The sequence below is a fragment of the Pyrus communis genome, chromosome 12 (genome assembly GCF_963583255.1).
Source record: "Pyrus communis chromosome 12, drPyrComm1.1, whole genome shotgun sequence".
Taxonomy (NCBI): Eukaryota; Viridiplantae; Streptophyta; class Magnoliopsida; order Rosales; family Rosaceae; genus Pyrus; species Pyrus communis.
In genome coordinates, this window is record NC_084814.1 from 6,119,907 (window position 1) to 6,191,995 (window position 72,089).

Sequence of the window (72,089 nt, forward strand, 5' to 3'; positions counted from 1 at the left end):
GGCCAGGGCATAGTCCTTCACGTGATGTTCACCCGCACCATACGCTCGCCTTGGATCCAAGTTAGGTGCAAGCCTTGTCGGACAGACCACATTAGGTGGTTCCGACTCGTAGGTGACCCGCGATTATTCGCACAGTCTTCACGTGATCGTAGCACTAGAGCGTATATATTACACCCAGTCTTGTCGTACAGACCACGTTAGGTGGTTCCGACTCGTGTGCAGATTCAGATATTGAGTTGAGATTGGAGCTCTATCTGCAGCCGTACAGGTCACGTTAGGTGACTCCCGGCTGCCAGATTATATGTTATTGATGTGAATTATGCTTGAGCATTTACATTTATTATGAGATTCTAATGTGGCATATTCTCAAGCATGAATGACATATTTTGGAGCATGATTGGCATATCTATACATACGTATATATGTTTATTTCTCTGGAAACTATACTTGTTTTACGGCGAGGGGTTAGTAAATTTAAAGAAAAGAAGGTTTTGAATACGTTCGTTTTGCTGACCCACTCAACTTTGTTTTGCGCCCCTCCAGGTTTAAGATATCATAGCTTGGTGGCTACGAGGAATCCAACGGTGTTCTGACAGAATGGCCAAAAATTAGGACTCACCTTTGGGTGTTTTATCTTAGAAATTGTATCTTTAAAGCTTCCGTACTGTGTAAATGGTTACGTCACTCTCACGTGACGGCCAGCATGCCCTCCTTCGGGACGGGGTGTGTCAGTTGGTATCAGAGCCTAAGTTTCAATCTTGGACATCTTGAGAAGTTCTAGTGAATTCTGTCAGAACTACACCGCCTCGTAGCAAACCACGTAGTTAGAGGAACTTAGTCTCCCTGATTTAGCTGTTAGGGGAAGCTATTATTTTGGTGATTCAATATATTATCAAAAAGGGACATTTTAAGATGGGTTATGAGTTGAATTTGAATCACCTTATGAAATGATGAACCTGAGGGAGCAAAGTGATGGATTAACCAAATTGGAAAAGATGTTTTAGATTATGCAAGTCAAAGGAATCTTCCTTTTGACAGAAGGGTTGAGACGACTACCTGGTTTGAGTTAGGAACTTGTATCCTGGTGGAAACAGGAGTATAATTCGTTGTCACCGAAGGAAACAGCCGATTAAGAATTGTTTAAGGACTTGTTTAAAGAAAAGAATTATTCCTTCGGCATCTTATGATGGTAGAAAGCAAGAATTTGCAAATGTGAGACAAGGAAAGCTGACGATCAATGAGTATTATAGAAAGTTCTCAGACTTGCCTCGTCCCATTCGAATATTGCTGCTATTTTGATTGAAGTGTTATATTGTTTTAGGCTGGGTGGCATAAGGCAGTGGTACTTTGGGTGACCACTATCCATTGTAATTCTTATCAGGAGTATACAAGATGTTGTTGAGCCTTAAGAACTCTGAGAACATGTTCAGCGAGAGTAAAGAAGAATGATAAAAGAATGGGAATCAAAAGAGGACGATAAAGTTAATGATTCCTCATATCAAGAATATAGAAAGATTCGGAACTTCAAAAGAAGTGAAGCTAATTCTAGTTCTTTTGGCAAAGGTTTTAATGCCATTGACCAGAGGCGAAGTGATAGATGTATTGGTAATCTCAGATCTCAGAGACAAGGTGATTTTGGTAAAGGAAATGTACCTTTGTGCTGTAGGTACAATAATGGACACCTTTGAGAATGTAGGCAAGAAAGCATTGGACGCTTTACAAGTGGATAGATGGGACATAGAACTGCAAATTATGTCCAAAACCAACAGAAGCCCTAGCAGTCTTCTTTGCCACAACTGGCGCCGATCCAGCAAGTTCCTGGATCTATTAATTATGGTCAGTTAGGCCGTGGTGTACATGAAAGAAGTATTTACACTAATAGAGGTTGTGGGAGACAACAACAAGCCCAGGGATGTGTTAACCACACATCACTGCAAGATACTCAGAATTATTTGGATTTGATTAGGGGTACGATAATTATTCTTAATGTTTTAGCTAGAGTCTATTTGTTAATAGTGTAGAAATTTTACGTTATTAATGTTATTGCCTTGAAAGTAGTAAATAAACGCGGTTGAGACGTGTGTATGTATTTCCTAATGAGTGGCAAAATAGTAATATTACACCCTCGAGAGTTGTTGCTTACTTATCGAGACAACGATGATTTATCAGTATTGCGGGCTGCAGACCGTAATATTAATAACTTATTCGTGGATTCGTTAAGCAAGTAAACCGATAGGTTATCCTATGTTAGTATCGTACTTATTCAGAGTGCTCAGTATTAGTAGAGTATGTATTGTTGCTAGCTACTTTTGTTACATTAGATTGTAGATTTCGATGTTATTCTAGAGCATATTATGTTATTTACAGTGATGAGTTGCAGACCACGCGAAGTGGTACTGAATGTGTGCAAGATATATTACGTATATGAGTATATACTTTATTTCCGGGAAACCAATTATTTTCCATCGGTCTGGATGACTAGAGATTACTTTTGTAAGTATGCAAAGTGGAGTGAGGCAGGCCGTTATTTATGCTGTGAGAGCAAAGAGATTATTATCAAAAGGCTGCCAAGGATACTTATCTCATGTGGTGCTAAATGATGTCACTTCTAGTAGTGTGGAAGAAGTGGGAGTAATCAAACATTTACCTGACGTTTTCCCTGAGAATTTACCTGGATTGCCGTCAGTCAAAGATGTAGAGTTCACTATTGATTTGTCTCCAGGTACAAACCTTATATTATGGAATGTTGCCTTTTGAACTAAGAGAATTGGAAATTGGTTGATAAAGGTTTTTATTCAACCCAGTACATTACGTTGGGGGAACCCCAGTTTATTGGTGAGAAAGAAAATGGACGTTAAGGCTGTGCTTTGATTATAAGCAGTTGAATCGAGTAACAATTGAAAACCGTTATTCGTAACCTCACATTGATGGTTGTTTGATCAGCTTCTACGTGGTTGTATATTTTCTAAGTTTGATTTGAGGTCTGGATATTATTAGTTGAAGATTATCGGTGAGGATGCCCTTATGATAACTTTCAGGACTCGTTAAGGTCATTTCAAGTTTTGGTGATGCCATTCGGAGTGACGAATGCATCTACTACTTTATGAATTTGATGAATAAAGTATTCCAATGATATCTAGACCGATTTGTTGTTGTTGCTATTGAAAGGATTGATAAGACTAGAGCAAAGTATGCTAAACACCTTAAATCGGTATTGCAAAGATCGAGGGAACGTCGATTGTATGCTAAGTTTAGCAAATGCCAATGTTGGATGAATCAAGTAGCATTTTTGAGATATGTTATATCTGCTTCAGGTATTCAAGTGAATTCTTAAAAGGTAGCAGAAATTGAGAATTTAGAACAACCACGAATCGTGATTGGGATTCGGAGTTATCCTAGCTTAACAAGCTATCATGCACGGTTCGTGAAAGATTTTTTTGTCATTGCTTTGTCATTAACGAGATTGTTGAGAAAAGAGGTTATGTATGAGTGGGAAGGAAATTGTGAGCAAAGGATTCAACAACTGAAGTATTTCCTCACTCATGCACGTATTTTAGTATTCCCAGAGAATAGTGGTAATCATAAATTTTAGTGATGTTTCTTGAATGGTATGGGATGCATGTTGATGCAAATGTTAGGGTGATTACATACGTTTCACGACGAAAGGAACCTCATGAAATGAATTACCCTACTGGTGATTTGGAAGTCATGATTACCATTCTTGCTGTGAAGTTATGAAGACATTATTTGTGGTAAGAATGCAAGATTTTTACGAATCCAAAAAGTCTCCAATATCCATTACTTGGAAGGATTTTGATATGAGGCAGCGAAGGTGGATTGAATTGTTTAATGAACATGATTGTACGACCAGGGTGATCGTAAAATTGTTCTAGCTGATGCACTTGGTGAAAAGACGGTGGTAAGAGTTAATGTCTGGCACGCTTGCCAAGATTGTCTTCTTGTGGATTGGAAATCAACTGAAGTAAAGTTGAGAATGGAAGATTGAGAAGAAGTTATAATTGCTAATTTTCAAGTTAAGTCTTTTTAGTAAGGTCGTACTCAAGACTCAAATGGTTAACAAAGAAAATTAAGAATTAACCAAGGTAAAGAAAGAAGGGAAAAAGAAAGATTGCTGAGTTCGAGAATAGGATGGTTATGATTGAACTTGAAGTGTTAGTTGATCAATGTACCAAGTTAGTACATTTACTCCAGTGTTGAGTAACAACCACAGTGCAACAGTACTTATATGTTTTATGGAGAAGAGATTTGGGTTACGGAACTGCTGAGTTTCTTAAGTATGTTAGTTGCTCATTTTCCGATGTAACGCCATAAGGACCATGAAATGTGTCGATTTTTGTTGATTTGTGGAAGAAATACTTCTGGATAGAGAAGATTCGATCACGAAAGAGTTTTGGTAGGCCCTGAAACTATGGATGAGTCTTCTCAAAGTATTCAGGTGATTAAGTTTAACCTGAGAGTAGCCAGGAATGGAAAAAGAGATTAATAGTTGAACATGTCACTAATCGAGTGTTTAACGTAGATGATCTTATAATTTTGAAGTTTTCACTTTAGAAAAGTATGATTCGGCTGGGAAAGGAAAGCAAATTAAGTCCTAAGTACATCGGACTTTATGTGATCATCGAAGAGTAAGTGAAGTTGCTTGAATTACTTCCAGAGTTATTGTAAGAGCATGATGTGTTTCATGATTCAACATTTTTAGAAATTTCATCATGAAAAGAAATAGTGAGATTTGGAAAGGAGACAAAATAAGTATTAAACACATCAGACCGTCTTTGACCACTAAAGGAATCGATGAAGTTGCATACAAGTGGTGATGTCTTCAGAATTGGCTAAGGTGCATAGTGTATTATATTTCGATGCGTTGTCACTAGGTGGCAAATTCGTCACATGGAGTTCCGGTGCAACTATTGAGAATTAATCTGGATTAGACTGGTTGAGGAACCAAGGACGACTTTGGATTGGAAAAAGATTGTATTGAGAATTAAGACAGTGTAATTGGTGAAAGTTTTGTGGAGGAATCATTCAGTCGAGGAAGCTACGTGGGAGACAGAAGATCGAATGAGGGATTTGTATCCTAGATTGTTCTTCGATCACTAGGGGTTATATATGGTTGTTTTGAATTTCGGGACGAAATTCTATTAAGGAGGGTAGGTTGTGACATCCCGTCCCGGAAATATCGAAACATACATTTGAAATTACAATTTTATCCCTAGTTCGTTACTTTACGTGTAGTTTTGTGATGTGTGGTGTTGTAGGACCACACACACTCATACACTCTCTTTCTCTCCCGGGATTCCCTCCCTCTTTTCCTCTCTCTGTCTCTTTTCTGTCACTTCTCTCTCTTTCTCTCCCGAGCTCCCTTTTCTTCTTCTTCCTTCTGAAAACGTACGGACGACACCCAAATCACCCAAACCTTGATGGATCGAAGGAACTAAGGACACCATCGAACTCGTGAAGCTCGTACGAGTGCAACCATACCATTTTCAGGTAAGAAATCATTCGTTTTCACGTCGTTTCGACTTTGGCCGATTCGAGTACTGTTCATGCAAGATTAATCTAGTTAGTTTTTGGACTTTTGAAGCTTGTAGATGTGTTAGTGAGGTCCCAAGGAGCCTCGGAGTACTTCGTTGGAGAAGTTTGGACGTCGGGATCATCGTGGTCAAAGTTGGCCGGAGCTTTCGAGGGGTTTTCCGGTGAATCCACGGTGAGTTAGGGGTCGAGGAAGGTATGGATGTGTTCGTCTCGTCAATACCTTCAATTTGATATATAGTACGTCGAAAATGGTTAAGAAATGAAGAAGTTATGACACTTTGAAATTTTCCCAGAAATTCCGGCAAAACACCATCTCCGGCGAAACCAGTCCGGCGACGCGAGGAAGAAGACGCGCGCGTGGGCAGCGCGTGAACAGGGCGCGTGGGGGCGCGTGAGAGCTCCAAATTGAGTTCTGAAAATTGTCACGCGTTCGTGACGTCGTGTAGATCACCGTGGTATATTCATACACCCAAATTGAGCAACGTATGAGAAAGTTATGGACGAATGTTTGGTGTATGCGCGTTAAATAACGTCAATTTGGTTACTTTTTGTATAGGTGAAAATTATGCAGAGGAAGAATGTAACCAAGCTAGGGGAGGTTCAGGGACCTACGAGACGTCGATGTGATATGTGAGTGGGCAGTTATTTTTCAGTATATATATATATACGTATGCTTGACGTATTTTAAAAGAAATACGAATTAAATATCCTGTCATATATGCATCATATTTTAATATGTGCATTACCATAATTATGCATACTGTTGCATGGTGCTGAGGAGGCCCAGGTAAGCTACATTTGAAATACATTTGATATACGTATGAAATACGTTTGGAATACGATTGAAATATTATCATCACATGCATTAGTAGTGGCATACATTTATGTATATGTGTATTTGGTGCTGTGGACGCACAGGTAAGTGCCAGGTAAGTGGTATTCATGGTTGTATTCAATAATAGCTTGAGATGCTTAGAGAGCTCATAATCTGCACCCCGGTGTTAGTGCTCCCGCCCAGGGCCAGGGCATAGTCCTTCACGTGATGTTCACCCGCACCATACGCTCGCCTTGGATCCAAGTTAGGTGCAAGCCTTGTCGGACAGACCACATTAGGTGGTTCCGACTCGTAGGTGACCCGCGATTATTCGCACAGTCTTCACGTGATCGTAGCACTAGAGCGTATATATTACACCCAGTCTTGTCGTACAGACCACGTTAGGTGGTTCCGACTCGTGTGCAGATTCAGATATTGAGTTGAGATTGGAGCTCTATCTGCAGCCGTACAGGTCACGTTAGGTGACTCCCGGCTGCCAGATTATATGTTATTGATGTGAATTATGCTTGAGCATTTACATTTATTATGAGATTCTAATGTGGCATATTCTCAAGCATGAATGACATATTTTGGAGCATGATTGGCATATCTATACATACGTATATATGTTTATTTCTCTGGAAACTATACTTGTTTTACGGCGAGGGGTTAGTAAATTTAAAGAAAAGAAGGTTTTGAATACGTTCGTTTTGCTGACCCACTCAACTTTGTTTTGCGCCCCTCCAGGTTTAAGATATCATAGCTTGGTGGCTACGAGGAATCCAACGGTGTTCTGACAGAATGGCCAAAAATTAGGACTCACCTTTGGGTGTTTTATCTTAGAAATTGTATCTTTAAAGCTTCCGTACTGTGTAAATGGTTACGTCACTCTCACGTGACGGCCAGCATGCCCTCCTTCGGGACGGGGTGTGTCAACTTTGTTGCTTTTGGTATTTTCTCTCAAAGTTTCTCTCAATTTCTGCAAAGTATCTCTTGCTTTTGTGTCCTTTTTATAAATGCAATTGATGCCTATTTATAGACATTTTAGGAGGGCTCTATAGTTTTACGAGGGGTGAGATGGAGGTGATGAACTCCACTACTTTCCCTTAACTTCTCCCACGTCTTGCATTTTTATTACTTTATTATTTTTTGCTTATCTAATAAGGCCCACGTCCTTTTTCGTTGAAGAAAGATGAGGAGTTTATATTTTACACACCACTTCCCCTTTTGTAGGAAGAAATACATAATTTCTTTTTTATTTATGGGATGTTGATCTATATGTAAAGCTCGTCTTCACTTTTTAGGTTGGATTACATTTTTCATTTTGTCTTGTAGCTTGATCCAATTTGTATCGACATTATTTTTTATTTTTTATTTTTTTGTTGTTCAACATATTTCAAATTGAGCATTGGCAATCTGGTAATATTAGTACATACTATGTATCTTCAAAAAGTGACTAGTCTCGAGTAATTGGTATGAAAATCACCAAGATAAGTATGTAGGTGCTCAAAATGAGTTCATTGAACACGATTAAACAAGAGTTCTTGTACTTACGTCATATGAGAACTCACTAGTTGGGATGATGTAAAGCATTCCTTTGACCCAAGACACCATAGTTGTCTTGTGGATAAGTCTTTGATCATTTGACAATGCGTCATAACCTCAGCGTTTGTTTTGTGCATTATTAAGATTACTGATTAATCCATAATGGCATATGAGTCTACAACAAGGAATCTCTAACCTTCATCCATTGAAAGAGGATACTATGATATGATACAAGGGTCTCTGGCCGGAACACATGAATGTGATTTAAGAATATGTTCCAAATCACGTTCACGAAAATATAGAGATAAGAGAATCACATTGGATGGTAGACATGAATAAACTATCAACAAAATAATGTGATCAAGAGTATTGATATAGAGAATGATCATATTGTATTGTATTCCAATTTAATAGGTTCTCCTACTGCCTAACTTGGGTAGCAATGGTATATTGCTAAGTGTTACTCATAACTTGTCGAAGCGCTGAAGATTAGCAATCAATAATAGTCATTAAAGGGAGAATTGAAAAACAATTTCAATTCACAATCAATTAGTAAGTGTTCTAATCACTCACTACACTAATTAGAACCTAAAAGATCTTACACCGTGTAAGGTAGAGATTAAGTTCGTATTAGAACTTGAGCTAGTTTTGGGCTTCAAGACCTAATGAGCTTCAAATCGTAAAGCCTATTGACATAAGTTGTATGACAACTTGAATGTCAAATGGCTCATAGGCCCACTAATTTTAATAAGCAGACCATAAAAAGATTGAGTGCTAGAGTTTCTCAAGTCATTTAAGTTTGAGGGGCTATAAAGAGAGTCAAAACACTAGCCTAATTTAGAGTTTAGTTAGAGAAAATGAAAGAAACACAACCTTATGTTTTCTATCTAAAGGGCTGACCACCATAGGAAAGGATATTAGCATCTTCCTCTCCCTTGATCATTCATTTCTTCTTCACACCTCACCTTAGTGTAGAGACAGAGGTTTCCTACTTTTGGAACTTGAAGATTTTATTCCACCATCCAAGTCCAAGAGCCAAGACGGAAATGAATGAAGCCATCACCTAGGGTGAATAATCTTTGCTTATGCAAAGAGATTTCAACAAAAGTATAATAAGTCGCATATCTTTTCGTCTAGATTTGAGTTGAATTTTGGTTCACCACCTACAAGGCTTTGAATTTTCATGGTTCAAAAGTTGTTTTTTAGTGCATATGTGTGACCTTCTACATTTTAATTGTTAATTGCACTTTGTATGTTGCTCAAATGATCTTAAATAAAAATATTTCCTCTAGATCTGCTTACAAGTCGATGACATAAACCAAGGTGGATCATTGTGTAGAAAAAATGGGGCTCAAATATGTAGCGAATTGGCTTTAAGTGCATGTAAGAGATTGATAAAGATATGCCTATAAAGCCAATTAAGGGTAAATAGTTTATGGAATTATCTTATGTATTAAGACAATTTGAGTTTCAATACAATTGGGCGTAAGACAATGTCTATACAAATTAATCAAGATGAAATATGTATGGATAGATGGATAAGGTTATTGTTGAACGATGAGTATTCTAAATGTTCTTAGTCGTAGAATATTCAACTAGGCATTGATTGTCTGTAAAGACTAGTATGTATCATGTTTATGTTGGTCTGCCTTATAGCCATTTGAGTAGACGCACTAAGACTGATACATAGGTGCTCAATGGTGGATTGAGCTTACTCAACGCAATCCCACACATGTTATTGTGCACGAGATATTATAAATGTATACCAAATTTCATTTCACATCAATAAGAATTAGTTAGGCCGTAATAATGTAGCATTAGTGATAGGATTTTTACCAATTGCAAAAGAATGTATAAAAACACTTAAAAATACTTGCAAGAGTACAATGTTATCGTAGTATAGCAACTCAAGCAAGGTCATTCTCCACAAGGATTGAATGCATAATTTGTATTTAAACCAATTCTTAATTAATTATTTGAAACAAAGTTTAGAAAAAAGATTTTGAAATTTAAAATAATAAAAACGAATTTAATAAAAATAATTAAATAAATTAGCAAAGTAAATTAAAAAAAAAAAAAAAAAAGGGTTTTGGAAAGCAATTTAAACACTAGGGTTCCACCGTCACCATTAACAATGCAATGCAATTTTACCAATTCCTTATGAATTTCCACATACATGCTTTGAAGGTTATCCTAATGCATATTTTCCTCATGATGTTCAAGTGAAAACGTATATTTAACATGCAACATGTCTGTGATGTTCAGATCAAATATAAACATGCAAGACTAATTAAGTTTTGTGAAAACCCTTTGAAAACCATGCAACCCTTAAGAGTGTGATGTTCGCCTTAAGTGAATATACAATTACTAGTTATAAGAAGCCCTCCTCAATTTCAGGATGATGTTTCAACAAAAATCGCATCAAATTACTTGTCTAAATACCTTCATGGTCGCAAATCATTAAGTCAATTAGATAGTTTAAACACGGAGATTAATAATTCAAAACAAGTATGCATCCATTCATTAATAAAATCACATATTCATGCTAAGGCTGATGGCCCTGCCCTAGCAAAAGGACTAGTTACGCATAATCACAATAAAATCCAAAGAAAATATCATTAACTAGAAAAATGATTGAAAACACCTTGCAGGTAAAAAGTTTGAAATTCTCCAAAGCTTTGCTAAGTTCTCTCAATGTCACTTCGTGAACCCTAATGGTTAAATAGCCTTATTTATACTACTACAAATTAAAATCCCTCATAGAAAAGGTTTTCTAAAAATTAGGAAACAAAATAATAGAAAGATAACTTAAAAACACACTCTAAATCTGACTAGCAAATATACCCAGCAGAGAATTAGCCACGTTTCTGGACATTCAGAGCTCCAAAACAGGCCCAAAATGACTTAGATTAAAGATTAGAGAAACTCCAGCGTGGGCTGGTGCTCGGGGGATGGTGGACCAAATAGGGCTAGGTAGCCCGGCCTTAAAGCTCCAGCGTGGGTAGCTCGAGGAAGAGTGAAGGCCCAAGCTCCAGGCTCGTGAGGAATTGCCAGCCTGAGAGTCCGAGTGGATGTGACGCAAGGGCTGACGTCATCCTGGCGTTAGCCCAATTTTATATATTTTTTTCTATCAGGCGCGTGCGCCTCACTTGCTCGTGGGGGCGTGTCAGCCGATAGCTTTTCATCTTATGGGGCCCGCGTCGCAGTCTGCCGAGATTACCGTTGGGAAGCCATATGGCTTTTCACGGTCCGTTCGATCTCAACAGCTCTTTAAATTGGACCGTCCGATTTGTAACGATAATAAAAATATAAAAAATCTTATTTAATATCAACCGTTGGATCTGAGATCAACGGTTGATATTATTCTGCTTTATAAATAAATAAATAAATAAATAAATAATAGTTTTAAAATTAAGAAAAGTTACCATTGTGACATGTGGCACAATCTGGAATGTTGGAATTCATTTTTTTTAAATACAACGGCAGAGATTAATTAGTTCAATCAAAAATTTTTAAAAATTGTAAAAAATCCGAAAAAAAATCTGAAAAATTTTGTAAAAAATTGTTTTTACTTTTCTATAAATACATTCTCATTATCATCTACCTTACACCACAATTTCATATCTTCTCAACTACTTTCAATCAAATTCCTATCTTTCTCTCAAAGTTTTAATACAATTCTTTTTCAACAAAATATCTACTGATGCAGGTACGAATTGGATGCTTCTTGAAGATATTGTGTTGTGTACTATCTAGGTTGAAGTTACTCATAATTCGCTTACGGGTAATGAGATGCAGTTGCGAGAAATGTGGAGTCTTATTCATACCAATTATCTTGAGAAAATGGGTGGGAAATAAACCAAAGAATCGATGTCCAGTCGTTAGAAATTACTTAGCCAATTGTTTAGTACATGGAGAGACGTCTTGGCACAAGCCAGTAATAATATTCAAAGTGGGGAAAATTACGCATATCAGATAACAATCTTTTATTTATTTGTTTGTATTATTTATTGTTACCTACTTTCATTATACTTATTTGTTTGTATTATTTATTTGTTAACTACTTTCATTATACTTATTTGTTTGTATTATTTATTTGTTAACTACTTTCATTATACTTATTTGTTTGTATTATTTATTTGTTACCTACTTTTATTATAATTATTTCTTATCTTGAATTATGTAGTAACTTCAAGCACAAACTTGGTATGGTGCCAAAACCAAAACCAAAAATAAATCATTCAACCGGTGGGAATGTTGGAATATTATCAAAGATTGTCCTAAATTCAAAGTTGTGCATGTCGGTCCAGACGTTTTCATGAACAGCACCCTTCTACACTCTACACCTGATTATGGCTCGCATGTTCATGAAGATGAAGCAAAAGAAGTGCCCAAAACGCCCCCTTGAACAAGCGTCAGGATCGACTCGTTATCCAATTAGGCTTGAAGGTAAGAAGGCTTCAAAGAAAAAAGGGAGTGCTTTGAAGAATGATTATGCAACGTATATGGAACAACTTGCTCGCCAAGGTGAATTGACTTTGGCATGGGAAATGGCGAAATTTGAGACTGATAAGGCTACAGATGAGGCAAATGATGCGGCTGTTGAGATAGCATTTCAAGCTAATGAGAGAGAAATAGAGCTAATTAGGCAAGAAAGGGAACATGTTAGAGAAGAAAGAATGGCTCAACGAGATCGTGACATTATGAACAAGCCTTTAGAAGGGAAGTCTCAAAATTTTAAATATTTTTGGAAGTCGGAGAAAGCGAATGTGGTGCAAAGGGTGCAAGAGAAGCGAGAGTAAGAGGAGATGGTCCTAGCACAACAAGAGAAGATCATCCTAGCACCACAAATTGGTTAAGTGATGATGAATAGAGTACTTTTTGTAATCGGAGCCCATAATTTTCCAATCACTTCGGGTTGTAATTTCTTATTTATTGAATAGAGTACTTTATGTTGTTTCCAATTTATTGATTTTAGTACTTTATTTAATTTGGTAATTTATTTATACTAAGAGAATCTTTATTCAAAAGACATTTAAACAAACCAAATAAAATTACATAAACATACCAAATAGAAAAAAACTCACTACATGAACTAAAAGAAACACACCAAATAAAATTAAATAAACACACCAAAAAAAAAAAAACAAACAAACACACTAAATGAACTTAAGTATCTTGAGCTTGTTTCAATTCCCACTGGTGCTTTATCAAATCAATTTGCCAGGCATTGTGTATATATGGCCTTTAAAGTGTAGTATATCGTTGAATGATCAATTCATTGTAACGTCCATCCCTTTCTAATGGCTCATGTTGCATGGGTTCTTCGGTGGCGTCATGAGCACAATATATACGTGTTCTTGAATTGTTTATCGTGTTTGACTCATATTCATCAACGACATCATAATCGTACTCATCTTCCACAAACATGTTGTGAAGAATGATGCACGTCATCATGATGGATCAAAGCGACTCTACATCAAAGAATCTAGCAGCACCCCTGACAATCGCCCAACGAGCTTAGAGGATACCAAAACAACGCTCCACATCCTTCCTGCACCCCTCTTAATAGCTTGCAAAGTGTTTTTTCTTTGCACTTCGTGGGCGTGGCACTGTTTTGACAAATGTTGACCACCTCGGGTAAATGTCATTTACTTGGTAGTATGGCCTGTCGTACATACGTCCGTTGACGCAATACGTGACTTTTGGTCCCTTTCTTTGCAGGACATCGTTGAACGCTAGGGATTGGGGAAGGATGTTGAGGTCATTTTGAGCTCCCGGAACCCCAAAAAAGGTGTGCCAAATCTATGTATCAAAAGATGCAACCACCTCTAAAATGATACTTTTTGCTCATTTTTTGTCCCCATAAGTGCCTTGCCATGCGCTTGGACAAATTTTCCACATCCAGTGCATACAATCAATGCTTCCAATCATCCCAGGAAAACCTCTCATCTCGCCCTTCTTCAAAAGCATTTGCAAGTCCATGTCAGTAGGTTTCCGGAGGTACTCCGCAGTGTAGATAGATTCGATTGCTCTGCAAAACCTCATCAGGGACTCAAGAATGGTTGATTTCCCTATCCTCGTTATCTTATCCACTTGGTCTGCAGATGCTCCATATGCAAGCATCCATAAGGCAGCAGTAATTTTTTGCTCTGGAATGAGAACCATAGCACCAAAAACATTCTTCTTTTGCACAAAGTAAGAATCATGGTTGCAAACAGCAATCATGATTTTGTTGAACAAATGTCGTATCAGGAAATGCACTATTACGGACAAATTAATCATCCAAGAATTTCGTACCTCGTCATTGCCTGCTTCTATCAAGGTTTCCGGAACGGCTGGGCTTGCAGATCTGACCTATAACTTGGATGACTTGACGAGAATGTGAGGCTCTTGCCATTCTTGCTTCATCATCTCTCCTTCTATGCTCCTCATAATCTTCCCTCTCATTTTAGGGCACCTGGAGATTGAACATTCCTTATAATTAGTTAAACAATTCTTCCTCTTGCTGATCTATTTCCCACATCATCCTTAAGGAAGAAGAATATATTGTAAGAAAGAAGCAGAAACTATGAATAATGATAGAGATTTTGGTGAAGAATGAAGCAAAAACTATGAATAATGATAGAGATCTTGAGAAAATTGGTGTGAGATTTGTGAAGATGGACGATGGATTATATGAAGGATTCATAAAGGATTAGGTTGTAGATAATGTCACGTGGCATGCCATCATTCGTTAAAAATCTGATGGAAATCTATTCTTAAAGATTGTAAACAGATTATGACACGTGGTGCGACGTGATTGGTTAATAATCTTATCGGAAATTCATCACCAATAATTGTATTTTCGGATAATGACACGTGGCGCAATGAGTACGATTAAAAATCTTATCAGAAATCCATCACCAATAATTGCCTTTTCGGATTTTATGAAGAGTGGCGTAACGAGAACGATTAAAAATCTTATTTTGTATTATTTTTTAACTTTTCGGATAATAACACGTGGCGTAACGAGAATAATTAAAAATGTTATCCGAAATTATAAATAAAATTATTTTGTATTATTTTATTGCCTATTGTCAGGGCTATTGAAGTGCAACGGTGAAGATGCAAAAGACGATTACTGTTCATTAAGGGCAGTTACTGTTCACTGGGTGGATAACATGGTGTATTGCCTGGGGGGAGGGTTCACACGCTGGAACTACTCTTAAGGTCTCCTCTTCATGTTCTAAGAAGAGCCCAAATCCAAAATTCATCATCTTCCAACCCAAAAGTCGCAAATAAGCTCTGCAATTCAATATGCCAACATTACGCACTGGGTATAAATTAATTTGCCACGATCAGATGTTTTGGGATAAAATTATAAAATTTTGACAACCTTCTTGATAGACTCATGAATCCAATTGGAATCACTTGAAAATTCCACCGTTTGATTACTTTATGCCCAAAATGGAATCGCATGTCCTATATTAAAAATTCATAACAAAGCATCAAAATCTCACCAAAATATAACCAGAATAGGGGAAAATATATAATATAAAAGAGAATAAGCAATTAGTCATTGGACTTGAGGCATCGCATGTTGCCTTGTGGTTAAGTCCTTAATATTTGATTATGCTAACGTCACTCTAACTAAGAGTGTGACTAATGCATCCTTGGGGTTAGGCTACCTAATCATGGAGACAAATGGAATGCACAACAATGAATCTCTAACCTTCGTAATAGAAGTAGAATGCACTTTCGAATGGATTCTAGAAGTCTATTGCCAGAGCAAATGAAATGTACGGATGAAAATCTGAAACAAACTTGGGAATCATGGAACAGTTACACATATTTCAAGTGAGTTACTATCTGTGAGAGATATGAGAGTGTAGAGGCCACTTCTTTTGTAAGAGAGAAATTTTACAAGTCTTCCTTTATGTATGGAAAAGGAAGAAAGAAAAACCTCTAAGTGTTTGTAGAGCCTAAGAAAGCCACAAGGCATAAACATTGAGCCTCACCACCACCACCTTAGCCGATCCTTCAAAAGCAAGAGCATGCTAGCATTTTACTCGTGTTCTTGATTTCTTCACTCATCCTATTCCAGAGAAGGTGTCTAAATTTAGAGGTACTGAACTTTTAAGACTCAAGTACTTAAGGAGAGAACCAAATCTCTACAGAGCCTCAAAGATCAAGCCACTGAGATAGAGCTAGCCTATGGAAATGATAAGGCCTAATAATAGGGTGAATAAACTAGCTCTAATTCAAGGTAACGCTTCAATACTTGTAAATCTATTATTTTTCTCTTAATGCATGTGATGTTTTATTCACTGTACAAGTTTCAAACATTCATTGTTTTCAGGTTCTAGAGTTCATGCTTCTCTTCCGGTATTTAATTTAATTCATTCCATGATGTACTTTGTTGGTCCAAAATCCGGATTATGATTCATTAAATCCAACAAAGAGAATCACATTGGATAACATTTATGATTCACTAAATCCAACAAAAAGAATCACATTGGATAACATATATGAATAAACTATCAACCAAACGATGTAATCAAAAGTATTGATTTAGAGGAGGACCGTATTGTATTGTTATTCCAAATGAAAGTGAGAGTTGAAACTTTCAATTCATAATCGATTAATAAGAGTTCTAATTATCCACTGCCTTACAAATTAGAACCTAATGGATCATGCACCTTGTTAAGTAGAGATTGAAGAGATATAACGTAGATGAGTAAGTCAATTAAATGGTTTAATTGTTTATGGCTAGAATCAATTAAAATGTTAATCAAACGAATAAGTTCAAATAGGACCTCAAGTTAATTTTAGTCTCCATAGCCCATTGAGCCTTGAACTAAAGTTTAAATAGGGCCTCAAGTTAATTTTAGGCTCCATAGCCCATGCTCCATAGCCCATTGAGCCTTGAACTAAAGTTCAAATAGGGCCTCAAGTTAATTTTAGGCTTCATAGCCCAATGAGCCTTGAACTATCAACCCTGGTTTAACAACTTAAAATTAAAAGCCTAAAGGGCCCACTAATCATAATGAGGCACCTATACAGAGAATAAGCTAGGATTTTCTCTTTAATCACTTAATGGAAGAGACTATATAAAGGGAATTATAACCCAAGCCTTATTAGGGTTTACGTTTGGAGAATTTAGAGAATCACCACTCTCTCTCTACAAGGGCTGGCCACATAGGGTTGGTGTTGCTAGCAAGAAAAAGTATCACTCCTTGGTGTGGAGAATTAGAGTTTTCATTCTCTTGGGACTTAGAGATCCAATTCAAATCAATCAACAAGGATTTCAATGAGAGCAAATAAATGAAGGCCCTCACTTTGGGTGATTAGCCTTTACAAATGCAAAGAGGTTCCTCAAAGGTATAAAGAACAATCTTCTATTTTTCTTATTCAATTTTGAACTGAGTCTTGGTCAACCATTTACTAGGCTTTGAAACTCATGGGTAAAAGATTGAATTTTGAGTTCTTGTTAACTAGATTTCGCATTTAATTTTATTGTAAGATGCAACTGTAACTCAAATGATCTTCATTTAGGCAAATTTTTTCTTTAGGAGTTTAGAGTTTCTTGTTTGGATAAAGGGAATAATGAAATGAAGGATTAAAGATCCTGAGATTTGGAAATCACTACTTAGCTATAAAGTATTTATATCTGTCAAAATTTAGAAAAGGGAAAGACAAATTAGACCAAAAAAACTTTAAAAATATGATTTTAAATTTGAACCTATTGATAAAAAAATGATAAAATCCAAATGAAACAATTAGAGTCGCTCTTGGATCTAGCGACACATCTCCAAATAGGAAGCACCGAGTTAACTCAGTTATAGAATCGTTGCAACTTTTGCAGACAAGAGATGGGGGAGGGAGAGACGACGATCGAGAGAGACATGAGTGAGGGTGGATTGCGGGATGCGAACCTATATATAGAGTTAGGTTTTGTCGATGTGTTATTTTGTTTTTCCAACCTATGTTTTATTAATCTTTTCTTAAAATTATCAAAAAAGTTAGATAAGATTTGAGATTTCCAAAACCCACTCCTTAATCCAACCTCCTTTTTATAAGATTCCACATCGCCCAGGGGTGAAGATCCTGTAAGCTTTATATGTATATTCCCATCTCTACCTAGCACGAGGCCTTTTGAGAGCTCATTGGCTTCGAGTTTCGTAGGAACTCCGAAGTCAAGCAAGTTCGCGCGAGAGTAATCCCATGATGGGTGACCCACTGGGAAGTTCTCGTGTGAGTTCCCAGAAACAAAACAGTGAGGGTGTGGTAGGGGCCCAAAGCAAACAATATCATGCTACAGTGGAGTCGAGCCCGGGTCGGGATGTGACAATTTGGTATCAGAGCCAATCCCTGGCCAGAAGTGTGCCGACGAGGATGTCGGGCCCCTAAAGGGGGTGGATTGTAAGATCCCACATTGCCCAGGGGTGAGGATTCTTTAAGCTTTGTATGTATATTCTCATCTTTACCTAGCACGATGCCTTTTAGGAGCTCATTGGCTTCGGGTTCCGTAGGAACTTCAAAGTTAAGTGAGTTCGCGCGAGAACAATCCCAGGATGGATGACCCACTGGGAAGTTCTCGTGTAAGTTCTTAGAAACAAAACCGTGAAGGTGTGGTAGTGGCCCAAAGTGGACAATATCGTGGTACGGTGGAGTTGAGCTTGGGATGTGGTGGGGGCCTGGGTCGGGATGTACACTTTTAATCTCTCACCCTAAAGAAAACTTAAATTGCAAAAAAAAAAAAAAAATTATAAATATTACACACTAAAAAAATTAAGAAATAATTAAAATCTCAAAGGCGTAAAATGAATGTATTATCTAATGTTGAAACAACACAAACCCATGAACTTAATAAATCTTATTCGTTTTCAATATGACCTGATAAACTTCAAATCGAACACATTATTTTCGTACAACGACATGTTGTGTACGACTCTTTAAGCTCTAAAAAGTAACCGTTGTACCCTCTATTTTCATTTTAACATAGTTAAGCATTACCATATCTCTTAAATCTAGAATTTTAAGGTAAATTTTTTTTTCATTGCATTATTATCACACGAAGAGAGCAAATTATCTAAGTAGATAGTATAGTAGATATGATAAAAGGAGAAATTCTTTATGTAATAGGAGGGGATTTTTTTTTTTTTTTTTTGAACAAACGATATCTATTTACACCAACGGGGAAGAGGTGGGCTTAGCCTCAAAATGTGCTAGCAATAATGTGGTTCAAATTCGCTTTTAGTGAGAATTGAATCTAAGGTCATCTCCAACCAAAAAAGGGCCAAAAGGCCATGTTTAGCCCTATAACGCTACAAGAAATTATATTTTAATGAACAGTGACATGCCATATTTTATACCATCTCCAACCGAGGTGGCCAAATGGTCATAGGCTAAACATAGCCCTTTGACAAAAAACTCATCTCCAATCGAGGGAGCCAAAAAGCCATAGGCCAAACATAATTAATATATATTTTATTATATTAATTGAATTAATATGGTTAATTAAATTAAACTACTATATTAAAATAAGGTTTTCGAATATATTTTGAGTGCCACTTGTCGCTAAATGAATAAGTCTCTGAATTTCTTATCTTTTTATAATCTCAATAATTTTTTGAATATGATTTCGAGCGATACGTGTTGCTAACATGAGTAACTTCCTAAATTTCTTATCTTTATGTAATCGCAATAATTTTTCGGATAAGATTTTGAGTGACATGTGTCACTAAAGTGAGTAACTTTCCAGATTTCTTATCTTTATGTAATCTTAATAATTTTTCGGATAGGATTTCAAGTGCCACGTGTCAAGATATAATTGGTTGTACAAATTTTAGATAGGATTTTTATCTAAGTGACACTTCTTATCTTCAAGTTCCAATGTTAATAAATTGGCTGGATATTGAGGTAGAATTCACACACCTTCATCTTTGCCCTCTCTAATATCTCTTTCAATTCAAGTTTGTAATGAATTCCAACTTTGGATCCTTTTCGCATTCCAACTGGGGGTCCTCATCCAATTCCAAATTAGAAGATAAATGGGCACAGATAAGACGAGAAGATAAGGAGTCTGATGAAAAAGATGAAGTATGACACAACACAACATATATGGGCATCAATGGCTAGGGTCATGGTGTGTGAGGAAATTGAAGAACAACCTCAATGGGGTGGCTCTGTTGCTGGTCACTCTTACAAACCACGAAATAGAGAGATTGCGCATGAGACTTTGATGAACAACTACTTCAACTCCAAGTCGGTGTACACAAAAGAGGATTTCAGACGTCGCTTCTGGATGAGGTGTCATGTCTTCAAGTGTTTGCTTCATGATGTCCAACATGTCAATCCATACTTTCGACAAAAGATGGATAAAGCAGACCATCATGGTTTCTCACCTCACCACAATGTTACTATTGCACTCCAAATGATGGCTTTTGCCTCCCCAACTGATGCGATGGATGATATATATAGTATGTCTGAGTCTACATGCCTTGATAATCTTGTTGAATGTTGTCACACGGTTGTTTAGTTTTACAAAGAGAAGTACCTCTGTGAATCAAATCAAGCAGATATGGCTCGGCCCTTTTGCAAAGTTGAAGATTGTGGCTTTTCCGGGCATGGTAGGGTCATTAGATTGCATGCATTGGTAGTGGAAGAATTGTCCCACCGGATGGCAAGGAATATTTAGCGGAAGATCGAGAAAGTTAACTATTGTGTTAAATGTGATTTGCCTCATTTGACACATGGATCTGTCATGCTTTCTTTGGAATCCCAGGAGCCCAAAATGACATTACAATACTCAAGCGTTCACCTATCTTTAATAACCTGACAAACCTCAACTTGACTACTACATTAATGGGCATCGGTACAATATGGGGTATTACCTGGTAGATGGTATCTACCCAAAGTAGGTGACACTTATCTAAGCAATTGCCAACCCTGTGGGTGACGCCCAAAGGTGGTTTACCTTACACTAAGAGGCGTACCGGAAAGATGTTGAGAGAGTTTTTCGTATTTTACAAGCACGGTGGAAGATCATCAAGGAACTAGCAAAAGGGTGAAGTCAAGATAAATTGAACTCCATCACGATGTCGTGCATCATATTACACAACATGATTGTGGAAGATGAGGGAGATGGCTATATTGATGGAGAGTCTGACGACAACTAATATGATCCATACAGGTCAAGGAGGGCTCGTACAAAAATATATGATGGGCCTAATTTGCCTTTGGATCCAAGAACTAGTAATATCTATTTATACATGAGGTGTCATAGGATGATACATTCGCATGCCACAAACAAGTACCTACAACAGGATCTTGTTGCACATTTTTTGGCCAAAAGAACCATGCAGTAGGCGTTTAAATTTTATGTTTTTAAATGTTTTGTTTAATGTTGTTTAAGTTTGAATAACTTCACCGAGTAATACTAGGGTGGAGATTGTGTTGTTTAAGTTTTATGTTGTTTAATTTAAAGAGTACAATGTAAATATTAAAAACTACAACCACTTCAATTTAAAGATTCAACAACTTAAATTTAAAGACTACAACAACTTAAATTTAAAAACTACAACTTAAATATTAAAGACTATAACAACTGCAATTTAAAGACTATAATCATCATCTTCATCTGCCATTGTAAGAGTATAGTCGGATGTAACAACTCCTGTCGAGCCTTAATTTCCTTTTTTTTTCCTATCAAAATATGCCTTACTCATTGGATTGTACTCCAAAGTGTTCCTTTGCATGTTCCTATCATTAATCTCTTCTTTTATTTGTTTTGCCCGTTCTTCGTGCTTACGCTTTCTTTCTTCTGTAATAAGGGCATTTTGCTCTGCCATTAATCGCAATGAGGACGTTATTTCCTCTCGAAAGGCTAAATCATCATTTGCGTTGCCTTTTTCCTTTAATTTTCGAGCCTTGTTTCATCTCGTAGCCCTAGGTATGGAAGATTCACTCGGAGACAGATTTTCTACCCTTATTTCTTGAATGATAGGACATCCTTGTTCATCCCCAACTGCATTTGAGGAAACATTGACCAAATCTTTCTTGAGGTGGATCTTGAAATAACATCTTCCCTTTACAAATTTCCTAACAATCATGATGACTAAAGGGTTTTTTCATGGGATGAGGATTCTCCACCCTCCTATTCCCATCCCCTTCCATCCCCTTTTCTCACATATTGCTTTTTGTCTTATTATCTCTATAAAAAAATCAATATAAGATGTTGACGTGACTTAACCGTGATTGTTCAAATAGGAGGGCATGGAAGGGTAGAGAGATTAGGAGGGTAGAGAATCTTCCTTCTTTTTCATGTCCTCCATATACAATTCCTCCGTTTGGCGTACCTAGAAAATATAATTACAAAAATTAAAGGAAATTAATTTATGAAATTAAATGGAATATAATCTCTACTAATTAATAAAACACTCATTGTCAACCAAAACCCTATAAAATTACCAATTTAACCCTCTAATTAAAATAGAACATGAATAAGAAATATGGTGCAGAAATGTAATTTCACACAACCAAATTTTACTTTTTTTTTTTTCAAAGCTCACTTACATGTAATCCTAACATATCTTTAATTAAAAAAAAATTAAAAAAAATAAAAATTTTCACTCTCATATTCTCTATCACTCTCTTCCTCTCTCCTTCTATTTCAAAAACAAAAATAAAAAATTTCCTCACACACTTTGTGTGTGCCCATATGCTAGTTAAATATATTAAAATAACTTGTGAAAACGCTTACTTCTTCGTAGTAATTGGCTCCGCTTTCATGTCTGCTTTCGGCCTTTACCATTGCTTGATGCCATTTATTCAAACTTGGTTGAAGATGTTTTTTCCATCTTGAAGAACATCTCTCGTGGTTTCGGGGATTCGATGGAGTGGTGTTTTCGTATAACTCATAATACTTTTTGAACGTACGAGTCCAAACACTTTCACTTATTTGAGAACTCCCCTTGACACTATCTTCCAAGACCCATCTACAAGCCTTGCAAAGAGCTTCATCTTCTTTTCGGGTCCAAACGCTTCCTTTCATTACGGATGTGACCATATGAAAATTATTGAAAAAATTGAAGGAAAGATTATTGGAAGAGGTAAGAGAATAGAATGTGAAGAATTAAAATAAAATGATATAAAACAATATGAAATTGTGAAAAGTATGTGAGAAATGGTGTAGGAATGGCTTAGGTATTTATAGAAAAAAGATTACATTTTTTTTAAATTCATCCAAAAAAAAATCAAATGCAATGGTAACCTGGCTTCATGCTGATGCCAAGTTAACGTTGCATTTTGAATTTTGGGTCGAGAGTGGATTGGCTGGCTGGATGAGGGGCTGGCCTGATTTTAATCTTTTCGGCTCGGTGGGGCCCACAAGCCCTTTGGCATAGTCCCTAGTTGGAGACCATTTTCGTGTCATTTTGAGCTATTTTTAGTCCTATGATTTTTTGGCCAGGTCTGTTGGAGATGACCTAAGACATCACACTTATAAGTGAATGAATACTACTAGAGATTAGTATTAAGTGACATTTAATTGAAGGGGATTAATTTCACATATCTATATCTATATATATATATATATATATATATATATATATATATAGATATATAGCCTTTTGGTGTTGTTACGTCTCTAAGCATAGGGCCATCTGCTTATCTGAACCCATCAACAACCCCAGACACGTGTCAAGATGAATTTCTTAAAATTAATCACCCATCTGTCACACAATGCCCCTTGAAATCCCATCGTCACCGTCCAATTAGAATAATCCAATTGCCTGTGATCCGACCACACGTATTGGCTGGTAATAGAAGTTTAACCCTAGGAATCTTTCGTCAAATCAAATCTTCACAAGCCACGTGTCAATTGCATACTGCATATACCAGTCAGATTTCAGCCAATGTACGAAAATACCCTTGGCCTACTCTTTTTTCGTTTTCATTTTGAATTTTGCAAATTCGGTCACCCAAACACTCTCTCTCTCTCTCTCTTTCTTTCTCTCTCTCACTCTTTCGTCTTCTCCCTCTTCGTGTAAAGTCTTTCTCACTCTTCGCCTGTAGCTTCGTGATTTCGCCGGAACCCTAATTCGATCTGGCGGGAACCTGACGACTCCGGTATGAACTCCGACGGATTTTCCATTTTGCTTGTTAGGGTTTTGCAATTTTTTTTGCCTTATGTGTCGTTATCCATTGGGTGAGAGTGTGATTGGGAGACTAACGCTTTGGGTTTTGGCTCGCAGATGACCGTACGATTGAGGAACAGTTGAGAGATCAAAGGGGCTGGATTTCGTCACCGGATGGAGGGAGGTAGCGTCTCTAGACTTCTTACTTCTTCTGGTACTGTTCATTTCCTCTTTTTTTTTTTTTTTTTTTTTTTTTTGGTTCTGCAAGCAGTTAAGGTATCTGTGTAAAATTAGGCCAAAGTATTAGAAATGGTGAGCTTTAATTCAAAATTCTTTTTTTGGTTCCGTTGTTGTTGGTTTCGTATTCGTACTTGGAGCTAATCAGAAGTGCTGAAGCTTTAATCTTTGAATTTGCGGTATTGGTTTATCATTAATTGTGTGTAATTTGTTTATTGATTTTGTACAGTCTTTTAAGGTATTATTCAGCTTATACTTGCTATTTGTTAACAAAGGTGGATTCTTGTAAGGAACATGCGTGTTTTGGAAATCGAAAACATCTAAATGCATGATTGTGAGTTTAGCACACATTTTTTTTTCAATTGCAATTATTTGAGTTTAAGGATTACCTTAATGGGCTATTCTTAGTAATCATTAACTGTTAAATATATAGAAGCTTAATCTTGAATGTAGATTTTGTTTTCTGCCATACCTTTACTGTCTCATTTGTGAAATTTTGAAACTTATAGGATTTCTCGAGGTCAGTGACCATGTATAATATAGTTACCGTTACTGTTGTTGCATAGCATCAGTTGTTCCTTTATAAAAAAAATTTCATTAATTTTACATGCTTTTCAAATGAGAAGAATCCTGGGAAAGCATTACTCAAAATAGTATGCTAGGATTGGTGTCTTTAGGGTTCTAACATGATTTATCTGTAAAAAAGGATTTCAGTTACAAATGATGTGCATTTATTTTTTCAATTATTTTTTATTTTTTATTTTTTATTTTAGTTGATGCGATATCCCATGTTATGGAAAGTGCCTCGGCTTCCTTTTTTTTTTTTTTTTTTTTTTTTTTTGTTTTGTATATTTTTAATTGTAGAGGAATTTCTGAGGAATTTCTAAATAGTACACTTTCAAGTATCTGGTCAAGTGGAACTTCATTTGGTTTACCAATCAAGGGTTCTTAACATATTAAGAGTTCCACTGGCTTAAATTTTATTGGCACGGAATTTTATAGCATTTAGAAACGTGTATATGTCATGAGTATATTTTTATAACCTTCTGTTGTTTTTGTTCAAAGCATGATATTACGATTTTTTTTACTGCACAAAACTTTGATGTTTCATTTTTCTATTGATATGTCAATTGTTGTTTGAATTGATTAAGGTTTTGTTGGTTTTGCTTTGGCTGTTGTATGTTTATATTATATATGGTATAACATTTTTGTATAATTCTCAAAATAACGTTCATAGCATATATTTTTCTCAATTTTAAAGTATTTGAAATTCAGATTGTGAGTGTCATGGGATAGATTTTGGAAACTGTCTTAACTGATTTTTTTTTTTTTTTTGAGAAATTATGAGTTTGAACATAATTGATTATAAACGGTTACCAGGCTATAACTTGCTTGGGGATGATTAGCTGTTTGATGAGCAAATGGATGTAGGGATTGAGATTCTTTTCCGTGGTAGTGACTGCTTTTTAATGATTGTATGTGCTAGTTAATTATTCTGCAAGATGGTGGTTGTAAGGCCTGAATATTTGGCCCATATGGTTTCTATTTATATACTTGCTCATATTGTTGTCTATCCCCATTTTGTCTATTTGGTCAACTTGAATCATCATTATTATTTTGTATTTGTACTCTTTCTCCCTGATTGTTGCTCTATTTTAGGGATACACCCATGGATTATGATGACAATGATTTTCAAAGCCAGAATCTTCATTTAGCCGGTGAAGGGAGTACTAATTTTCCTCCAGTTTTACAGCCATATGCTCTTCCCAAGTTTGATTTTGATGATAGCCTTCAAGGGCATTTGAGGTTTGATAGTTTGGTTGAAACTGAGGTTTTTCTGGGTATTGAGAATAACGAAGCTAATCACTGGATTGAGGATTTCTCTCGTGGGAGTAGTGGGATAGAGTTTAGTTCCACTGCAGCAGAATCTTGCTCTATATCAAGGCGCAACAATGTTTGGTCTGAGGCCACTTCCTCAGAATCTGTTGAAATGCTATTAAAATCTGTTGGGCAGGAAGAAATTATTCCCCCTGAGACAATCGTTGAGGAATCAGATGCCTGTAAGGAACTGTGTTGCTTAACTGAGCAGATGGAGCCTAATTTGAATAATGATGATAACATTCTTTCTCAAATGGGGGATGTTACAGATCTAGGGCCTACATTACCACGGGTGGAGATTTCCGAAAACCTTTCTGGCTTAAAGGATGTAGGAGTAGATCAGCTTTGTGTTGATGATTCACAAACTCGTGAAGGTAAAATATTAGTTGATGGAAATTCAAATAACTTGGAACCAAATGATCTCAGTGGAAAGGACAGCCCACATGTAAGTAAAGGGAGTCCTTCTACGGATGGGAAATGCAAAGATGCAAAACAGATGGAATTGGACAATGCGGTTGATGAACCTCTAGATGAAAAAGAAGATTCCTCTGCTTCAGGAATGCAAGTTGATAATTTGATATCTGTGCAGAATATTATTACAAGAAGTGATGAGTTGAGTAAAATAGATGTTCAACATAATTTAAAAGATATCAGTGAAGAGGATCCAGACGGACATGTCTTGCACATAGAGGCTCAAGTGAATGAAAAAGTAGTTGAAAAGGCTACCTGTTATCCTGAAAACCCTCATTGTTCATCGTTTGAGGTGGAGTCTGTGGAAGGAGGAATTGCTAATCAGGAAAATGTTGTTAGTGTGGAGGAACCATCGGATATGATACTACAAGAGGATTCTGACTTACATACCCTGGGCGGATGCAGTGACAGGGAATGCTCTGGTGCTGATGCTGACACCAACAAATATGAAACTGTGGTCTTGTTTAAAGGCATAGATACTGGTGGTGATCAATCAGAACTAAGCACACACAGCTTATCACCTAGGGTGTGTGAAAATGATACTAGCTGCTCAGTTGAGGTTAGCAACAAAAATGCTGAAATTTCTTCAAGTATAGATCCTATGCCGAAAGGGGATTCTGACTTACATGTAGCAGACATATTCAGTGACAGGGAGTGCTCTGGGGTTCCTGCTGAAACCAACAAATGTGAAGATACAGTCTTGCTTAAAGACACAGGTAGTGGTGCTGATATTTTTAAATTAAACACAAATGATTTATCACCAATGGTTACCCGAGGCGATGATAGGTTTGCAGTTGAGGTCACCAACAGCAATGCTGGTATTTCTTCAAGTCCAGATCCTAAACCGAAGGTGGATTCTGGATGGAATAGCTCCAAGGAGAATTCTTTAGAAAGTGGTTTCCAACCAGATAGTGGGACTTCGGTCAGAATGTCCGAGGCTTCTTTGTCAGTCATTGAGGAAAATGAGGTCTCAAAGGATGAAAGTAATGAAAATAGTGAAGTTCATTGTAATTTGACTGCAACATGTTCTTCAGCTGAAGTATTTAGTGAAGCACATGTAACTGGATCTTCTAAAAGTTCTCTTGATGCTTTTGGAATTTCTGGAGAGAAATTGAATGCTGACAGGCATGTATCACTTTCTATTGTTGAGGAGTCTTCTCAGATATGTGATGATAATAAAGTTTACGGAGAAGGCGATGTTGGTGATGGACGGGATAGTAACCTGGATCTCTCTTCCAATGAAAAGGATAGTACACAATTGCTCAATGAGTCTAATAGTAAAAATTTGGAGCTTGGTGGATCTGTTGTTAAGGGATCGGGGTCCTCACCATTGTGTGGAGCTCGCACAGATAAAGAGCTGGTTGTTCCAATATTAACAAATGAAGCTGATGGTAATGAACTGGGTATGTTATGAAATTGAAACTTTGAATGGAAATAAATGTCAAATCCCTTAAATATACTAACTTGGATTTCTTTCGCTTGCAGTGGCCAACATTTTCTTGGAAAATTCGAATTTGGCTTCTTGTGGCACAACGAATGCTGTTCCCTTGTCTTCTGGAAATGGTGTAGCCAGCGATATTGTTAGCCACTCAGAGGTTCAAGCAGCACCTTCTTCTGCTGGGGGTTCATATTGTGACAAAAAGGAAGAAACTGCAAATGAAATGACCAAGGATGCAAGTTTTTCATTTATAGTGCCACTTCCTTTGGTAGAAACAGGGCCAGTTTCTGTTTCTGGAGTAGAAAAAGGTGTTTCCTGTGATAGTTCTGGACAGTTGTTATGCAAGACGGTTGATCAATCTCTGCCTGACACAGACAGTTGCAATACAGAGTGCCAAAATGAACCACGAAGTGCAGTTGCTAATGAAGTTAGCAAGGGAAACACAAATGAGAGGGACGTAGCTTCTGTTCAGTGTGAATCTTCTGCAAAAGCGGGTGATGCTACTGAAGCTATTTTCTTTGGAAGACAGGATGGCTCAACCATAAAAGAGAGTTTTGAAAAGGCATCTGCAATTGCAACAGGTGAGAGTTTTACACTCACCAGTCATCATTCTCTCTTTCCTTTTCACGTATCATCTCTTGCTGCTTTTAAGTTATGTGCAGTCAACTTGTCTCCCTGGTTCGTTTTCACAAGTTACAAATGCTAATAGTGTCTTGAACTTCGGACCTCTTGGATAAAACTGCAATTTCTAACTAACAGGGTGTCCCTTTTGCTCTTGTTATTGTTTGTATGTTTCATGAAATAAAAGTTTTGTGCTTACTATTTCCATTTGCGTATTGATGTTTTGGAATGATTTTTGCTGTTATGCAGAACTAAGTATGGATTCTGACATGCGGCCGGGGCCTTCAACATTGGTGGAAATGTGTGGTGGTACTGCTAAAAATGCAATGGAAGACACTGACACTTCTGAAGTATCTCAGGATAAGACTTCTGCGGAGGCTACTATGCCCAGCATTAATTGTGAGTAATTTAATTTGATTAGTATTCTTGAATGAGTTGTCAAATAACATAAAAGATAAACCTTAAGGGAATGTTGTGAACTTTCACATTTTGGTTCTTTGGGATAATTTAACAAGGCTATTGCAGATAGAATGGCTTTGAGGTTCATTGGTGGTTGTAAGAGTCATTCTGTTTCAACTTGGTGGCTCCAACTCATGATTTTTGGGCTTTTGAGTTTTTATGGGAATGAAATGCTAGAGTTGGATAAGATGTATTAGAATTTTTTAATTTTAACTTTTTCCGAGTTGACGACTTTAATTTTGAGGGTAGGTTTCAAATTGCTTTTTTTACACCCATTGTTTTAACTTCAAAGTCATGTTGGCTTTCCTTTCTTTTTCTTTTCTGATTGTTATATTTTGTTCCACAGGTGATGCTTCTCCGATTTGTGAAGCTTCTATGTGTTCTGCTCCTTTGCCTGAATCTCATGCTAGGTTTGTTGCACCAGAAAGTGGTGGAAGTTCTGTTAATCCGAATAAAAATGATTGTGGTTCAACTAAGGTTGTTGAAACAAGTGAGCTTTCTGAGATTAAACATGAATCAGGTGATATCAAGGGGCCCAAAAATCTGAATGCCCCAGTTTCTGACATTGTTAGGAATGGGGACAATCATTCTCCTAAATCCTGGAATCCAAAAGAAAATGATGCCTCCAAGGATTGGAGAAATGGCACTTCGGATGTGAGTTCACTTGCAGATTTGCCAAAACGGGATGCTCCCAACAACTTGCAGCCCGTTACTACTATTATACCTCCCAGAGTATTATTTCTAACCTTATTATTGTTTATGTTCATGCTAAATAATACTTGTGTCTTTGATCCTTTTATTTCTTGACATATACATTATTTTTGTAGATTGGGGTATTCTTGCAATAAATTTATACGTTTATTGTTATGAATGTGCTCTGATTTCGACATCTCAATATTCTGATTTAGAATTATTTTGCAGATCCCATGTCTTTGATACTTTATATCTGTTAACAGAAGTATATGTTTTTAGGGGATTGGGGAATGCTTGCTATAGATATATACATGTATAATTTATTGATGTCTTTACACCAATTTTTCTATATTCTGATTTAGAAATGCTTTTTGAAGTGTGCAGAGGGGTCTATACAAAATTCTGGTTCAGGCCAGCTGGATGCAAAAATCTCACAAGATCTTTCTCATGGAGGTTCACTAGTATTTGATGGAGTTGCACGAGGTGCTTCTAAGGTTACCCCTGAACGGAAAACAAGGCGAGCATCTAGCAAGGCAACGGGTAAACAGAGCGCTAAGAAGGGAAGTGCGCAAGCAAGAACTCCTATGAGACAATTAGAAAGAGGAGACAGATCAAGCAGTGTGTCCCAAAACCAATCTGGAATTTTCCAGCTTGTGCAGCCTAGTGAGACAAAGCCCTATGGACATGTGGATGGTGCTATGAAACCCTTTTCTGTTCATACTACTTCCACATCTAGTTTGCCAGATCTGAATACTTCTGCTCCACCATCTGTAATGTTTCAACAGCCGTTCACTGACTTGCAGCAAGTGCAATTACGTGCTCAAATCTTTGTTTATGGAGCTTTAATGTGAGTCTTTTTGCTTAATACATATTCTTGTACTAATATTGTTTTTATTTTGGCTTTAACATGGTTTAAAAAAAAATTAACAATGGCACAGACCCAAGGGATTAGGAAAGTACTAAGGTGTTTCTAACACTGCTGATTTAGATCAGATTACAGTTTTTTTTTTTTTTTTTATTATTTTGAATTAGAGAAACAGAGAGATTAAAATTTCTGCAAGAGTGCAAATTAGGAAGTAAAGTAAGAAGGGAGGTTTTGGATGCTTGGCGTTCGTTTTGAGGACACCATTATGCCATAATTTCTCCGGGAAAAAAAAGGGCACATGATACTTCAGTGACCACTTAATATCTTTAAAAGCTTTTATCAAAATTTGGAATGGCATATTTCCAAATTTTGAATGCATTACGGTCACCTTCCTATAACATACTCGAGTAAAGAGAGATTTAATTTCAGGACGGAAAATGAAAGATGTTTTTCTTTTAATTTTCACTGCAGTCAAGGAATAGCACCTGAAGAAGCTTATATGGTGTCAGCATTTGGGGGACATGGTAAGTTATTTTGTTCTCTGTCTTATCGTTTCGCTAATTGCTACAAATGTGTAGTAACTTATAAAATTATGTTCTTTTATTAGATGGTGGAAGGGGCATGTGGGAGAATTCTTGGCGTGTATCCATAGAGAGGCTACACGGTCAAAAGTCTACTCTGGGTAATCCAGAAACTCCTTTGCAATCACGCTCGGGTACTTTCTATCATTTTAAGCTGCTTAATTCTCTGTTGGTTTGATCGGGGGTCTAACTGTGCTTCAGAACGGAGGTTTACAGGTTCCAGGGCTCCTGACCAAGTAATTAAAGGTGCATTCCAGAGTAAAAGTATTCCCTCGCCTCTTGGTCGACCCAGCACGAAGAGTGCTTCACCAATGGGTGCCCCAATGATACCTATTTCATCACCTCTTTGGAGTATTTCTACCCCTGTTTGTGAGGGCCTGCAATATAATTATCAGCAGGCACTTAATCCATTGCATCCTTTCCAAACACAATCAATAGGGAACGTTGTTGGGGGCCATAATACTACGTGGATGCCTCAGCCCTCCTTTCGGGGTCCCTGGCTTACTTCTCCAGGGTCTTCTGCAGCTCAAGCCAGTACTCATTTTTCAGCATTTCCTAGTACAGAAGCAGTGCAGTTGACTCCTGTAAAAGAAACATCTTTACCACAATTGCCTAGTAAGAAGCATGTTTCCTCTGGTCCTTCTACTCAGACTGCAGGCCCAACTAGTGTTTTTGCAGGGGTGTCTCCAGTGTTTGACCCAAAAAAAGTGTCGGCATCACATGGTCAGCATTCTGCTGACCCTAAGCCTAGAAAAAGAAAAAAGACTTCAGCCTCTGAGGATCATGTTCAGGTTACTGTGCAAGCTCGATCTCAACCTGAGTCAGCTCTAACACTTGCTGATAGTAGTAGTCTGTCTACATCTGTTGCCATCTCAACCCCAAGTACCATTGTGTCTAAGACCATGCCAGAGAAATTGATTATGTCCATCTTTCCAACGCCTTCCACGGGTCTGGAGCAGCGGGAAGCTTTTACAGAGGAGACTCTTAGTAAAGTTAAGGAGGCTACGCAACAGGCAGAAGAAGCTGCTGCTTATGCTGCTGCAGCTGTTAGTCACAGCCAAGAAATATGGAATCAGTTGGATAAGCAAAAAAATTCAAGATTGATATTTGATGGCGAATCTAAGTTGGCATCTGCTGCTGCAGCTGTAGCTGCCGCGGCTGCTGTTGCGAAGGCAGCAGCTGCAGCTGCCAATGTTGCATCGAATGCTGCGTTACAAGCAAAATTGATGGCTGAGGAAGCCTCGGTTTCATATAATGATGGGAATGCGAGCCAAAGTATAAGAATGACTACTCCTGTGCCCATTTTAAGGGGTGAAGATGTAACTAATAGTTCGACTTCGATCCTTGTTGCTAGGGAGGCTTCTAGAAAGGGAGTTGAAGTTGCATCTGCAGCCTCAAAGCGAGCTGAAAATATGGATGCCATTGTAAAAGCTGCTGAGTTGGCAGCAGAAGCTGTATCACAAGCTGGAATAATTGTAGCTATGGGTGATCCTTTGCCATTAAGTCAGTTAGTAGAAGCTGGTCCAGAGGGTTATTGGAAAGTACCTCAAGTTTCTTCAGGTCTGGTTATGAAATCAAATTTGGGTACTGTCGGAGAAGATGTTGATTCTTCTTCTAGGCGTTCTAAAGATAGACAATCAGATAAGCACAAAGCACAGCCAACTGCACATGAGAAGTCACCGATTCTGACAGAGGTAAATAAGGAATCAATGGATGATCAACTGAGGTGGGGAGCAGGAACCACAGGGTTTGATACTGCCAGTGAAAAGGGGTCAAGAGGACCGAAAGGTCGCAATGTTTCTGAAATCAGATCAAAGTCTGCTTTGATTGCTGTCGAGAATGATTTTGAAAAGGAAGCAGGAGCATCTGAAGAAAGCAGCATCAAGGACGGTTCTCTAGTAGAGGTATGAAGCTGAGGTGTGATCTGATATGGTTTGTAGGTTTTTTTATCTCCCAAAAAAATTGACATCAGCTTTTTTTCTGTTCACTGGACCTGTTTACAGCAGTTTCTACGTTCATGTGCTATCTTTTTGTGCAGCTTGGCATTTCTATTTCTCTGTGGCCGTAAAATAAAATTGACTTGTTTTTCTTTTAGGTTCTCAAAGATGGGGCTGGATTTGGAGAAGCCTGGTTTACTGCTAAGGTATTGTGTTTGCAGGATCGAAAAGCTAGTGTGTGTTACACTGAGCTTCAGTCAGATGAAGGTATACTGCCTCAACATGCCTTGCCTCATGTTGGTGTTACTGGTTCTCTTTAAAGTGATAATTTCATGTTGACTGTATCATTACAAGTTTTGGTTGGATACATTATGGATCATAAAAATGGAACTCTTTGTTATTAAGATGTTATGCCTTATGCATCTGCATGCTCACTTATTATACATTTGGTTTCTGATCTACTTGGCTCAGGGAAACTGCAGGAATGGGTGGCACTTGATGGCGAAGAAGATAAGCCACCAAAGATACGAATTGCCCGCCCTGTTACCGCTTTGGGACATGACGGAACAAGGAAAAGGCGCAGAGCAGCAATGGCAGATTATACTTGGTCTGTTGGAGATAAAGTTGATGCATGGATACAGGAGAGGTAAGCCCAAGTTATAAAATAAAAAAAATTTGATTGCGTTTGCTGAGAATCTTGCTAGAGAATTCTTTTATATGAAGATTAATATAATTCTACTGCCTACAATTTTCTTTAGCATGCACAAATGTTGCTTTGCAACTGTCCTTTATTTGGATATACATTCCCTAAATCTTTCACTACTGTAAGCATGCCTAGTCTTGGGTGTAGGAGCAACATGGTAGTGTTGGTATATTAGAGATAAGTGCATTTGGTGATTGCACACTCACATCCAGTCTTACTATTCTTTGGACTAACTGTGATTTTGATGCTGTTCTTCCATTTTTGACATCTATTTTTGGACTTTTCATTCGTTATTATCTCGTTTGTACAACACATCACATGTGTATTCAATTATATTTTCAGCTGGTGGGAAGGAGTTGTCACTGAAAAAAACAAGAAAGATGAAACTATATTAACTGTCCACTTTCCAGGTGTGTAAATTACTATTACTGTTATATTTTGGGGTGGGGGTTGCTTTCATTAAGACCCTTCATCTAAATGTTTCCCACTGTTACTATGTGAAAGTTACTGTTAGTTGATTTGAGACTCTCCTGTTATGAATTCTTACAGCACAAGGGGAAAAGTCAGTTGTTAAAGCTTGGCATCTTCGGCCTTCGCTCATTTGGAAGGATGGCAAATGGGTTGAATGGTTTAGTGTACGAAATGACACCTCCTTCCTTGAGGTACTATGTTTATATAACTTCGTGCTTAATTTCATATGATTGTTGAAAACTTCTCAAGTCAATTTTATTTCTATCTTACTGAAGTGCAATTTGATGTTCAGGGTGATATGCCCCAGGAAAAGCGACCCAAATTTGACAGTCCTGCAGTGGAAGGCAAAGGGAATGATAACGCGTCAAAAAGCATTGATGTAAATGATTCAGGGAAGCCTGTAGACCCAAGGTTATTGAATTTATCTGCAAATGAAAAGGTATTTAATATGGGTAAGAATACCAGAACTGAGAATAAGCTTGATGCAACCAGAACAATTCGGACAGGGTTGCAGAAGGAAAGATCAAGGGGGGTTGTTTTTGGTATCCCCAAGCCTGGAAAGAAGAGAAAATTTATGGAAGTTAGCAAACATTATGTGGAAAATGAGGGTAGCAAGATTAATGAAACAAGTGATCCGGTGAAAACTGCAAAATACTTGATGCCTCAAGGATCAGGTTCCCGTGGATTGAAAAATACATCCAAAATCGACACGAGGGAAAAACAAGTGGCTGGATCCAAGCTAAAGGGTCTGAGATCTGGAAAGCTGCAAAGTTTATCCGGTAAATCTGCTGCACAGAAGGACAACCTTTTAACAGATGCACACACTGCCTCCGATGGTTCAAGTGAAATGGACCATACAGGAAAGATCAAAGATTCTGTAAACCGTGCTGAGGGTTTATCCGGAAAGCATACACTATCACAAACATCTACATATAGAACAGAAGGGACAACAGACGGCCCAATGGAATTTTCTGCACTAGCTCCATCATCTGATTCTTCTTCATCCAAGAAAGTCTCCACTTTAACTGCTCTATCTCGGGCAAACAAAGGAAAACTTGCACCTGCTGGTGGAAGGTTGGGTAAAATTGAGGAGGGCAAAGTGTTTGGTGGAAATCCGGCAAAGTCGACTGCTGAAGTTGTTGAGCCTCGTAGATCAAATCGCAGAATTCAACCTACATCAAGAGTAAGCATTTAGATATATTTTGGTCTCTGTTTTGCATATAGATGTTTATTTTTTTTTTGTCATGAGAAATATCACGGTAAATGCTTCAAGTCATTGGCCAGATTATATCTCAATCTGAGGGTGGTTCCCTTGGTTATCTGCTACTTTGAAGTAGGTGATGCCACAGCAGGACTTGTATAAATTGTTTTTGGAAGTCAAATTTCTAATTGTAGTGTAAGTTTATAAAATTATCAGTAAACTAGCAAAATCACATTGACACCTATGAGTTTTATGCTAAAACACTTAAAAGCACCCAAATTAGAGAAATAAAAAACGCCACATCCATCAACTTGTCATGCTCTAATTGATTGTTAGTTGTGAATTTCTTTTGGTGCACTTCTATTGTTACAAAGTAAGCTGGTTTTTTTCCCTAAGTATTGAGTTTGCAGGGTTTCTGAAAGTGCCATGTTATATCTTACACGTAAAAAGCCCTAAATTTTTATCCCAACATCTCTCTGAATCCTTGTATAACATTCATGCTGGTTTTGTTGCTCGTGTTTACGCAATGTGAACACTCTTTTTATATTAACCTGTAAACCTGATGGTGTTCCCCTTGTTGGCCACAGCTACTAGAAGGACTGCAAAGCTCGTTGATCATCTCAAAGATTCCTTCAGTTTCACATGACAAGGGCCACAGAAGTCAGAACCGGAATGCCTCTAGAGGTTAAATTTCATCCCCGGGGTTTTTTTTTTCTTGCGGACAATTTGCAGCATATATATTCTTGTGTTTGTGAATGTCGAGTTATCTGACTGTTGATTGTGACAGGGAATAACAATGGTTGAGAGGAGCTCTGCAAATGATGGGTTCCAGTCCGAGGATCGTCAATTATTGGATGACCAGGCCAACATGCCCACCCGTACTTGTGTATATTTATTGCAGACGAGGATAAGCGTAGGGATGGAAATTCTTGCTTCCTTGGTTTCGTTCTGTCATAAAAATGTAGTCAGTTAGATTTTTATAGTGATTTTAGCTTACAAATTATGGTTTCCGTAGGTGGTTTTTTTGCGCAGAGAGGTGGTTTCCGTGTATGGAAAATTGTCCGTGTAGTTTGGTTTGTAATGCAAGGGAGGATTTCAGATGATTAATCACATAACCAGTTACTGTTTCCACCATTTGGATATTTAATATTATGCTATCTCGTCGTCGTGAGTACATAGCATTGGTATAATCATGTCGAAATGTTTTTTTGTTGGATCATTCAATGCTACGTAGTATTGAAGAAAAATCCGATGTCTCGCTACGTGTTTTGACGCCGGAGCTCTTTTTCTTGTCCAGTTTGAAATCATGCAGCGGTATGACTATCGAGTAATGCTCCTTAAGACAATGGATTTTATCAAGGGAATCAATCAATCAGCTGAATGTGCAAAAGAGGCAGCTTGATCTTGTAATATTCTTTTATTTTGGTTGATAAAATTCATCTGTTTCAATTTTTTATTTTTATTCTTGGTATTAATTCAAGATTAAAGTGACTGTATTCGTTGGTCATCAGGTGGCCAAGAGAATATGTTTGTAAAACATATATTACTTCGCAGGTTGGTAAGGCGCTGAACTCGCATTCTTTTGTTACATTGAAGAGAATCGAACTCTGAACCTATCATAATGCTAATCCATTACCCCGTTCTTACTCGTCATTTGGGTAATAGGCAGACCGTTGAATTGTAAATTTAAGCGTTTGGGTAAATGTTATTAAACGCTAGAACTACAAGATGCTACACAGGTTCTCTTGGTAGCCTAAATATCTCATTCACAGTTGAGACCTTGTTACTATGAATCAGTATCAGAATAAATGTCGCAAGTGTAGGATAAGCAAAGGGTGGTGCTATCCACACACCTCTCAATTTCTGACAATCGGATCGAATAAATTGAAAAAGATTTAATGAAAAAAAATTATGTGAGTGGAAAAAAGGGCATGCAAATAGCACCATCCTAAACACTTGTTTTTATACATGATTTCTCAGGTATGTCATACCCTAAATCAATGTGAGACAAATTCTGACAATCGGATCGAATAAACACATAATATGATATGAATGAGAATAATAGCAATTCCTTGCAAGTTAACATACCTTGTTAGTCGAGCTAGTTCTTATTATCAATTTATTGATGTTTGTTGTAACCTTCCCAAGAGTGGGCTATGCGTCTAACATATGTAAATAAAGTTCAAAATTTGGTCTAGTTGCACCTAATTTTCACTGTCGGGGAAAGTCCCGAGTTAAATCACATGAACGACACTTGTTGATAAAAAAAGCATACGAAGAAAATGAAAGAAACTGGAGGATACTGAAGCTAAAAATCAACATGTTTACACTCGTTATGGTAACTTGGAACCTAGAAAGTGGGGAAAAAAGAGAAAAAAAAAACACTCGGAGGAACTTTTGTTAATGCAACAGAAGCTGGCAGCGATGGGTTTCTGCCACGGCTACAGAGTTATTTACTACCAAAACTAATTTATAAACACTTGCAGCTCGATGAACCTATCTCCTGTACATGGATCGAATTCAGTCATTCACCAACGAGATCGAACAGCAACCCGACATAACATGAGAAATGCATCACGCCGTGCATGAAATTTTGTGCTGGCAAGATGAAAAATTTGCCATACCAAGTAAGCGGAAAGTCACCAACATACCTGATTAATTAGATGAGAAATCCGTCCAACCACCACCTAGTTGGTCTCCTTTTAGTCAGCTTCCTTTCTTCGTCCCCTTATTCTGGGAAACCTTCATCCTTTTCGTCTCCTAAAGATATACGCTCTTTTCCCATGTTCCTCTTGATTGGTATTTGTAAAGCCTTCTCATCTGGTTTCTCTACATTATATGTACTTTTGGTCATTCCTGCCGAGTGATGATCTCTATCGTTGCTCTTTTCAATATCTTTGAATGGTTTCTGGCAGACGCAAGCCTGTGGAAATTCATGGAATTCACCCCGTCCAGGTTTCACCTCGTCAGGGTCACCCATGAATCCTTTTTGGCATGACTTTACCTTTTTTGCAAATGTTTCCCAATTCATTTGATGCCTAGCCATGAACAAAGCACTGAGCCTCTTAGCATTTGGCCTGATGGTCCTCTTGTGACCCATATACCTCCTACACACGATGAAACAAAGAATGCAACAAATGGTTAAGAAATCTCCCAAAAATGGAAACAACTTTAATTACAAAAAACTAGTAGAAATAGTTGCACAAATTACAAATATAATTGACAATAACCATGATATCAAACTATACCAAAAAACTTCTGAGATCTTTATATGAAACGTGAGGTTGTTTCACTTGAAATAAATCTCTCTGTGTCATCAATGGATGTCAACGCAAGGTTATTCAGCTGGGAAGTCAACTAAACACACAGACACTACTAGACAATATCACAAGTTTATTTGAGGACAGCAAGATCTTAATCTGTAAGATTTATTAACCATTTTTAAGATGCAAATCAACTTGCTCAGTGGGAATGTTTTCACTATTGAAAGTTTTTAAGAGTATGCCAATACTCAATTTAAGTACAGAAAATTGTCAAATTTCCGCAAATCTAGCCAGTCTAAATTTTGGGAACAAGTTACAAGAGCAATCAGTATCCCCAATGTCAAGTATAGCAGTATTCAAAGGGGTCAAATCCCACAGAAACTAGTTTCAACTGGAAAAGACAATGAATTTTCTAGCAAACATAAGAAAGAAAAGAAAGGAAAAAAATACTTGAAACTTCAAAACAACATAACTTCGAATTATAAAAGGCAGTGCATTTGTTTAATTAGTTCTTTCAAATACTACTTCTTGTGCTTGTGCAAAATTCAATTTGTAGTTGAACACCGTCATCCTTTGTTAAGTTTACCGCACCAGCATTTTCAGAAACCAAATTTACATAAATTTACTGACCCCTAGTATCATTTTAGATATAAATAATATTTTTAAAATGCATTAGTTCAACCCCAAAAAGCCTGATGTAAAAAGTGAAACAGACTTCTAACCTTCGACCTGCAAGAATCTTGGCCATATTCCCATTATTATTCGTGACAAACACATCACTTTCATCAGAGACAACGTAGTCAATTGCAGCAAGACGGGAGGAGAACGGAAGAAAAGGCTTCAGCTCCTCACTAGCAAGCATCTCCTTTGTATAAAAATGTGGGAAGAGCTCTCTTAGAGGTCTCAAAGTCTCTTCCCCACCATAAATTTCTCCAGAAGCAACATAGAGATACGTGTCATTCGCAAAACCAAGTGCACGCAGCATCAAACCCACCTCATATGGAGTCAGTGGACATTTTCCCCGCTTTCGCTCTTCCTCAGCGCTTAAATCCTAAACAAATAATGAGAAAAATTACACAGATACTCAACAAATTACAGTGTGGGGCCAATTGTACCAACATCACCAGAACTGTACACTATATGTTATATAATGCAATTACAATGCAATGCCACATGAGCTTCATATAAATACAATAAACATATCTTGTTAAGAATTGACACATAGGAGCAAACAATTCCTATCATATTTCATGTTGAGATTAATATGAATCAAAATTATAAAAGAATAGCAATCTTACAGGTAACGTTGCCCATCGTTTTCTTATTTCAGCAAACTCATCTCTCTCTTTTTCACCCCCGCCATAATAACACCCAGAAAATGCTAGCATATCAGGTTCAAACCTGTCATTAATGCGTGTCATCCGAAATCCAAAAACAACCACAGAAATTCAATCATACGTATCATGAAAGGATAGCAGTTCTTTAAGAAGAAAACAACTGATTGTGAAGATTATATTGGTACAACAACAACAAATCCTTACCCCACTAAAAGGGAAAATAACCAGAAAAACTACAAAATTCTAAATGTGGAGATTCATAATTCTGGAAATTAGATAAGGTGTATTCTAAGGTAGTGTTTGTTTCTGCGCTTTGGTGCTTTGGAATGGGTTTGGCTGCTTTGGCATGCATTCCCCATGACTGGTAAATGCAGATGCAAATGACATGGTCTTTCGATGGGTATTGCAAACCCACAAAAAAAGAAAAAAGGTTTCGCACCCTGAAAGGAAGAGGGGGTTTTCCCATTCCCAATCTCCAGTTCAGCTATGTAATAAGTTATGGTGGTGATTCCTAGAACTCCATTCGTTGGAACAAACACGACAGAAGATCCTGTAGGCAGAGGTGGCCTATACTCTCACTCCTATCCTCCATGACCATTACATGAAGGTTGAAATTTAAAAATATCAGCTCCCTTCTAAATTAATAGGCAATAGAAACAAACCTCAAGTGAACAGCAATGAAACGTTTTGCCATCTTCTGCATTCTCATAACGAGTTTGTGACCGAGTTCCTGTATAGATTTTGTAAATTTAAGGGCATGATAATTAACACGGCAACGCAACTTTTGCAGCTCATCGTCGAGGTTACTTGAAAGTCTATAATCAAACTTTGTCAATTGCAAAACCTGCCAAATTGCGAAAGTGTTAATTGCCATTCTGAAACAGACTACAATGCTTTTACTAAGACTGAAGGAGACAAAAGATAAAGAATACACATCTTGTACACCACTGATAGGATAACCATCTGATAAGATCAAAGGGGTCTTACACGTCTCCTCAATAGTATAGGCAAAACTTGTTCAATATAATATTCAGGTTCAGATTTCCTTGGCACACGCATGGTATATGGAGGTTTTTCCATGTTCCGCATGACCTTCTCAGGAACTCTCCGGACAATGGTCACGTCTTTTGCAAGATAAGACATGAACCAATCCACATCAAAAATGTGGATAAAGTCACTGCATAAAACATTAGTGTATTTAATGGGATGAAAATTCAAAGGTCAATTTAAGCACTAGCATGAAAAATTTCAAAAAAGAACAGAATGTAAAACAGCAAAATAATATGACCGGGTTAAAACCTTGCTTGATTCACATTACCTGTCATCCTTCCAGTAGGAATGATGATCCAGCTCGGGTACAACTAAGGTAGCATTAAGAATTCGGGCAACTACCACTGCATCTGTTATCTGATAGCAGGAAAGAAGTTACCATTTTCAGCATTTACAAGACAACTAATTACTTCAGTAAAATAACAAACACTGAAGATACCTTAACCTGAGTCTTATTTTCTCGGTTGGGTCTCAATACCTACTACTTGCAGAAAACTAGAAAATTCAGCTAAACATAAGAACAACAATGTGACTTACTCCTGTTCTTTGTTGGTTCAACCCCCCACTTGTTGCAATCAGCAAATACCCATTCGACAATCGCTCTTTCACAGCCGCTGAATTCGAAAGACAATTACTTCAAATCATAAACACAAACTTAACAATGGGAAGTTGACAATGCAAACATGAAATATGGAAATTGAACTCACTACGATAGTGAGGACCTCTTTGACTGCACCCATAGTAGATTTTCGAGTAGCTGGACTTCCAAATATCAATTGCCTCGCGACCATTTCCACTCTGAATTCAAAACCCACCATTTTTTTTTCTATTAATTTGAATTAAAAATCGAAACTTTAAATAAATAAAAACTAAAAAATTGAAAGATAAAAAAGGAAAGAGGAGGAGCAGCAGTGCAGTACCCGCTTTGTGTAGAATGAAGTGTTCAGGACCAAGCGCTGGGAGTACCACTCGAGATCAGATGCGACCTGGCCGGTGAAGAGCGAAATCAGGCCCAGCCCAAACAGCATCAGCCCACAAACCAGCGACCACGACCACGACACCACCGCCTGCTTCCTCTCCTTCTGCGACGGCGACGGCGCCATTTTGGTGGCGGTGGCGGGGGCGGTGGCGGTGACTGAGGCTGGAGCGGGGGCGGGGGATCTCAAGCTGAGCACGTGCTTCTTCTCACCACCATTGCTGAAGCCGTTCTGGTGGTGCTGCTGTAATAGAGCCAGCTTCGCTGCCGCCGGAGTCAAGCTGAACAGCCACGCCTTCGCCACGCCCATACAGAACAACCACCCCTACTTTTCCAACTTATTTACTGGAATGCCATTGTCCCTCCGAATCATGCTTTTCCGGGATCGGATTGCGGAAGCGCGCGCGGCAGAGTGGTGTTTGCGGAGAGGAAGCTGGAAAAGAGGAAGGGCTGGTGGTGTAAATAATGGGAATGTGGGGGGTCGAAATCGAACGTTGGTTCAATTTGGAGCGCAAACCCTAAAGCCAGGAGAGTGCGGGGTTTCAGACAACAATCACTGTGCAGCTTTTGGCATGTATTGCGAGAGACAGTGGAGATGTCTGGAGAGAAACAAGAGAGAGAGAGAGAGAGCGCGCGCGTGTCACTGTCTCTAAGAAGGGAAGCTTGTATTTTTATTTTTAGTTTTATTTATTTTAGGGAACTTAAACCAAAAATTTGGGTATAATTCACTTTAATGAAAAATTATATTTTTACATTAAAAAGTCAATTCTATTACTATTTATTTTATCCTTTATTTTATGCTTATCGTTAAAACTCAAGTTTTCAAACTATTTTCATTAGTTTTCCTTTTATTCTACTCTATAGTTTATTTGTTACTCAAAATAATAATATTTAACAAAGATTTGTTTTCGTTTTGGAAATTAAAAAAAAAAATAAGAGAATTTTATATTTATTGCACCCTAATCATGCACACTCGTGTTTACTTACACTAGCTTAATAGCTTATCACTCTATTATCATCGTGTATAAGAAGGGGCGTAATTGCCCAGGATGTCCTAATAAGATTTTAACGAGGCTACTTTTTCTTTTTTTCTTTTTTATCAAATTTAACGAGGCCACTTCGAACACGTCCCCTTACTCGTATATTTTTTTTCATCTTAATAAAAATATGAAAAATGATTTGCACATAGTCGTTATAAATTTGAAAAAAGTGTATGATGGAGTTCTGACAGAAATTCTTTTTATAGAAGAAATGAGTACGAGTAGCATATGTCCAAACAATAAAAAAATATGTATGGTTGAGTAAGAACTACAGTAAAAACTCATGAAGCTAACAAAAAGTTGATAAAATAAAGGGAGGAATTGCAAAAAATGAGGCATGGCTTGGAACGTAAAAGAGTTTGGATTGAGAACAAGCTTGAATTTAAGGGTATTAGACTGATATGATGTAGCAACATCTGTTATAGTAGCAAGGGGATAAAAGTAGGATAGGCCAAAGACCATTCTATTCCCTTAGGCCATCTCCAACTGAAGGGTCTAGAGGGCCGAAAATAGCCTAAAAATTGTCTCCAAATTTTTTTCCTATAACTTCTATTTTTTTTTCTATAACTTCCTAACTTCTATTTTACAAAATTTGTTTCATATTTTTTTTAAATTCTATTTTTTTCCTATAACTTCTTAAGCCATTATACAACATTAAATTTAACTAATAAATTATGTTTGGCCATATGGCCCTTTGATCCTCGGTTGGAGACGGTTTTTTGTAACAGGGCTGAAACGAGCCCTATGGCCCTTTGGCCCTCGGTTGGAGATGGAGGTAAATATGGCCCTGTATTATTCATTAAAATATTAATATTTGGAGGACCAGAGAGGGCTAAAACGAGCTATCTGGCCAGCCCTCGGTTGGAGATGACCTTAATGACTCCACCCATGGCCACATTGGGTAGGTGGATACTGGTTAGGTTCTGATAGTTTTCCTTCCCTTTTTGTTCATTTTATTTGTTTCATATTAAAGAAAAAAATACATCAAGGTTATTAAAGAAAAAAAATACATCAAGGTTATTTTAGGAATCAAGGTGGGTGAGAAAAGACCATTTTCCTTTTTCAACTTTTATTATTGGGTAAGGTGAGTGAGAGAATTGGGCTAATCGGTGGCAATAGTAGTACTCTTTAGTATAGATTATGTATTGTTTATCAAACAAAGAGTGGCTTGATAACTATCGGCAGGTCCAAATTCCAAAGGTAAATCCGTTTTGGATTTACTGAATTACTGGAGGGTAGAGTTGGGGTATTGGTTAAAATGGGAATATACCAGAATTCATACCTTCATTGAAGATGATGAATTTATGAGATCCATGTTGGTTTAAGCGATCAAATGAATTCTATGGATTGATATAACACATAGACCCATAAATAAGTAAAAAAAATGCATGATACTACCTCATGTGGTAGGTTCGTCATGTAGATGATGAATTTTATATCAAATAATTACTGTAGAGTTACTGTGTGTGGCTTAACTCCACTTCACATTAATAGGTGATAACAAATTTGTATTAAACCTATCATCTACAAGATTCGAACCTAATATATCTCACTTATAAATAAAGAAGAATACCGCTAAATTATCATAATAAGTGGCATGATTTAATGTTTAAGAAATCAATTAATCTGTTGTTTGGTCTATTTAGATTTGATTTTGGGTCTAATTAGAATTTGACAGATCTATGTAGGTTGCTTATGATCTTTGTCACGTAGGTTTGTTTTATTGTGTTGTTTAAGGCCTTTCTTAATCACCAAAATTCTAAATCAAGGCATGCCTTTAATGCACTCTTTCTCCTTACAGTTAAAGATTCAACATCTTTGTAGTTTTCGTTCTTATCTCAATTTCATTGGCTCTAAGTCAAAATCACACCTTATGGGCATGTGTCATGCTAGCTTAGTTTTTGCCAATTGGAAAGTTTTCAACAATACTCATCGTCAAGCAATGTATATGTACTCCTATTTGGACAAATAGTCCTCGAAGTTATCGAGTAATCAAAAGATAATCCTTGTGATAACAAAAATTCGAATTTAAATTTTGTGTTAATTGGAAGATAACTACGACGATCATATGTCTAATTAAGCCTATATATACATACACACTTGAGAAACAAAACAAAACAATCGATACTTACCATGTGAAATTATTGCTTGCTATAGGCTTTTTCCAATGCTCATGATGTTGGCTACATCTAAAGGATGTCAAGATAGCCTTTGGTTTGACCGGCAGCGCCGGTCTTGAAGATTTTGGGCTCTGTGAGAGACTCCAACAGAGACCGTTCAAAAGTATAGAATTTTGGTTGCTATTAATTTTTATGATTATATATAATTAAGATGATGTAAAAAAAATAAAAAATCTTGGTGTGGTAACAATTGCATTGCAAGAACAATATGATATATCACTGCACATTTAAATCTATATACTATAAATACAGGTAAAATAAAATCATAATCAGGGTCCTTCCAAATTAGGGGGGCCATGTGTAGTGGCACCACTTGCACACCCTCAGGATCGGCTCTATTGACCTAATAACAACCGTCAATAATATACTGAATGTGGCTAGAATAAAAATTAAAACAGAAAGAGATGTTGCAAAATGCAAGGTATACAATGAAGTTATGCAAGGTATAATTAACTGCACTGCAAAATAAAGCTGTTGAGCGTTTGATAAACTATATTTTTAAAAGTGTTGTGAGTAGAAGGATAAATAATGTCTTTGTTTAAATTAATGAGCTTTTTATAGGAATTAAAACTATTGTAAAGGCTCAACTCCGCTTTTCATTAAAGTAGCTTTTAAAAGCAACCTACAGCTTTTAAAAATTGCTCTCCGAAGGTCATTAGTTTTAAAATAAGCAATATATTTTATTTTTACCAAACACTTTTTTATTACTTAACTTTGAAGTGGGGCAAGTTTAAAAAAAGTAAAATAAAATAAAACCAATCCCAAATTTTAACATTTAACTTAAGAAACGCAGCCCAAAACAGGCTCAAATTTTAACATTTAACTTAAGAAACACAGCCCAAAACAGGCTCAAGTTTTAACATTTAGCTTAATATCTCATCTATCCATGCCTAATGAGTTTCGAACTTGAGATATCATTCCCAATAGCTTTGTGCCTAAACAACTCAATGGCCACTCGGTTAACATGTTTTAATTTGTAAATTAAATTAAATGTATTTTATTAATGGTTAAATTTGCAATCCTGGTAAATGTATTTTTGTTTCTAAATATAAAATGTTTGTGGTGCAGAATAACTTTTTTGAAGTACTAATGACAAGTTGACAACACCATATGTAACGTGCTTATTCATACAATGATTGGTAAGTACTTCTTAATACAATAATTGGAATCCGGATCCTCTTTGTGAAAATCTCGAAGATTCGTGAATATAGTCGTTCATCATATATCATGTGATCAATTTTCGCCTAGTATTGTTTATGTTCAATTTTAAATTAAAATAATTTCTTACCATACGATGTACAATTAAACGGACACGATTCATGAATTCCCAATATCTTCACAAAAAGGATCCAAAGAACACCCTCATTCCAATAATTGATGCATGTTTTAGCACTTTTGGTGTCAGACTTCCTTGGCTCGGGGATTGGAAAAAACAAGCAGCTCCGTATTTTTACTAACAATATACAATTCTGATTTTTTCCTTCTTTCTTAAAAGTGAGAGCATCCTTGTAAGCTACTCACTATGTATATAAGGACATACAATGCTTGACATAAAAAAGTGAGAACCTACCAAGCCAAAGAGTGAGAGCATCCTTGTACGCTACTCACTATGTATATAAGTACATACAATGCTTGACACAAAAAAGTGAGTACCTACCAAGCCAAAGAGTGAGAGCATCCTTGTAAGCTACTCACTATGCTTATAAGGGCATCTCCATCTGTTCGTAGAAAGTAAGGACAAGGATTGCCCTCCAACCCAAAAAATCCTCTTCTGCAGTCCAATAAAACAAGGGCAAGTGGTGGGGACTTTTTTGTGCGTGTGGATGACTAATTTTGGGATTTCATATAATGCACTATAAAAATAGAGGGATGTTTTTGACACTACAAACGTTATTCTAGACTCTAAACACATATAAATATAATAAAAGAAAATACAATGGAAATGAGTGCAAAATAACTTTTTAGAATGTCAATAACGCCACTTACAAACAAAACACTATGATTGTTGGTGTAACCTTTTACCAGATAAGTAGTTCATTAGTAGCGTTCTTATAATGTATTAGCAATGAGTCTACAGTTTTTTTTTTTTTTTTTTTTTTGTTTGTTACTTTAAAGTTCCTCCTCTAAACATAATATTAGGAGATTTCATGATCGGAAAATAATAGGTCACCATAAAAAGTGCACCTTATTTAACACCGCTATAGTGACAGAAGTGTCCCTCCCCACCTAATTAAAAGAAGCGTCTTTAGCACAGGAGAGTCTTCTTTGAAATTGATATCTTTATCTAAAGGAGCAAATAAAAATGTACTTTTGGTAAAAGGGTGGGTTCTAGCTTAGATGGGGTTTTAGATGATTAATGATGACACTATTAATTAAGAAACTAATCTCTTCATCTAGTTTAAAGCTACTGATTGAACATTATTTAATATGCAAATTACATATACGTAATCATATTTGTAATCAAATTAGTCAAAAAATATTATGTTACGATTCCAAGTATTCCTGAACGATTGGCAATTCTTACTAGACAAATTCGTAGCATGCGTGTCAATATAACTTATGTGACATCTTGTCGCGAAATTTATTATATTTTATTTTTAGTAATAGTGAATTATCAAAATACTCCTGAGATGTCACGTATGCCATTCACATGAACCTCAATTTTCCTTTCACTTTTTCACTCTTATTTTACTATTTCTAAATAGTACTCATTTTTACGAACACGTGACCGCAGACAGAACTCAATTCGGAGTTATAATAAATAAGTTATTTTCGAAAGGGAATTGTTATTAGCACTCCAAAAATCTCATTCTACACTTCAAACTTTCTATATTATTAAAGAAAAATACACTTATGAGGAGTGTAGAATGAGATTTTTGGAGTGCCAATAATACTTCCCTTTTCGAAATGGTGTAAATTTACTTGAGATAAATTCGAATTTTAAAAACTATCTTGTGCAATGTGCTTCACTGCTTGATTTGGCTTGGATAAAAAAAACAGGAAAACTAATGAAAATGGCTTGAAAACTTTGAGTTTTAATGATAAGGACAAAATAAAGGGTAAAGTGAATAGTACCAGGTTTGACTTTTTAGTGTAAAAATATGGTTTTTCGTTAAAATGAACAGTACCGTGGGCTTTTCGTTAAAACTCCCAAAAAAAACAGCACTAGGAGATGCTTAATGTTGAGGGATGACCATGCAAGATGCATTAAACTTATAATTATTTTGGGTTTTAGAAACCGACACTTATTCCATCACACGCATCACTTCATAATTTTCTTTCATTTGACCGGTTCCCTCACATCTCTCTAGCTCTCTCACGCCGCACACCCTCTCTTTCCCCATTTTCAGCCGACTCTCTCTCTCTAACAATTCACTCAACCTCACAACTTTCAGCTCTCTTCCACCCCTCCCACACTCTCTCATTCTCTCGTAACTCTCTCCCTCTCGGTAACATGCCAAAACACCACCATAACCACCTCCAAAAATTCTCAAAACATCACCATCTCATCCAAGCTTCCTCCAAAGCCACCCAAAAACTCTCAAAACACCAAGGACGCCCTGAAACTCATCCAAAATCTCGTGACCGTGCCTAACTCAAGAAAAATATGAAGTTTTCATTTCGTATCTCGACGGAACCTAACGAAGAAAACCATCTCTTGCTTGATAAGCTTTGATTTCTTCACTTTCTAAGTTGTCCTCAAGTTGTTCAAATGTTTCCTTGACATGCATGTGGCTTTTGGACGTATCATTTTGTTTTTTCCTTATGCACCATGTTTTTCGGCGAGTTTTAGGATTTTTCCAAGCTAAAACCGTCCAAACCTTGTTGAGTTGATCGAGTTTGAAAGTGTTGGACAACTTCCCACGACCCCTGGACCATAGATTTGAGCTTGCATGCTCGAAACCTGCTATATCTAGAAAGTCCCGAATATGGTAGCGGCTTTTAAGCCAATTTCCCATCACCTCCGACCATGTTTTGTTCCCCCAATGAGGTATGAACGTTCCTAAGCTTCATTATGATACATCTTGTGCAAAAAATGGTTAAGAAATGACTCTGTTGTGTTATTTTAGAAATTTCCGACGAAAATACCATCCTTGTGCAAACTAGGGGAAATTAAGTTTATTACTTTAGTTATTATTACTTTAATGATTAGTGTAGTAATTTTCCGTTTAGGAGAGGACCATCCAAAGGTGTACCGCAAGCAGAATAGTTGGACAGTTACGACATGCATGTGCCTATGAGTGTGTCTTTTCGTTTTTATGTGTGTGTGTGTGTGTATAAATATGTATATGTGTTTTTTTTTTCTCAAAAACTGCTTTTATATATTATGATGTGACATGCCATGTTTAGCTTTACAAATAGACTTTTCGTACACTTTATGTTTTTAATATTATTTGTGAGCATAAACTTGTGGCATGATATCCTTACATTTTATCTGCTCATCATTACATGTTTGCACGGTGTCTCTTAGTTATTTGTACTGTCTTGGGCCAATGACTAGCTTCATGTGTAGTTCACATGCACCGTTTACATTCGCTTTGGGTCCAGAGTTAGGTGTCAGCCTGTCCTTTTGTGTGATGTGTTGGACTTGTATATGATGCGACTAGCGTAACTCATGTGATGTAAAACCTACACCAAGCCTGTTCCATTGTTTGAATATCTCTGCAATGGACTTGTGTGCCTACATAAATTAATGAGCATTGATTTTTTGTAATAACGATTTGAGATTTAATGTTGAGATACCTTGTTGTTGTACTTCACATCTTTTGACTCACTTCTGTTGTAAGGTACCGTATTACATACTAGTATTATAATATTTTCGGGAAACTTTATACTTGTTTTACAACGAGGGGTTACACATTTTCGAAAATAGTGTACAAAATTTTATTTTTCAGGCCGAGGGGTTCACCTTTGTTTTTCGCCCCTCTAGGTTTTAGTGGCAGAGGTCATGTTGTCAATGAATTTTAATGGCAAAAACTAACATGTAGGAGGATCCCTCCCTTCGGTATAAATGTCCTTACTCTTCTTTTACTGCATTTTATCTATGCTTTAACACCACTTGTGTATATGGGTTCAATCTCGCTCACATGCGCACTCTAATTTGTCACTTTTAGGTTTTAATTTATTCACATTTTCCACATCACTACACTTTATGGCTTCGTCACCTTTTAGGTGTCAGCCAACATATTGTGATTCAGATGTCTAAGTGAACATTCTGGATCAGGATGTGTCAACTTACGACAGCTAAAATTTGTTGAAATTTTTCGTGATACATAAATTAAGGGCACTTATATTTTAGAATGGCCAAACACATCTTTAGATAATCCAAAACGTGTCATAGTGGATAGAAAAAAAAAAATTAAATCATTTATAAGTATAAATCATTACATTCCTTTTGGAATGCATTAACGTTTTTGGTCTAGTGATATTTTTTTTACTTGTTAGTTAGAAATCTCAAATTTAATTTTTATGAATAGCAAATTCGATACCCAATTATGATTGATCTATTATATATTTTACCTCAAAATTTCCATCTTTCAAGTCTCAATATCACATTGAATATTATATTACATATATTGCACATGAGGCAGAAACACGTGATGGGAGGGAAGATTCTTTTGTTCCCATTGATTGTTTTACTAATTATTATTATTATTATTATTTGCACGTTGGTTTCATGGTTTGATTATTTATATGATAATCTTCATGCATAAATTTTAAATAAAAGACTGAAATTTATGCGTTGCATGGAGTGGGTGTGTTGAAATTTGTTAAGGGAGGAAATTTGATGTGTATCCGAAATTTAATATACCATACCATGTAGTATAATATACGTGAAAAAATTGATACGTCGCACACCACCCTATTTGTTGAATATTTCACTACTTATATACATATATTGTTTTGTGTTATTCGTACGCTAAAAAATTTGTATGGACCCCAAAGCCTGCATTTGTGGACTAACATGGTTATAACAGATGATCATCTTACTCAAATTGGGTTGACCTTGTTAATTAATTAATCCATGATCCATATAGTGTGAGTGAAACATCTCGTTGTCATCAAATTCACGGTCAGAGGTTTTCAATATATGACTGCCAGCCTGCTAAATTCTTACTCAAATACACTAATTTAGACTAGAGAAATGATAAGGGGATTCCTTTAAGGAGAGACTCTTTGTGGACTCTCCGTCACCTCATTGTTTATCTTCAATTCTCGTGTCAACATTATAAAACATTATGCCATAAACATGAGGTGTCAGAGAGTCTATAAAGAGTCTTACTTTTGTGAGAATCTCCTTAACATTTTTCTTTAGCTAATGGCACTCTTATAATATATTTTTTTAATTTGTAAAATATTAATTTATTTCTCTACATCTTAGACTATCTCCAATCTTTGGGTTAAAAGCTAAAATTTTTAACCCAGCAAATTTAGGTTTTAAGTTTTAGCCCATAAATAGTTTTTCTCCTCTAACCCTTCGGATTAAATTTGTAACAACCCATCCCAAATTTTAAAAAGTGAATTGATGAAAATGCCCCTAGAGCGCAAGATTGTTGATTTTCGTTGACCATCATTTCGTGATGCTGTGAACTACTACTTTAGCGTATTTGTATAGTACTTGACATTACGAACGCGTAGTCGCAAGCGGAATCGAAATCGGAGTTGCAATGGAGGTTTTACGAAACTATGAATCCGAGTAATACTTTTGTAAAAAATTACTATATTATATATATATTTCTTATAATTATTTTATTACTATATTATTATTTTAAATATTTTAATAATTTTTCTGGTCATGGGGCCTACATCTCACCAAGCTCTCCTCTCATCTCTCGACACGTGTCTTTTCTCCCCTATCCTTCAGGGCACTCTCGGACTCTCTCCTCCCTTAGTCTTTCATCCCTCTCTCTATCTTCCCCTTCCTCTCTATGAAACATTTGGATATCTCGAAATCTTAGAATATTTTTGTATGAAGGAGTCCACCTGTGTGGGGATATAAATGATAATCTAAATGACTCTTCATTAATCATAGTCTAAATTACTCTTCATTAATCATAGTCTAAATGACTCTCCTTATGCATATGCAAATTTTGTTCCATTGTTCTAGATAATCTTTTGCTACTTTTATTAGCTTTTCAGGAAATGACTCTAATTGAGAAATATGGTTAATGAATATTTTATCAAGATAGCTAAACTCTACAAGTAAGGTTGGAGTAACTTCTACTACATTATGCTTCTTCTGATGCTCATAACTAAAATGTCATGGTCTAAAATTTCTCATATTAATCTTACCATAGCTATGCTAACCTCTGGTTTACAAATACAACTCTCTGTATTATCACAAAAACATGGTGGATACATCTTTGTAATAATATTCATCCATGATTTTGGATCAAAAATGGACTAATACAAAAACCATTGTAATTGTAGTTTTAACTCTTTCATGGACAATGATGCTATGCTCAGGATCTCATTTTGTATGTCTGGTGGCATTCTTCTAAATTTTGCTTTTGAAAGTTCTTTTAATATGATATCATCTAATATTAAGTCTAAAGATAAATTCCTAAGAAAACTTTCATATATTTCTTGTTTTTCTTTGTCACTCATATACTGATCCTGCTCATTATTTTGATGTTGCACTATTTCAATATCTTCTTCTAAGAGCTCAATCTTAATATCTATCTCTTCTATGAGCTCATTAGCCTCTTGTTTTATGGGTTCAATAACCTCTTTTTTATTTATTTATTTTTAATTTATTTTTATTCTTATGCTGATCAATAAAGTATAGTGATGTGGAAAATGTGAATAAATTTAAACCTAAAAATACCTAAAGACAAGAGTGCGTTGTGAGCGGGGATGAACCCATTGCACACGTGACATCAAAGCATAAGTAAAGTACAGTAGTGTGGCGAAGGATCATACCCTTAGAGGTAGTCACATATACTGAGATTTATCAAGAATCCTTGTCGATACGAACTTTCAGCAGCTAAAACCTGGAGGGGCGAAAAATAAGGGTGAGTGGGCCTGAAGATAAAGTTTTAATAAAAACCTTTTGAAAACGTTATAACCCCTCGCCGTAAAACTCGTATAATTTTCCAGAAAATAATAATACATACTTATATAGAAATCATGCTCGCGAGTAGTGAAAGCTGAGTATATGCCACGTCAAGTATCTCAGCAATGAAATAAGTAAGCCAGATAAAATAAATCAATGTAAAATGATATGCCAGCTAGAGTCACCTAACGTGACCTGTACGGTTGAACCTATAGCTCATTAACCAATTCCTGCACACGAGTCAGAACCACCTAATGTGGTCTGTACGACAAGGCTGGGTGTAAATAAGTATGCTCAAGTGCTACGATGACGTGAAGGCTGTGCGAATAATCGCAGGTCACCTACGAGTCAGAACCACCTAATGTGGTTTGTACGACAGGGTTGTGCACCAAACTTGGATCCAAGGTTAGCGTGCGGTGCGGGAGGTGAACATCATGTGAAGGACTGTGCCCTGACCACGGGCAGGAGCACTAACACTGGGGTGCAGGATAATGAGCTCTACATATCTTTACGTATAACTATAACCAATGCAAGCACTAACATCAATATGTACTCACCTGAAGCTTACCTGGTCGTCCGCAGCATCATGCAATAATATGCATATCTATACTAATGCATATACTAAAATGTAATGCAATTAACATGACATTTAAAAACGTAAATCCATTTAAAATAATTTATGGGAAAATAGAAAACATATATACGTATATATAGAAAACCAAAAGCCTATTCACCTAGAGTCCGCGCTACAACTCCCTAGCACAAACATCAAGACATCACAAACGATTGCTGCCTAGAACAATTATCAACGCATGTCTTAGAATTCTTATCATTAGAACATATAACTTACATATCATAATATTCTCAAATATTACGTATTATAACGTATCAAAGTTTGGTGACGATCCAACGGTCGGATCGTCGATTACTATAATAATCAAGCAGCGGACCTCAATGGAACTACGTTCAACTGACGGCAATTCATCAATCGGACTTCACCAATAGAATCAGGGTATTCAAATTTAGCCTAGGAAGGTTAGGGAACGTCTCGGCCCACGCGTCGCCGCAAGTGGCAGTCAACCGTCCCGACTCGTCGTAAAATTTAACTATTTCTAAAAACTCTCAAACTTCATAGAAATGAAGACCTCAATGAATAGAGCAACTTTCATACCTGTGACTAAAGCCAATTTGACTTGGAAATGTCCTAATTTCATGAAAACCTGCTAGAAACCCTATAAAGGGTGCCTCTTAATTCGTCCTCGTATCGACTCCAACGCTTCAAAAAATGATTAGGCATTGTTCCTGGAGTCAAGGGAAGTATGTTGGTGGTGGCAATTGAAAGGAATCGTTTCACAAATGGTGGTTCAAAGCCGAGAACCACCCGGACCCGTCGGTGGGTTTTCTCACACATGAGGTTTAAATGAGAATTAGGTATTGGGGGTGTTTTTATAAGGTTTGGTGATGATGGGAGGTTGAAGAAGACCGGAAATTGGATGGAAAACCGTCAGAAAACCCCAAAGAAGTCGGGTCATCGTGTAGGTCAAGAGAAACCCGGCTGATTCCCTCCATCTCCTTTTTCCTCATTTCCCTCCTTGCTCTCTCTTTCTTTTCTTTCTCATTGGTCTGGTTCCCCCTCCTTTCTCTCTCTTATATTTCATCTCCACCTCCCAACTTTTCTTTCTTTAAATTTGGGCCACACATGTGGCTGTCCAGATTAAGCTTTAAAAATCTGGAGCTTTCTAGAAAATAACCAATTAACTAAAATGCCCCCGACTTTAAACATTAATCTCCTTCGTTATAACTCCAAATCACGATCCGTTTGCGCCCATGCTTCCGTATCGACGAGTACTACGAGGATATACCAAGAAAATGAATCTTACGTAACTCGACAAGGCAGTCAACAAAAGTCAACGCATTTGCCTTGAAGGGCATTTTTGTAAATTCACTTTATAAAATAGTAATAATTGGGGACGGGTCGTTACACAATCAAATTTACTAAAATATTTACTCTCTTGAATTTTATTTATAAGCTCATTCTTATTTGGTAACTTATAACTATCTTCATATGTATTATAATTTAATCTCTTGTACTTATAAACTATTATAGCCTTACCTCTCTTTAACTCTGAATATTTTCTCACAATAATTGTTGTTGATCTATGTCTAGACTTAGAGTGTCTAATTACTTTTAAAATTAACAACTCTTTTATTTGTTGTTCAAACTCTTGTTTGTCTACAAACTACAAGGTATATCAGTTGTTTTAATTGTTAAATCTGGGTTAATTATATCTAATTTTGCTAATATTTTATTTTTACTTCAATACAACTGTGGGTCTTTCTCCTATGATTCTAGTTTGTTCTGCTAATTGTAACAATTCTTCTAAATTCTTTGGTCTATCTAACTGTAATATTTTTATACGATTTCCTTATTGTAAGACAGGATAATCATGTTCAAATATTTCTTCATCCAATTCTTCTATATTATTATGCTCATCACTTTCTTTTGAGTTTTTTTAAATAATAACTATCTTGACTGCTAGCCTCTTCCATACTTATACTTTTGTATGCTTCTACAGTATTACTTTGATCAGTTATTGTAATACCTCTCTTAAAAAAATGTTATGTTAGGATTCATAAATAAAAAACCTTGTAAACTTTATAAAAATTTTAAATCTAAAATAAATGGGTATGATCCTACAGGTGAAATAAATGTTAATGGCAAATTAAATTGTTGTTTTTCTACTTTAATTGACTCATTATTAATGCAATGTGTTAAATAAAGTGGTCTCTCATCAAACTGTGTTTTCTCACCTGTTTTGGTAATTTTTGTCTATATTTTTCTGGTACTTTAATCTTCTCTCTTCTCTTATGACACTTTTTGTACTTCTTGTATCTATCATAGTTGTTTGTATTTTGTGTTCTTTTGCTATTTCTAATTCACAATTTATGGTTATCAAAGAACTATTTTTTGGCTTCTATATACTATGAACAATATTTTCTAATATTTTAGTACTTTCTTGTGATTTTGTTGAACTAATTTTTAATAACCTATTACTATAACACTTTTCACAAAATATTGAATATGTATTATAATATTTATTTACAACTAATTTACTACACTTATGACATTTTTCTGGCCAACCTAAATTTATATATTTATACTATGTTTATGTTGTTCTTCTATGAATTCACACATATACTCTTCTAAATCACTACATGAACTACTTGAATCCTCAGAGTCTGAATTAATCATGTTTATACTCTTTATACTATAAATACTCTTATTAGCACTTAAATAATCTAAACTACATTTTGACTGTACATTCTCATCTTCTTTTAACTTAAACAACTCCATTAAATGTACTTTATCTCTTGGTTGTTTACCTAATTTTGGACACTTAGGTCTAATATGTCCAACTTTTTTACATAAATAACATTTACAATTACTCTTATCTTTTGGTGCTTTATATTTTCATATCCAAGATCTACCACTTCTTTTCCTAAATTGTTTTGGAATATATTTTCTTTTCCTAAATTGCTTTATATTTTCTTATGCTTATTTTTCTTATGACAATCATACTGTTGTGGTAAATCTATATTTTTACAGCTCATGTAAAATTACTTCCTAACTTGTCTCTTAGCTTTTATTTGGCTACACTCTGGTCTAAATATATTAAGTGTAACTTCTTTATCAATACAGCTAACTTTATGTTGACTGATACTACTTACAATTCTACTTATATTTTCAAATAAACCTAGTTGATACAGATTATATTTATTTTTCTGTGTTCTCTCAAATCCTCTTCTAATCTATTATTATGCTTCTTCTTCATTTATATAAATATCTTCAGCTCTAACTACTTATTTTCCTTTTCTCCTAAACAGCTCCATTTCTTATTGTCAAAAAGATTTATCTTAGGTCTTTTAATATGATTATTTGTACTTAAAGTTAAATTTTCAAATTTTTCTAACAAAGATGGTGGAAGTGATGAAAATATGTTATGTAAAATTAGATTAATTTCTGCTATTTGTTTTTCAACTTGATCTAATTTTTTGGCTAAACTTAAAACTAATTGGATAATTAAATTATTTTGTCTAATAGGGAGATTACTACTAGCTATTGGTATTGAAAAATCTCTTAAACCTACTAGTTCTTTATCTAACTTACTAATTTCTTTCAAAACTTGGATATATTTTCTAAATCGGTCATTAAACTAATAATCTGTCTATTTTATTATGCAACTTATCTACTTGTTCACTCAAATCTTTTTACACTAATTAAATTTTTTGAACTTCTATTTTTAAACTATTTCTAGTAATCTAAGTTCTACCTGCTTAGGCTTATTATCTATGAGGTCAATAAGTTCTTTTATCTCTCTCTTGCTAAGAAACCTGTGAATATTTTTATTATTATCTTCTAATTGAGATGTAATATAATCTAAATTTTGTCTAATTTTTTTTTTTGAAAAATGCTCTAACAACTGGTTTAACAAATGATTATGCTTATTATTTTCTAATTTTATATTTCCTGCTTAACTAATGATAAAATCTACAATACTATTGGTTTGTGGATTTTCTTCACTATGCAAAATATGAGTATGCTTTCATAATGTAAAATAATAGACTAAACTATTTTGGTCCAAGGTTATTTTTCTTTTTGGAGGTTCACTAATTTCTAAATTAAGGTAATCTGTCATAAACTACAGTCTACCGTTCTATAAAGTTACGGCTAACTGTTTCTTAAAATCTTTCTTTCTTCTCTCAAGGTCTTTAAAGTTTGATTTGTTGCTCTTTTTGCTTCTAAAACTCTATGCTGCACTTTTGTGTTATTGTATTTACTAATAAATGAAGGGTGTTCAAGATAATCGAGATAAAACTTCTGCTTCTTCAAAGTCTTCGTAATTCTTTTGGAAATATATGCTAATCTTCTCTTTATGATAGTTATAGTTGGGTGTCTAGGACATTATATACTTGGTGGTTGTGGTAGACAATGTCTACAAAGACAATAATAGCTAGTGTTCATGCAAAATTAAAAAGTGTTTGATATCCGTTGTGTTAATGATTTATGTCCTCAAAGTACTTTACTATTATAATTATACTATTAAAATGCTAAATTTGACTCTGACACCAAACTCGCAAAGCAAAGGCCCGGTTAAATAGTCGAATGACCATTACAACAATTAGACATAAAACATTGCACATGAAACTCGACATGTTTCAGCATGACGGCCACTCACAATGCATGTATAAGGCCTTCAATGGCTGAATTTAGACGTACGAAGAACTTAGAGCTACCCTGGTTAATGTTCAGTTATTTGTATGACAAACATTCAACTATAATAGAGTGTTCGAACAAAGTATGATCGTCAGTTTAGCAGGTTAATAATATAACTATAATAGTGTTTCTCTGTTTTGGACTGGAAGTTTAATTAAACAAACAAACTAATGAAAGAAAGAAAACTTACTTAAACTTGGAGATTGCTTGAATCTATACAGCTGAACTTTTATCGATATATAAAATGTTTACAAAGAGAAGTGTTTACAAAAAAAGTGTTTACTAAGGATGCTAGGAAAGCTTTGAATGCTTGAGTATATGCAGATTGAAGTATGGTGTGTAGTTGTGGAGTGTTTCTGCATGGGAGGAAAGACTCCTTTATATACAAATAAATTTTCTAAACAACAAAACAACTTTTCAAAAAGCAAACAACTATTTACGACTTTTTAAATAGTAACTTTGCATTGTTCAGTGTTCCTGAAAATGGACTGAATTATTTGTCTTCTTTTGCTTTGTCCTTTTTTCCTTTTGTTTTGAATGGCATGTGAATGTGCTGAATGCATATGGGCTTCCTGTATGCCTGTCTCCCTTGTCTTATTTTCCTATGCCTAATTTGGGTATTATCAAATTATTTTGTCCTAATGATTGAATAAAACCTTTTTTTGGGTTAGCTTGTAATTATTTAAAAAAATTGAATTTAGATAATTTTTTTCTTAAAGTTATTTAAAAGAAAAAAGCAAAAAATTAGGTAGACTATCCTAATTTAATTTTATGAACATTTTAACCTAAAAATATTTAGAGTCTGATAGATATTGAAAAATCACTAAATTGACACCATAAAACACGTTGAACAGTGTGAAAGATTTTTTTTTTAATTACTTTAGCCATTGGATTTAAATTTGGACCGTTATATATATTTTTTTAACGTTAGATTTATCATATTAGATTTTTGCTGTTGGATTCAATAAATTTATAAATATAAAACTAAAAAAAAAACATATATATGGTGAGCCAGCCCCGCTAACTCATGAGGAATCCTGGTCTAAATTTTCCCCATGAATGAATTTTGGATTAAAACTCATATCTTTCCCAAAGGCTGGAGCAAGTTGGGATAGTTTTAGAACCTAAAATTTAAGTTTTACTCCAAGAGTTGGAATAGGTCTTAGGAAGAGTAGAATTGTTACTCAATTATATAAAAGTTAAAGAAAATAGGCTATACTTGTTAAATTGTAAGAAATTAAGAATTTGGTACAACTTTTATTTAAAAAAAAAAAAAAAATTAGCAAACTACACGTTCTCTTAAATTGATGTAACACTAACACCTCTCGTCAATATTATTATTATTTTTATTCCAGTTTTCAATCCTTATGTTTTTCGGGAAATTGTAACCAAATCCGGATAAGAGAGATAAAAAAATGAAAAAAAAAAAAATGAGGTTTAATTATAAGAAAGTGGCAGGTCAAAAGAAGTTTCTAATGCAGCTCCAATAAAGTAAAATTAATTGGAGCTAGTGGCCGGCCGAATAAAGCAAAAGGTATTTTTGTGGTTGTCTACAAGGATTAAGGACGTAGCCATAAGTAACAAATATCACAAAAATGGTGCCCATACTATATAATATAATACATAGAACTGCCGGGCCCAGCTTTGACTCATCATTTAACATTTATGCTTTCTCTCTTCATCACACATATGTACTGCATTTCATCTCTTCGGTGCAGCCAGCTAACAAAGCACTCATAGCCATGTTTGCTTCTGCACAGAGAGAGTGAGTTAAAAATTGCTAAATATTAAACCTGTAAATTTTGTTTTTTTGATGAAAAGTGTCAGACCGAGACTCATATACCATCTCCAACTGAAGGAATTAAATATGACATCCTCAATAATTTATTAGTTTTAAGTTTATACTTTAAATTTATTAATTAATTTAATTAAACTACTTTTGGATGTTTTCAAACCTAGCCGTTGAATTTAATTAGTTATTGCTACTAAGGAGCTGGCTCCTAAAAAATGGGCTAAGAGGGTGGGGGGTACATTTGGCCAGCTGATGACCATTTGACTAAATAATGGTTTGGTGGACTCCATAGAATTATAGTCAAGCCTTCGGTTGAAGATGAATTTCTGAGCAAATCAAGCTACTTTTTTTGGCTTTTGGACTTTTAAGCCCTCTCCATTAGAGATGGCCTAAATAAACAATCACAATATCTCTACTCATTCCCCTAGTTTGTGTTCTTCGTTGGATATTGCTTGACTTCTTATATGTATAAAGTTATTCTTTCTTACATAACGATGTGAAATCATTTCACCGTTCAAAATGTCATAATCTAAACCGTTTATTCTCTTTATTATCATATAAAGATATAGAAAATTTTATTCATTTTAGAGACTGTTTAGTCATTTATTTGAATAAACAAGTTGACGGTTAATGATTAGGATATTACTTGTTAAGATAATCGTTAATTTGTTTGACAAATATGAATGGCTAAACGGTCTACAAATTTAATGATTTTTCAGAGATGATATTTAGATAATTTAAAAAAAAAAAGATTCCTTACATGTAATATGTAATATGTAAGCGAATGAACAATTCGAATTATATCGCTTGTATGATAAAATGATATCATATTATCATGTAAACCTAACCATATAGCCAAGCATTATCGTCTTTGTAACAATAACCCATCCACATAGCCGAAAGTACGGAAGTATGGGCTGAATAACTTTGTGACAACATGGGCTTTTAAGCCTCTAAGGCCCAATCTTGGTAAAATGGTGTATGGGTTTGCTACTCATTCATATATGCTCTTCTTTAATTGAGCTGAAGATCATTTGCTTTCGGTGTTTTGTAGGGTGTCTAACATGGTGAAGCTCAAATATTTTGACTCATATTTCAAGGCTTTTCTCAGCTGAACAACATATTCAATCAGCATATTATGAACCTTTTTTTTTTTTTTTTAATTACAAAACGATGAGATAATTTTGCTAAATCCATTCAATTTGCGGAGAGGAAGATTTGTACTTGGGTGCATATGGTGGAACACACCTCATTTTATTTGTCTCTTGATTTTATTATTCAATCCAATAGCCAAAAGTAAAAAAGAATGTGTTGAGAGAGAGAGAGAGAGAGAGAGAGAGAGAGAGAGAGAGAGAGAGAGAGAGAGAGAGTAGAAGAGTATGAAAATTACTTCCCGAAAATTATGTCAAGCAAAAAAACAGGTTAATAACAGGAGTTATTCTTAAACTTGTACCGTATTTCACTTTGGTAATTCAATTTACTATTGTCATTTCGATCAACTCCATATCGTATCCTTATTTATTGAAACTCAAATCCTATATTTGTGTCACAATGATTGCAACTAAAATCTCCCTTGTGTGACAACTGTTGGATAACTAAACCTTGTACCAATTGAAGTTCAATTGTGGCATCATGTTGTCGGTGATACTGGTTAGCTTCTCTCAACCCGTAACAATTAACTTAATTTTGTTTAGCCAAGTTTTATTTGCATATTTGAGACCAATAAGTTGAGTCTTAAACCTTGAAAAACGAAATTAAACCCGCAATCTAATTAATCTTGGTGAACCACCAAGTTGGCCAACATAGTATTTGATATTTTTGCGACATATATAGGTGAAATAGTATTCCCAATTTTTTTCTACCTTCCCCAATGGTTCGCTTAAGACACCAAGGTTCCCTTCTTGTATATCTTACTGGAGTGCGTATCTCCTTTTAGTTTTCTTTTCATTCCTTTTCATTATTAATTACTTAATAATAGAGGTCAACGCTTTTAGCCACTCGAATTATAGACGTTTTCAGATTTTATGCGCAACTCATACATAAAATATGAGCTGACACAAGCACTATGTGAACAAAGAAAAGATATTGATTTCCCACATTCAATTTTTCTACTCTTGCACATCCATGTTTATTTATGATATTTTAATTGAATGATTTCAAGGAAAGCGAAGTGAAAAAGTGAACATCGGTATATAGATCAAACAAAAAATGTGCAGATATCATTTTCCAAAGAAAATGTTGAAAGATATAGAACTTGTGTTTCGCAAATTTGAAGAAAAATAAAGTTTTTCCACAAAACTAAGCGAAAATAGAGAGAGCAATTCAATTTTTTATAAGTGCATTCAAAGTCCAATTTTTCCCATGTAAAATTCATAATCTCAACAATATATCTATGTGTTCGTAGCTTTCCTTGTTGAATGTGAAGGAAAAATTTGTGAAAACAAGTTCATTTGAGCAACATTTATGCATGCAATTAACAATTAAAGGTGGAATCATGCTTGTATGTACTCAAAAACAAAACTTTACCCATCAAATTCAAGGCCTAGGAGTTGTGGTGAATCAAGACTCAACTCAAATCTTAAAGAAAAGAGTTGAGAAACTTTTATACCTTTGAAGCACCTCTTTGCTTAGCAAAGGATATTCACCCATGTGAGGGCCTTCTTTCCTTAGTCTCATTGCTCCTTGGCTCCATGGATGTGGATGGAGGAACTTTGCTTCTTGGCTCCATGACTTCTTGTATATGGATGAAGGAATGGATTCTCCAAGTTCCTAAGAAAGGGAACCTCTAAGTTTCCACACCAAGGAGAGTATTGAGGAAGAGATGAGTGGCCTAGGAAGAAATGGATGCTAGTCCATTCTTCCTAGGGTGGCTGGCCTCCTAATCGAAGAGAGAGCTTTTGTGTTCTTCTCTTTTCTCTCTAGAAAACTGACACACCCCGACCGAGATTGGAGCGTGCTGGCCGTCACACGAAGGTGACGTAGCCATGTGCACGTGCGGAAGCTAATAAAGTAGTAATATAAAAGTATGAATAATTAAAAACTAGCATACAAAGTACTAAATAAGTGCTAGCGCAAGTGGAAGACAAATTCAGAGCCGGTATACAGCAGTCCAAAAGAAAGTTGCGACAAAAGTACACCCAAATGTGACCCTACGCTGGTGAGTATCTGTCAGAAAAGCCGGGAGAATCCTCTGGGAAAACCACCGAAACCGCTACTCAACTAAAACTTGGAGGGGCGCAAAACAAAAGCGTGAGTGGGCAAAAACAAAGCATTTGAAAACCATTTCATAAAATATCTTCTAACCCCTCGCCGTAAAACCTGTATACTTCCCAGAAGATATATACACATAATACATATGCCAAACATGCTCAAATAATATGCCATGCTGAAATCTCAATAATAATATGCATGTGCCCAGGTATAAACATATCAATATCATGTAATCTGGCAGCCGGAGTCACCTAACGTGACCTGTACGGCTGCATCTAGAGCTCAAATCTAACTCTCAATATCTAAACCTGCCCACGAGTTGGAACCACCTAAAGTGGTCTGTACGACAAGCCTGGGTGTTAATAAGTGTTACGATCACGTGAAGACTGGGCGAAGAATCGCGGGTCACCTACAAGTCGGAACCACCTAAAGTGGTCTGTACAATAGGGCTGTGCACCTACCTTGAATCCAAGGTGAGTATAAGGTGCGGGAGGTGAACATCACGTGAAGGACTGTGCCCTGGCCACGGGTGGGAGCACTAACACCGGGGGTACAGGTTATGAGCTCTCTAACTATCTCGAACCATTACTGAAACATAAACGTGAACAACGCTTACCTGGCACTTACCTGTGCGTCCACAGCACCCAATTATGCATATGTATATGTATACCACTACTAATGTATGCAATGATGCATAAACGATAATAATATGGTGCATGGCATAATATAAATAACCCTTTTTAAACAATTTCTGGGAAAAATAAATGTATATAGGTATATACGGAAAACAAAAGCCCACTCACTGGTATGTAGAAGGGTCGTAGCCCCCCTGCCTCGCGTGTGTACGCTCGTCCTCGGGGTACGTGTCACCTAAATGCGAAATAACTATAAAAACGTTAACTTTAAAGCACATAACCAACTTCTCGTAATAACTTCTCATACATTGCTCAAAATGGACAAATGAATATACCAACGTGCTCTACACAACCTCAGGATCACAACCATATTTTTAAAATAATTTTTGGACCTCTCACGCGCCCCCACGCGCCAAAACAGGCACGGACCTACGCGCCCCCACACGCGGCCACGTGCCAAGCACACTGATGGTGTCAATTGACGCCGTCAGGAATATTCCGTTAAAACCCCGGAATATTCCGTTAAAACTAACAGGTTCCGTTAACGGCGTCAGGAATATTCCGTCAAAATTGACGGAATATTCCGTCGCCTTCTTCATTCAATCGCCGGCGACGTCGCCGGCGCCGGAAACTGGGAAAACCTGCAACTTGGGTTTTCTCGCTCATTTTTCCACCATTTTTCATGTTTCTTGCACCAAATTAAACCTTAGAACTAGAAGAACACGTCCAAACAAGTTTTAAGGTCTAAAACTACAAGATTATACCTGTCCAAAAACTCCAAACTCGGCCAACTTCGAACCAGGCCTTCCCGACGTCCAAATTCGTCCAACGAGCTACTCCGACGCTCCTTAGGACCTCACTAACAAAACTACAAGCTTCAAAAGTCCAAAAACACGCTAGAATAAGTTTGCATGAATAGTAACTAAAACGGACCTCGTCGAAATGACGTGAAAACAGCTACAACCTTACCTGAAAATGGTACCTCTGGACTCCTCTCAACCCCACGATCACAACCGTACCCCTGGTTTCCTCGATCTGCTAGGATTTGGTGGGTTTGGTGTGTGTGTCTGTACGTTTTCAAAATGAAGAAAAAGGAATGGGGTTCTCGGGGGAAAGAAAGAGAGAGAGAGACAGTGAGAGTGAGACAGTGTGTGTGTGTGTGGCCCTAAGCTTGCCAACACCACACAAAACAACCAAAAACAATAATACGAAAACAAGCCAAGGGTAAAAGGGTCATTTCATATGCACGTTTTCGATATTTCCGGGACGGGATATCACAAAAACCCTTATGAGGGAATGAGTTATAATTTCCTTTCTATAGCCACTTACATTGAGTGGCATAATTGAAATTAAAACCAATTCTTCCTCACACTCTCTATGGCCGGCCATGTGGGTTCATTGGGCTTTCATGCCCTTTGTGTTTTCAAGTTGTCATACAAGTTGAGTTATTGGACTTGACATTTGAAGCCCATTGGGCCTTGAGGCCCAAAACTAACCCGAGGTCTAAAACAAACTTATTCGTTTGATTAATTAACATATTAATTAATCCTAACCATAAATAATTAAACCATTTAACTATCCTTACTCATCTCCATTATTTTTTCAATCTCTACCTTACACAGTGTACGATCCGTTAGGTTCCTTTTAGCGAGACAGTGGGCAATTAGAACTCTTCAAATCGATTGTGAATTAAAACTTACTTTTCAATTCTCCCTTTAGTGATTATACACCTTGAGGGCTTCCACAAACCATGAGTGACACCTAGCAGTATGTCATGGCTACCCAAGCTAATCAGAAGAGGTGGATAACCTATTCAGTTTGGGATTACAATGCAATACAGTCTTTCTCTAATACAATACTCTTGACCACATTGTTTGATTTGATAGTTTATTCATGTCTACTATCCAATGTGATCCTCTTACTTGTATAATTACCTTGAATGTGATTTAGAACAAATTCCTAAATCTGATTCATACTCTGGCCAGAGATTCTTAATCGTATCATAGAGTATTCTGCCTCAACGGTTTGAAAGTTAGGGATTCCTTGTTGTGCATTTACTTGCCTTTATGGCTAAGTGGCTTAACCCCAACTATTCCGTGGACACCCTTTGATGGAGTGACTTTGACATAATCAAAGATCAAGGACCTAACCATAAGACAACTATGATGCCTCAGGTCAAAGGACTACTTTGCATTATCCCCACCATGAGTTTTCATGTGAAATGAGTATGAGAACTCCTTGTTGATAGTGTTTAGTGGAATCATTCTCTATTGAGCTACATGCTTGTCTTGGTGTCAATCACACCAATGACTCGAGACCAGTCATTCTCTTTAAGAGAAGACATTACACGTACTGATCTTAAGGACTGTCAATGCCCAATTGGCAATCCTATGATCATGAACGTTTAGGATATGTATACGAAAGAGAATGGTCTCATGAATCTAACTTCTTTAGATCACATTCTCCCAATTACAGATTCCTTGGACTTATCGTTTAAGCATATAACATTTATATGAGATGGTTTTAAACAATAATCTTTGCCCTTTATATTAAACTAGATTAGTTTAACATGTGAAATGTCCGTAAAGTATCATCATATGATTGGCTTTAAGGCACATTTCCAACAATCTCCCACTTGCACTAAAGCCGATCAACTTGGTCATCAGTGATGATACCTCTTCTGAATTCATTTCAAAAATGGCTGAGTAGTAGGCTTAGACAATGGATATCTATATGTTATCCATAGAAGCAACCTTGAGAATAACGACTTCACCATTATATGTGATTCTTAATCATGTGATTCAGTGTCTTATTTAAGTTCAGATCTTGATGAGACCTTGATTCCCTGGCTTAAGCTATCACCCCATTGATGTCGTAGTGTGGGTACACTAGAGACACTTTTTGGTTGGAACTAAATGGAGAGTTCGTAAATGAACTTTCCCATCCAAATAACATTGTTGTAAGCTTCTATATGGTGATATATTTTGCATGCATGATGGAACACACTAAAGTCATTACGTATAACGTTTCCACCAAAATATCTCTTCAGTCATAATAAAGAGATATCCTATTATCTCTTCATTCATAATGAAGAGACATCCAATGATGGATACGATATTAGATTTATAATCTAATACATTTACGCTTCCATTGCGTTACTCTAATTATTCCTTATTCTTGAGGAATCTATCCTTGAGTATTTCTTAAATACTTAAGGACTCACTTAATAGTTACCATGGTTCTGATCCTTGGCTTGCACTGATATCATCTTGTACAGATCTTGGTACAACTCATATCAATGTTTTTCATACAATATGAAATACGTAAATCACGTATGCATAAAGGATTCTATTTACGCATTATGCTTCTTTGGGAGTCAAAAGGGTACATTCCCTTTTAGAAGAGCAATTTCCCAGTCTGATTGGAATTGTCCTTTCATTTGAAGTTTATCATTCGAGAAACTTCCTACATCTATCGTCTATCAATAGGGATTGAGATAATCCAATTATATCTTGAAATTTATCATTATAGATTTCCATCCCATGTATATAGACTATGTCTCCCATATACATCCTATCATTATAGAATGTTTAAAGTCATAACTTTAACGAAGAAGAATTCCTTTCATTTCTAAAATTAATATATCATATATATTTTCAAATTTAGGAATATGATTAACTCCCACTATAACGACCCATCCCCAATTATTACAATTTTATACAGTAAATTTACAAAAATGCCCTTCAAGGTAAATGCGTTGACTTTTGTTGACTGCCTTGTTGAGTTACATAAAATTCATTGTTTTTGGGGTGTATCCTCGTAGTACTCGTCGCTATGAATGTGTGGGTGCAAACGGAACGTGATTTGAAGTTATAACGAATGAGATATTAACGTTTAAAGTCGGGTTCATTTTAGTAAATTGGTTATTTTCTAGAAAGCTCTAGATTTTTGGAGCTTAATCCGGACAATCATGTATGTGGCCCAGATTTAAAGAAAGAAAAGTTGGGCGGTGGAGATGAAATATAAAGGAGAGAAAGGAGGGGCGGGACGCCTAATCAGAAAGAAGAAGAGAAGAGGCTGGCCAATGAGAGAAGAAGGAAAGAAAGGGAAAGGAGAGAGGGAGGATGCAGCCAACCCGGAACCCACACGACCCTATGCTAGACCTGGTCTTCTTCACCATTTTTCTTCGAGATTTCGGCCAAAATTCGACGAATTACACCGACAATCCTCTTATAATCAACTCCACGACCCTTTTTATTCCTTTTAAACTCAAGATTCGATGTGTTTTCATCCAATTTGGTGAAGAATGGTGTTGGGTACGCCGAGGGTTACGTGGCAGCAATCCACCATTTCTGAAGTAAATCCCATTAACCACCACACCACCACCATTAGACTCCTCTTGAGTTCAGGAATGAAGCCCAGGTGTTTGTTGAGGCGTTGGAGTGAGTTTGGAGTTCGAATCAAGAATCACCCTTTATAGGGTTTCCGACGGGTTTTCATGAAATTGAGACATTTGCCAGCCAAATTGCATTTAGTCACAGGTATGAAAGTTGCTCTATTTATTGAGATCTTCATTTTTGTGAAGTTTGAGAATTTTAGAAATAGTTGAATTTTCTGGCGAGTCGAGGCGGCCGACTGGCACCTGTGGCAGTGCGTGGGCGGAGACGTCCCCTGACCTTCCTAGGCTAAATTTGAATACCCTGATTCCATTGGTGAAGTTCGATTGATGAATTTTTGTCATTTGAATGTAGTTCCATCAAGGTCCGCCGCTTGATTATTATAGCAATCGACAATCCGACCGTTGGATCATTACCAAACTTTGATACATTATAATACGTAATATTTGAGGATATTAGAAACTTACGGATCAGGAATTTGACGTATGGATCTTCCTGAATAGGATATGTAAGTTATATTTTCTAATTAGGGCTGGGTTCGGTTCAAATCGGTTTGGTTTTTTGCCAAAATCGAAACCGAACCGAAATTTTGGTTCGGTTCAATTTTTTTAGGTTCTTTTTCGGTTCGGTTTCAGTTTTTTATTTTATTTTTTTTCAAAATATGAAAAAAAATATGATCTGAGAGAAGGCATTAGAATTTATGTGCATCATGTTCTATATTTTGGTGTTACTGAGACTTCCAATGCTAAGAAAATGAGTCGTTACGTATACCATGGAGTTTCAAGATATTATAGCATTGGTCATGTATTAACATGCAAATACGTAAATTTTCTAAAATAATGAGCTTTATGTACCCATGTTCAGGGGCGGATTTACTAAGGGACCAAGATGGTATTGGGACCACCTGGAAGCTCGGATAAATGGTTTTGAGAACCTCCTAGGACCACCCAAGTTTAGGCAGTGGTAGAGAAGAGTAGCAGCCATGGTTGCTGCGCTGTGCAAATTGAAGGAGGAAGAAGAATGTTTTTTTAATTTTTTTTATTTTTAAATGACTTGGCCAAAACGACACCGTTTTGAGCCAAGTCATTAAAAAAGTTTTAAAACCCACGTGAGATGCTTCACGTGATAGCACTTAACTCACCATCTTTTATTAAAAAGTCAAATAATTTGAAATTTAATAAAAGCCCATGGCTTTTCATTAGTCTACTTTCTATTTCCCACGCCACCCAAACATCTTATATCAAATTCAACTTTATCAAATATAATATACCTAATTGCCTGCCGCTCCTATTCCTTACACCACCCAAGCCAGCAAAGGCCATCAACAACAATTTCAGAATTTCTGTAAGTTTTCTAGTTTAGTGTTAGTTCATACTTATTTTTAGTGTTAGTTCATCCATATTTATTGTTAATTTGTTAGGATTTTTAGTTTTAGTTTTTTATTTTATTTTTTAAGAACACTAATTAAAAACAAAAGGCTGAACAGTGAATACATATATGTAAGGGTCCTTGATAATGGTTTTTGGTAAGGGTTTTTGATAAAAAAAAATAAAATCAAACAATCACACACTAACGGGTTTTAAACTAAGTTTAGCCTTATTCATTGTTAATTTCTTAGGATTTTTTCATATCTATTTTAGTGTTAGTTCATACATATTTATTGTTCATTCGTTAGGATTTTCTGATATTACTTGAACTGTGTTATGGTGTAATTTTTATTTTTATTTTTTGTCGAAGATTGTGTTACAGTGTTAATTCATACATATTTTTTTGTCGAAGTTGCAGTTTGCCATTTATTTTTCAATGTTATTTTCATTTTTTTTTCTGGAACTTTTATAGTAGGACCATCTTATGTTAAAATCCTGGATCCGCCACTGCCCATGTTTCTGTTAAAATGTAGTTTGGTGCATGTTTGTATGCTATTATGCGATATTATTATTCTTGTGGTGATGCTTACTTGTTTGATTTGTTGTCATTGTAGGTAAATTACTACGTCCAGTCTAACATCCAAATAAATGAGTACATAGATCGTGTTGTATTGGTCAATACTTGAGAATGTTTAGTTTTATCTTTCTAACAGGGAATTCTTTTAGGAGCTTGATTTCCCCCACTTTTTGTTGTAGCCTTCCGCAACGAAGAAGTATGGACAATATATTGGAACGTATGTGAAGGTTTTGGATAAGACTGGCTTAAGGCTTTAGGCATTTAACCAGATAAAGGCATCTCTTGCTATAACATGAGCCTCTATTTGTTTTTCTTTTTAATTCTTTTTGTAAGGATCCGTGAGATTGACACTTTGTATGATTTCTTGATGCAGCTTTTGACTGTTATCTCTACAATTGATGACTTAAACTGTCCAGAGAACACAGATACATATTATATTGTCAATGTCCCATACATATTTTCCACCTGTTAGAAGGTTTGTATCCTAACAACTCACAGCACATTTGGACTTACAAATTAGGTTTAGAAAATCTAGAAATCGAACTGAACCACAAAAATTCGGTTCAGTTTTTTCGGTTTTGGTTCGGTTCGGTTTTCGATTTTTTGAACCCACCCTTAGTTCTAATGATAAGAATTCTAAGACATGGGTTGATAATTGTTCTAGGCGCCGATCGTTCGTGATGCCTTGACGTTTGTGCTAGGGAGTTGTAGTGCGACTCCAGGTGAATGGGCTTTTGGTTTTCTATATATACGTATATATGTTTTCTATTTTCCCAGAAATTGTTTTAAATGGATTTACGTTTTTAAACGCCATGTCATTTGCGTTACCTTTTAGTATATTCATTAGTATAGATATGCATATTATTGTATGATGCTGCGGACACCCAGGTAAACTTCAAGTGAGTACATATTGAGGTTAGTGGTTGCATTGGTTATAGTTATATGTAGAGACATGTAGAGCTCATTATCCTGCACCCTGGTGTTAGTGCTCCCGCCCGTGGCCAAGGCATAGTCATTCACGTAATGTTCACCTCCCGCACTGCACTCTCACCTTGGATCTAAGTTTGGTGCACAACCCCGTCGTACAGATGATAGGAGCATATTTATGCGCCTTAGTTTGCTTGTTTTCTTGCATTTATGTTGCTAGTACTTAGTAATTTTAGTACTTTAAGCTATTTTCGTGTGTTTGTAGGTCCAAAGGGCTAAAGGAGCAAGAAAGTGCATTTTGGTGCATTTTGGAGTAGTTTGGGGCATTAATTGGATTGCATATGCTTAAAGCCAAGTAGATGGACGAAATTGAAGACCAAAGGAGGCTAGGAATAAATAAAGGGATGAAGAAATGAAAA

General features: G+C 36.3%; 3 protein-coding genes across 3 annotated transcripts; 1 reads left to right on the forward strand and 2 right to left on the reverse strand.

The window, feature by feature from the left end:
* Nucleotides 1-13,762: 13,762 nt before the first annotated feature.
* On the reverse strand, nt 13,763-14,140 carry LOC137709962 (uncharacterized). Its single transcript, XM_068448938.1, has one exon. It carries the CDS (start codon nt 14,138-14,140, stop codon nt 13,763-13,765), a length of 378 nt encoding a protein of 125 aa, XP_068305039.1.
* A 9,746-nt stretch (nt 14,141-23,886) lies between these two features.
* On the forward strand, nt 23,887-36,781 carry LOC137710711 (uncharacterized). Its single transcript, XM_068449815.1, has 17 exons — nt 23,887-24,025; nt 24,151-24,247; nt 25,930-28,022; nt 28,105-28,638; nt 28,928-29,077; nt 29,484-29,869; nt 30,208-30,677; nt 31,167-31,219; nt 31,303-31,410; nt 31,478-33,180; nt 33,372-33,480; nt 33,685-33,859; nt 34,259-34,326; nt 34,466-34,578; nt 34,680-35,570; nt 36,176-36,272; nt 36,376-36,781. Exons 3-17 carry the CDS (start codon nt 25,940-25,942, stop codon nt 36,390-36,392), a joined length of 6,957 nt encoding a protein of 2,318 aa, XP_068305916.1. The 5' UTR covers nt 23,887-24,025; nt 24,151-24,247; nt 25,930-25,939; the 3' UTR covers nt 36,393-36,781.
* Nucleotides 36,782-37,518: 737 nt separating this feature from the next.
* On the reverse strand, nt 37,519-42,812 carry LOC137710710 (O-fucosyltransferase 29-like). Its single transcript, XM_068449814.1, has 9 exons — nt 42,159-42,812; nt 41,946-42,036; nt 41,776-41,852; nt 41,507-41,595; nt 41,176-41,365; nt 40,851-41,032; nt 40,150-40,252; nt 39,574-39,902; nt 37,519-38,695 (listed from the first exon to the last, which is right to left on the reverse strand). Exons 1-9 carry the CDS (start codon nt 42,522-42,524, stop codon nt 38,317-38,319), a joined length of 1,806 nt encoding a protein of 601 aa, XP_068305915.1. The 5' UTR covers nt 42,525-42,812; the 3' UTR covers nt 37,519-38,316.
* Nucleotides 42,813-72,089: the final 29,277 nt, after the last annotated feature.

Excerpts from the sequence above, each read along its gene's own strand:
- LOC137710711 (XM_068449815.1), top strand. The coding sequence starts at position 25,940 with ATGGATTATGATGACAATGATTTTCAAAGCCAGAATCTTCATTTAGCC. Across the intron at positions 29,870-30,207 it reads CTACTATTATACCTCCCAGA|TGTGCAGAGGGGTCTATACA; the intron begins GTATTATTTCTA and ends TGCTTTTTGAAG. Across the intron at positions 30,678-31,166 it reads TTTGTTTATGGAGCTTTAAT|TCAAGGAATAGCACCTGAAG; the intron begins GTGAGTCTTTTT and ends TTTTCACTGCAG.
- LOC137710710 (XM_068449814.1), bottom strand. The coding sequence starts at position 42,524 with ATGGGCGTGGCGAAGGCGTGGCTGTTCAGCTTGACTCCGGCGGCAGCG. Across the intron at positions 41,853-41,945 it reads AAGAGGTCCTCACTATCGTA|CGGCTGTGAAAGAGCGATTG; the intron begins GTGAGTTCAATT and ends TTTCGAATTCAG. Across the intron at positions 40,253-40,850 it reads TTCATTGCTGTTCACTTGAG|GTTTGAACCTGATATGCTAG; the intron begins GTTTGTTTCTAT and ends CATTAATGACAG.
- LOC137709962 (XM_068448938.1), bottom strand. The coding sequence starts at position 14,140 with ATGATTGCTGTTTGCAACCATGATTCTTACTTTGTGCAAAAGAAGAAT.